General features: G+C 39.3%; 1 protein-coding gene across 1 annotated transcript; it reads right to left on the bottom strand.

Annotated features, from left to right (window-relative positions):
* Positions 1–17,898: 17,898 nt before the first annotated feature.
* LOC129248858 (cadherin-related tumor suppressor-like) lies at positions 17,899–56,882 on the bottom strand. Its single transcript, XM_054888470.1, has 2 exons — positions 56,806–56,882; positions 17,899–24,566 (listed from the first exon to the last, which is right to left on the bottom strand). Exon 2 carries the CDS (start codon positions 23,827–23,829, stop codon positions 17,899–17,901), a length of 5,931 nt encoding a protein of 1,976 aa, XP_054744445.1. The 5' UTR covers positions 23,830–24,566; positions 56,806–56,882.
* Positions 56,883–72,089: the final 15,207 nt, after the last annotated feature.

The following is a 72,089-nucleotide window of genomic DNA, read 5'->3' as shown; positions in this document are numbered from 1 at the left end:
TATATGAATGTAAAATGTGTAGGCATGTTTAGTTAGTTATTCACTTTACTCGACATTAGTTACCGACATGTCAATGTAAAAGCTGCAACAAATTGCTGTGGCATGCAATAAATATTGGCTGTATTGCATTTTGAGGCTGGGCACCCACTGACAGGTGCCAAAGTATTTGCTGACCGAAAGTGGGTCAGTGAAGTAGAAGCAACAAAAATATTTAATGCTAAGTGTAGTTCCAATAAAGCAACAAAAAAAAGTAAAATAATAATAATACAAATTTACGGTAAAAAGACAATACCATAAGACTAACAGCAAATATTTTGAGTTCGCCAAGTTCTTAGGCAGAAGTAGCACAAGCAAATAAATTTGAATGAAAATTGAAATGTTCAAAGCGATTCCTCAACAAAATTTGATCAATGATTATTTAATGTATTTGATGTTATTATTTTATGGTTTGCACTGTGCGCGAACAAAGTTATTTCGGAGTTACAGGCCTGTGTACTGTCCCTCGTGTGAGTATACTGTCTACCTTCTGAAAACTTTGAAACACGTTTTTTCAAAACCATGTTTTTGAAAATGGCGTGTAAGATTTAAAAAAAACGTTTCAAACCGATAATCTATATGAAGATAATTAAAATGCGCAACAAATTAACTAACAAAATACAAAAAGAAAATACATTTTTTAATGTTATTTAACACGTTTTTTGAAAAAAAAAGCGAAAGAACCCCTTTTTTCAATAATTACTTGTGTGTTCATTTTTTCATATTTTTATACAAGAGTAGTCTATTATATGCAGGAAAGTCTTCTGAATAAGACAATATTTTTCTTTTGTGTTTCAGGTGAAAACTACGACCGCAATCTTACACGCCGTTTTACTAGCGCGCAGCGAGAAGCTGTGCGAGATCCCTCATATGTCCGCCAATTTGTTTTTTTTGTTATGTTAAAAAATTGTTTATTACTCTTCAATCATGCCTTCAAATAAATACAAACGATTATTCCTGTGTGTCGCTTTTTTCGCCTCGAAAAAAATTGAGAAAAAACACCTTTTTTTGAAGCCACTGATAAGAGATAAGGGGCCCCGTTAATTCAAGATCGTTTTCAAAAGTTATTTTTTTAATGCCGCTTTAAACCGATAATGAAATAGGCTGCTTTAAAAACTTGGTTAATAATTTTTCATCAGAATACTGTAATACTAGAGTAGTAGACTTTAGAAAGGTTTACTCTGAGAGAAAGAGCGCGAAAATTTACACTAAAAATGTCTAGCGAAATTGAAATACAGAGTTTAGAGTAACTTTTGGTGATGCCGAAATGTAGTGACTTGCGGTGATAATTTGAATAACAAAAAATAACAGATTTATTTTCTTCTTCAAAATCTATTAAATTTATACGAGTATTAGCGTGAAAACTCTAAGTAGTAATTCTACATTAGACCATTAAGCAATTTGCGCCCATCTTTTGAGTTCTTTCTCATGTAAATACTCGAATTCTTATAGTAAAAATAGAGTCTCTCTTTTCAACATTAGGGCTGTTCTCCACTAAACTGCCGAGCGTACTTCGTACACTTGGTACAATGTTATTATGTTCATATTATTTAGTCTGAGTCAGAGTCACCACTTAGTCTGGTAGCAGGGTAATAGTTTTCACTCTAAGGTGCTGGCTGCTCAGAGTACGATCGAGCTTAAATAAAATTTGTTTAAGACAAATCGAGAATAATATACGGACTTGGATGGAATGAATGTACACCGAGAGCAGGTCGAAAGCGAATCGTGATCGGGAATACAAGGTGAAGAAGCCCTTAAAGTCTCTTGGATTCCTTTTATAAAACATAAAAAGCTAGATGATTAACCCAAGAACAAGAGGGCGCATTTGCATTCGAATCCTGAATTCATCCACTATAGACCATTGAAGGAAGAGAAGAAAGAGTAACATGGAAAATATGATAGAACAATAAAAAAGAAAAAATGGTGGGTAAGGGCGAAACCGCCCAACTATGACAAGTTCGACTGTGGTTCGTCATCATACTGGTGAGGAAATTCAACAACTGACTAATGCCAAAGTCTGAAGACGGTGCCTTGCAAAATACAATGAAAAGAGTTGCAACAATGCTCAGTAGCAGCTCATTTGACGGAAGTAAAAATAGCAAGAGCACACCCTTCGAAAGCCGAAATATGCTTTTAGTAAAATGGCACTCAAACTCACCGACACCCAAACGAAAGCGGACAGACTAGTCGCGCTGGCATACACTGTGGGACAGGAGGTCAACATCGTCACGACGAAGGCTATGAGAGTCAACAACAATAAAGCTAGACATGTAATGGTTGACGGGTGCCTGGTGGAATTTGTCGAAAGCTTCTGCTACCTTCGGCTGCTCTATCGCGACATTCGACGGAGCAGATGAAGATTTCCACTGCAGACTAAACAAAGCAAGAGCGGCATTCGGCCGAGTGGATACAGTATAGGTGAGTTCGGAAGTCTCCAGGCGCTCTAAACTGCGAATATTCAGCTCATGTGCCAAGTCATTTCTTGTTTTACGGAAGTAAAAAATGGCTGGTCTCTAACACCATCACACAGAGGCTACAATCTTTCATCAACAAATGCCTCCGCATCATCTGTAGAATATCATGCCCGCACACCATCAGCAACGAAGTGCTGTGGCAATCAACGAATGAGGAAGCAAATCAAATGCAGAAAGTGGCCATGAATAGAACACAAGCTTAGAAAACCACCAACCCGCAAGTGAGCCGAGGTCGCCGTCGGCCTTAGATTACTTGGAGAAGGTCAATGTTGTGCGGGCTAAGATGACACTGGAATGGAACTCTTAAACTCACATAGACGAAGATGTCTTAAGGGATTTTGTCGCAGATTTTTCCGATCTGAGTTTCTAGTACTTGGTAGTTCTTTATCCTGAAACTAACTTAAAGAAGCACTAGCTGCCCGACTAAGCAGTGAAAGGCGTATTATTTATGGCAGTTTATAGCAAAGTTTTAGGCAGAATTTTCGTCGTATAAGGACGGGATTGTGAAGCAGCAACTCGTGAGATCTTCAATACGTTTACGTATTGAGAGGCTAAAGAAACTTAGGGGAGAATCTGAATGCCGTTATTACGCTTTGAAGAGTACTTTTAAATTGAAAAAAAAAGAAAACAGTTTAATAGCAAAACAAGTGCGTGTCCAGAAATTAGCCAAAAAGTTGTTCGCATCAGTTTTTTGGGATGCGAAGGGAATTTTTTTAAGGATTATTTGCAAACTGAATTTAGCTTTTAGATTCTGAATTTAGCTTTTAGACCAGTTGAAGGAAAAATTTGTGAAAAGTCCCAGTTTGCAAAAGAAAAAAACTATTTTCCATCAGGACAATGCACTGTGTCAAAGAGCATTTTGACAACTGCTAAAATCCATGAATTAAAGTTCGAGTTATTGGAGCGTCCACCTCATCAGATTAGGCCACTAGCGACTTCCATCTGTTTCCAGACCTATAAAACTTCATGCATGGAAAGCGTTTTGCATCAAACGATGAGGTCATAGCAGCCGTGGAAATATATTTTGAAGCCTTTCCAGATTCTCACTTCACGTATGGAATTCATAAATTGAAATCTCGTTGGAAAAAATTTCTTAATGTTCGAGAAGACTATACTGAATAGTGAAGTGTATTTCAAAACATAAAATTGTGTTTTTCTTATCGACCTGCAAAACTTATTGAACAACGTAGGAAGTATTTGTTAATAAATAATCAAATTTTAGTCGTTTTCGTATAAGCTTCAACTACTTTTTTCAACAAAATTTATTTAAAAATGTTACAGGTATGACTGGTGCAGAGTAGCGATGTCAGTCCCGGGATTGCGAAGCTCATTTTTTTTAGTCCCGCAAATAACGAGAATGAAGGCTAAAAATTTCGGGATTTTCGAGATTAAGAATGGAGCTCCTGGATGCGCATTCTTATTCCGTAAGCAAAAAATTCTGGGATTTTCGGGATTAAAAAACGGAGCTCCTCCCGCAAATCTTGTCTTTGCAACAAAGGGATCTCGAAAATCTCGAAATTGTTTGCTCACTTAAAAGAAATTTCAATCCAGGTGCTAAAAAATGGTACGGAATAGGGATGTCAATCCCGATATCTCGAGAGTTCTGTTTTTTATTCCCGAAAATCTGGACATTTTTTGCTTAATGAGAAGGAATGTCAATCCAGGTGTCCCAGGAGCTTTGTTTTTTAGTTCCAAAAATCCCGTATTTTCTTATTTCCCGGGATTTCAGGCCTCACATCCCTATTCCGTGCCATTATTTTGAGAAAAATTATAAAATAAAATATTCATTATATATCATATTGAAATAATCAGAATCTTGTTGTTCCAATAACGGAATCCCGAAAATCCCGACTCGAAAATCGAAAAAATTGACATCAAAATACTGAGAATCGAAAACTTTCTTAAGCGTGAAAATTCTAAATATCCGTCGTAAGATCCCGCAAATCACGGCATAGCAAAAATCAAAAAAATTGGCATCCCTGGTATGGAATCATCCTTTCAAACAACAAATAAATACTGAATATGGGAAGCATCGATAAAATTCTTAAGCGTAAAAATTCTTCGCCGTAATTTTACATATCCAGACCATTGCGCCTATCTTTTGAGTTCTAAAAAACTAACTATTGGAGTTAGCGCGAATGTGCAAAAACTAACAACCCTTCAACGACCGAAAGGGAGCGCAAGTGCTAGTAACTACATATTACCCTATGGGTTGTTAAACCGGATTAAAGAAATTACAAAAGGCTTGCATTTTGTTGTTACTAAGTATGTGACACGTCATTATGGACCAGTCGTTGTGCCTCTCACACGTATTTATTGGAGTTTCCTGTAAAAAGGTAGTTAACGCTAATCTTTTTCGTTTCGTTCTTTTTTTACACTTTTCAAATGCCCTGGGATAATTGTCATAAGTACCATTACAAAATTCTTTACGCCCAAACTACCCACACGAGAATTATTCGTATGCCTACATATTGCATTAAATGCATTATTTCGATTTTTTTGTTTTTCATTTTTTTCATGCCACAAAAGAACATTTGTGCGCATTAATTTTGTATGATGTGGCAAAAGAAATGTTCATGCAACGCATAAGCTATGCAAAATCCTTAATGGAATCCCATTTCCAAGAGATTTGGGTGTGCTGCTTATCGCGCGCGCGAAACCAAAAAAATACAACAATAACAACAACAAGAGCACAACAAACCACCAATATAATCGAGTGCGGTATAGAGTTGCCACGGCCAGGAGGACGCCAGTAAAAGTGTGTACGCATACATAGCAACTAATTTAGACGCCATAAAATGCGCATAAACATAACGAACTAATTTATTGCTATAACGTGCAACACTAGCAACATTAACTATGCCATAGACTACAACGAGTGCTAGCAACAACGGGCGTAGCACGGTCGGGTGCCGAGTGTGCGAACGCAAGCGCAAGCAGTAAAAACACCTGAGACTTAGTTTGAGTGTGCGATTCATAGCCGCAAACGCGGGCGCAGTCGCTGCAGCAGTGTTGCAAGTTGGGGCGAACGCTTGCAGCAGCAACGCAATGACATTTGTTTACCCACACCTTGACGGCGACAGACTTTAGCCTGTAGGAAAACGAGGAAAGGCAGGCGGTGCACAGCGAGGACCGGATGGATGGGCGATGGAATGGATGCAAGGCGAGTGTGTGAGGAATCATAAAAATCACCTCGCAGGCAGTAAAAAATCATTACAGATGATATTTCACTGGCGAAAAGTGTACAAGTTTGGACGAATGTGTGTATGTGCGAGTGTGTGTGTGTGTGTGTATGGAGAGATACGTGGCGGCGATATGCAGCTGCAGTCAACTACGAGTGACTTAAAATGGAGCTGACCAACGTCAGGGTTTACAGAAACATACTTACATGCATACACACACACACCACACACACCCTTGTAAGTGCGCTTATGCATGCAACTAGTCAACCAACCATTTTAGCATATGTCGCCGCAATAATTGCTGTGAAAATATAAGATGGCGATGTGGGTTGCATGGATGAGGGCTGGGGATAAGGCGAGATACGGCAGCGGCAGCCAGCAGCCAACAGCCGGCAGATGAGGTATGGCAAATGTGTTGCACTCGCTTGGATGTGGCAAACAAACAAGATGCCTATGAGTTGCAGATAAAGCTGTTGTGCTTGTTTTTGTTGTTGTTGTTGTTCTAGCTGCATATTTGGCAAATGCAATGGCGGTAATGGAATTGGAAGTGAAATAACAAGTGCCAGCTAAAGTCAAAGCGATTTGCTTAGTAGAAATGTCGCGACAACGCCAGTTGATTAGAAAAGCAACGAGAGTGTTTGTATGTGTGTGCGTGTGTGTGCCTGTATGCAATAATGTTTTTGCGCTGCTGCACTCTACCTTGCAATTGGAATTTATTATGATTTCTGGCGAATTTAATTGCCATGGTAACGCGCAGCGTTCGACGGAATTAGTAAGGTACAAACACACACGCGCGCGTTCACACACTCATACACACGCCGTGAGTAGTTGGTAGCGCGCGCAGGAAGTAGAAAAGTAAGAAAGTAGCGTTAAAAATGCAGCTTAAGTGCACAACACGCACGCATACACATATGATATGCACTAACATACACGCATGCAAATCTAATATACACTCACACACACACACACCCCATACATGTCTGCTAATAGCCTGACGCTTTAACTTGCAAAACCTCGCTTTGCCACAAACTATTTCAAATTTTATTTTTTTTTTAATTATTTCTCTTTTCGCTTAATGCGCACGTGTGCGCGGTGTGTGTGTGTGTGTGCGAGAATTGAAAAAGAATTGAGTTGTGACGCGTTTCATGCGTTCGCATACGGTGCGTGCAAATTACAATTTGTAGGGTCTTAAATGTTTATAGCTGCTTGCTAGAATTTATGACCAACTTACAAACGAACAAACAATCAAACCGCAAAAGCAGCCAACAAACAAACCGCCATGCATGCGCGCTTAAGTACATACCCACACATCTAAGCAGAGGAGGAGTGAGAGACGTGCATTTTTCTCTGTTTTTTTTTTGCCTTTTTCTGGGCACTCGCAGTCATAGTCGCATTTGCTAATGTAGTTAGTCGGCTGTTGCATTTAGTGTTGTTGTTGTAGTTGTTGTTGTTCGCTTGCAAGCGTACAGGTTGGCGCAGCGTGACAACGCTGCAGTTGCATTGTTGTTGTTGCAATTATTGCTGCTTTAGTTGTTGTTGTTGCGGTAACTGCTGGTGTTATAGTTTGTTGCCACCCTTTGTCCATTTGCTCGTTGCCTGTTGCTGTTGTTTGCCGCTTGTTGCTTGTTGCTAGACTGTCTTGCTTGCAGCTTACATGTTATGTTATTACTTGTTATTGTTGCATGTTGTTGCTTTTCGTTGCTTTTCGTTATTTGTTGTTACTGCTTTCTTTCTGCTTCCAGCTCTGTTAGCTGGCTCAACAACAGCTTGGCCAATCGCAATTTTCCTTGTTGTTTTTGTTTTCTGTTGCTCTTGTTTTTGTTTGTGGTGCTAATAAGAATTTATGTACGTTGCAACAAGTCGGAGTGAATTAATTAACCTATGTTGGTTGGCATAATTTTTACCATTTTAGTAGCGCAAAAATGCGACTAAGTATAAATGATGTTATTGCTGGCAATTATATTGCAACAAGTGTCCTCTACACAGACTTGCATGCGAGTGTGTGTGTGTGTGGGTATAGCGGCATAAATTTATGAATTATGCGTGGCATATGTTGTTGCAGATAATGTTCGCCAGAATTCATAAATTGTTTTGTAGAAAATGATATCTAAATGAAGGCAGATACAATTGTTTTCTGCGAAATATTATTTCTGACCTGATTGGTTTTTAATTGTTCGAACCGAGTTACAAGGAAAAAAGTTAGTATACAACCAAAGGCTCTGAAGATTTATAAGATATCGCCTAATGGTTGAAATTAGTGCTAGATTTCTAAATTCTACTACCTACGACACCTAAAACACCCACCGAAATTATTATAAAGGCATCACATTTTCAAAAGCGCGCTCGACAGTCATGACAGGATGCCATAAAAATGGTAATGAGCATTGCATAAGAAGCCACAAGGGGCAGGAGTTGGAGATCCGGCAGGTCTAGACATAAAAAATTCATTTAACTGTGCGAACTGGAGTCAGATAATGGGCATTTAAAGTTCTGGCGTACTTACAGCGCATTATTTGCGATCATTCCAACAATACAGGGTTTGATTGAAAAGTAATCAGCCTTATTTTTTTAAGCAGTTTTATTAAACATTTTGGCTTAAACAACTAATATTCTCCTTGAGCGTCAATACACCGCTGGTAGCGGTCCATCTACTACAGGAAACATTTTTTAAACTCATCCGCCGGAATTGCGTTCAATTCGGCTGTCACAGTTTTTTGGATCACCTCGATGGAGTCGAAACGCCTCCCCTTCAGCTTTCTTTTCAGGCGCGGGAACAAGAAGAAGGCCGGAAGGGACAGGTGATACAATTGTCTAAAGTATTATACTGTTCGTCACTTTCCAATACTTCACGACTCTTTTCCACACGCAATTGCGTTTGTTCATCAATCAAAACCTTCATTTCAAGTTTTCCGGTCACGATTTCCCGCACATTGTAATAAGTTAAATTTAACTCTTCACTGATCTCACGTAGGCTAGCACGACGGTCAATGTTCAAAAATTCACGAACCCGGTACACATCCTCGTCTGTTTGCGTCATCGAAAGCCTTCCAGATCGCTATTCGTCGTCGAGGTTCTCCCGGCCTTCCTTGAACGACTTGTCCCACCTTTTTACCTGGGCACTGGACAGAAATTGGTCCCCGTAAGCCTTCTTAAGTAGCCCAATGGTTTCGGTACTCGTTTTGTTTAGCTTTACGCAAAATTTGATGGAGTAAGGTTGCTTCAACGATCGCTGAATTTTCGCCACTGCAAAATCCTAACACAATTTCAAAACAGTGGAAGGAGAAGGTCCAATATTCATTTTCCCCCACCAGCCGATTCGGTTGATCGCTTGGCAGACGCTCCGCGCGGGAAGGCTCATTACTTTTCAATCAGTAGGCTGCTGCTCTACGAAGGCTGACGTTAGACCATATAAGGTGACTGGTGGTGTGTCACAAGGCTTAGTACTTTGTCCAACGCTATGGAATGCAATGTACGACGGCGTGCTTAAAATCGCCCTTCCCGCAAAAGCAACACTTATTGGGTACGCTGATAGTATCACGCTGGTGGTAGTAGATAAACTTCGCGAGCTACTGACGGTCACATGCAAGGACATATACGAAAGTTGCTATCAACCGTTTTGCAAAACTGAAACTTGCAGCACGAAAGACGGAAGTAGTCTTGCAAAGCAAAAGGAGGGCACGCGAGGAGGTCGTGATTTCGGTAAACGGCACTCCATAAGGTCTCAGCCGTACTTGAAGTGCTTAGGAGTCAACATTGACTCAAGAATAACGTTCAAGGAGGCATTGTAAGGCAGTCACCAAAAAAGCGCAGCTAGCACATGGTGCGCTTTTAAGACTTATGCCAAATATAGGAGGTCCTCGGGAAGAAAAATGACAACCGTTTTCATTTGTCAACACATCCATAATTATATACGTAGCGCCGATCAGGGCAAAAGTGAAAGCACTTAGAGGGGCTTATCACACGGTTTCAGATGATGCCGTAGCAGTCATATTGAGCAAAATCTCCATAGATCTCGCCGTTAAAGAGCTGCAGAGGCTGTATAAGCTAACGCGAGAAATAAATCTCGGTGTTATTAAAAAGAAGAGCGACAGCGAAAAGCTAGAGAGTGGCAACAATGATGGGGCCTTTCAAAAGATGGTCGTTGGACGCACAAACTGATACCAGACATAGCGAAATGGTATCGAAGGAAGCCCGAGAAAATTGACTTCTACGCGACGCAACTGCTGAGCGATATTTTAAAGAGTATCTACACTGTTTTAATTTGGAAACCGACCCATTCCGCCCGGCCTGCTCTAACGAACCAGAGAGTGCAAGTCATGTGCTATTCCGGTGCCCGCAATTCGACACCGAAAGAGAAGACCTTGGCAGGGTACTTGGCGAGCATCCCTCAGAGGCCAACCTTACGATACAAATGTGCAATAAACCTGCAAAGTGGCGAGCATTAAGTGATGTAGCAGCGCTTATAATGAAAACGCTGCGTGATGAAGACTGGATCCGAAAGGCGAACCCACGCCATCTAGAGCTTGATCTTCAGGCTGATAGGAATACTGAAGAGTCGTTGCAAGACGAACAACGAGCAATTGCTTGTACTGACAGAGTGACTGACTGATTTGAGTTAACAGAATCCATAACAGCCTCGCGAAAAACTCATTTTGACAAGTTTTGCCTATTTACTTCTGTGTTTTTTTTTTTTTTTTTCTTTTTCATTTATAAAAATATAGTTCATTTTATAAGAAATATCATAGTAATCCAAGTCCATAAAATGTTTTCGCGTTTTCCTTTTCCATGGCTGAGATGTTGGAAAGATCACTGGCTGTATTCAGTCGCTGGGCTGTCAGTTGTGGCCTAAGAGTGAACTCTAACGAAACAAAGCTGGTGCTATTTACCAGAAAATATAATATAAGCCTCCACACCTTAGAGTTCCCAAATTAAACAACCACGTTCTCCCGCGTTAGATATCTTAAAGTATCACTTGGCTCCAAACTTCATTGGAAGCTACACATTTAAAATCGGCTGAAGAAAGTCAGTAAAGCTTTCTACTCCTGCAAATCTATGTCCGGCAAAAAATGGGTGGTACTTTGGATGTACTACGTAGTGGTTCTACCAATTTTACATACGTATTGTGGGCAGCTCTTCAGAAGAGCTGTAATATCAATAAACTGGCGATGGTGCAAAGGACTACATCTATTGGCATCACCGAATCATACAGAACTTGCACCAGTGCTGTCCTAAATATCGTTTTGCACTTACTTCCCATCGACTTTCACGTAGCTGCTCAAAGTGCATTCAGGTTAATAGAGGTTGACCTCTGGAGGCAAATTCTCAAGGGTCTTAGCCGCAGTTTTTGGGCGTATTTCTAGAACTACGTTCAGATCCAGAGTTTGAGTGTCGTGCTAGGGAAATATTTTCAAGTAGGCAGGATTGGAACGAGGAGAAAATCTTCATCGAAGCTGGTACCTCGGTCTTCCATGACGGCTGCAAGATGAAATCGGGTGTTGGAGCTGGAGTTTTCTCTAAATCGGTCAATTTATCTAAGGAGTGTCAAGTGATATATTTTACGAATACTATATAATGCGACCCTGACAAACAATGACAACACTGACAATAAAAAAAAAAAACGGGCAAGATAGAGCGACAGAGTAGTTTGTAAAATTGAATTTGAATCGGACAGCGAACGGTGACGGTCTTCATTTTGTGTAAAAGAAAAATATGCTTTGTTTCAATAACTAATAAAGAGTAATAATTTTTAAATCTCGGTTATCTTGACAATTTTCAGAAGTAGGATTAAAAATCCAATCCTTTGAGTAAAACAAAAATCGAATTTTGTGTGTGTGATAAAATCATAAGTAAAAGAACGAGTATATATGTAGGTACATAAAAATAAAATCTTGCTAAAACAGCGTGTGAGTGATATTAATAAAAAGATGGACAAAATCGCTGGTTATAATGTGGTACAACTTCGGGAAAAGTTGCGCGATGCTGGATTACCTACGTCAGGTAACAAAGCAAAGTTGATCGAGCGATGGTATGAGCACCAACAAAATGAAAGATTTACAAGTGCGCTAAATGAAAGTGTAGAAAGGCGGTTGAACGAATTGGAAAGTGCTGTCCAGTCAGTGCGTCTTGAGGCAAGTGGGGGTGTAGCTATGCCATTAAGTACATCCTCACCTGTTAGGAGCTCAGTGCATCAGGGTAACGTACAGGAGGACATGATAAGCAGGGCAATGTATGAACCTGTAAGCATGCCTGTACATGTTGCGCAGTCAGCTATGCCGCTAAGCGACGACAGAGGCACGTTTGGTTCAAATTTTGCGCAAGCAGCGACGTCGATTCCGCGTCATGTTCAATTTGCCGAACCATCAGTTGCAACGTCGTCAAGTTGCGAGAATAATTATATTTGGGGTGCGCCGATGTCAGCAGCGGCGAGAGTAAATACAAATACATATTCGTTTGCTCATATGGGGCATGTAGAACGAAACGAAAATCAAAACGCTGAATATCCAACAATACATAGTGTACGTGGCGATACGAATACAATGCCGACATACGTATATAATAATATGTTCGCGCCGTCGCGGTATTTGCCACAAAATGGTATTTGGGACAATCGTTTAATTTCAAATGGTTTCGGTAACGTGAATGATATTATACAAATTCTTCCGATGTTCGATCCTAGTGACAAATCGTTGTCGTCCATGCAATTTGTTGGTAGAGTTGAGCAACTTCTACATGTGTATGGATGGAATGAGAAACTACTTCTTTTTGCAGTGCAAGCAAAGTTAAAGGGTGCTGCAAAAATGTGGATAGACTCTGCGCCAATCGTGTATGTGAATTGGTCGTGTTTTGTAAAAGACTTTATAAATCAGTTTCCGTCAATTATTAATTCAGCAGATGTTCATATCGAATTAATGAACATGCGTCGGGGAGTAAATGAAACTGCGGAAATGTTCTATTATCGGGTATTGGCTAAAGGTCATCAAGGTAAAGTGGATGATCAAGCGATAATTAAATATATTATAAACGGGTTAAATGACACAGATATGAAAAAGTGTTTATCGGTAGCAAAGTATGTAACGTGTAATGATTTACTACATGCAATAATAAGCTATTGTACGTACAATGTAGCAAAGAGCAGCGCGCCGGGTAAACAAATAATACATGAAAAAGAAACAAAACGTATGCCAAACGAAAGGAAGTCGAAGAGTGAAATTATTTGTTATAATTGTCGCAAAACAGGACATATATCGCGCGAATGTGGTGAAAAGAAACAAAAACTAAAATGCGGAAAGTGTGGTGAAATTGGTCACCGTGCAGCAGATTGCACAGGGCAAAAGCTAAAGGCCGAAAAGTGCAATGCAATTGAAGATGAGCCAATAAAGTTTACAGTGAAAAGGGTTTTGATAAATGACAAAGAAATTGAAGCATTTATTGATACAGGTAGCTCACGTTCATTAGTACGAAACTCAGTTGCAAAAAAGATAAACAAATGTTTGAAAGAAAAATGCTATGTACGTCTCAAAGGTTTTGCAGGCGGAGTGTTTGAGTGTTTTGACAAGATAAAAGTCGAAATGGAAATTGATAACGTGAATGTTTGTGTACATTTATTAGTTGTTGATGATAACTTGATTGAAAACGATATTTTGCTTGGACGTGATGTACTATGTTCGGGTAAAAATAGATACGTAATTGATGGTGACAATTTGTATGTTCAAAATAGTGCAACGAAAACGGTAAGCGCGATTGAAAATCAATCTAATATGGGTGAATTTGGTGATTTAAGTAAGATCTTGTGTAGATATGAAAAACGCTTTTCTACGCTGGGAAAAGCTAACATAGGTAGGATGTGCATTAAACTTTCTACTGATCAGCCGATAAATATGAAACCATACAGGTTGCCTTTTGCAAAGCGCCCTATAGTGAATGAAATAATTCGTGAATTATTGGGAAAAGACATTATTCGAATATCCAATTCTGCATATGCGTCGCCGATAGTGATAGTTGCGAAGAAAAACAATGAACATAGAATGTGTGTTGATTATCGACAGTTGAATAGGGTTACGGTCAAACAGCCATTCCCTATGCCAATTATGGACGAACTTTTTGCTATACTCGCGGGTAATCGGTATTTTACGGTGTTGGACTTTAATATGGGATATCATCAAATCGAGATTGATGAAGATAGTAAACAATTTACCGCGTTCGTAACTAATGATGGACATTACGAATATAATCGTATGCCGTTTGGTCTGGTCAACGCGCCGGCGGTATTCCAGACCATGATGAATAAACTGTGCGAGAAAATGAAACCTCGAAAAGTAATCGCGTATCTGGATGATGTAATCATACCAAGCGTAACCGTGAGTGATGGTCTAGAGACGCTTAACGAATTTTTAGCATTGCTTGAAGAATCAGATTTGACTTTACGGCGTGATAAATGTAAATTTTTGGCTACTGAAATAGACTTTCTCGGGCATAAAGTGAACGCGAATGGTATTACGCCGGGCGAATGTAAAGTTAAAGCGATTCGTGATTTTCCGATACCGACTAATGCTACAGAAGTACGTCGATTCCTGGGTCTCACCGGTTTCTTCAGAAAATTCGTAAAGAATTATGCAATCATTGCCAGACCGTTGAATAAACTAACTACAAAAGAGGCTGCAGATAATTTTGTATGGGGTGATATAGAGACTAGTGCTTTTAAATCTTTGGTAGAAGCTTTGACGAGTGATCCAGTTTTGGTGCTGTATGACTTCAAAGCAAAACATGAAGTTCATACAGATGCTAGCTCAGTTGGTATAGCAGCGGTGTTGCTACAATCTAGTGACGGTGGTAAAACATGGAATGCCGTGATGTATTTTAGTAGAAAATGTACTGAAGCAGAATCTCGTTACCACAGCTACGAGCTAGAGGTTATGGCAGTAGTTGAAGCCTTACAGCGTTTCAGAGTATACCTGTTGGGAAAATCGTTTAGGGTCGTAACCGATTGCGCAGCCATAAGTAACGTGAGAACGAAAAATGAACTCATTCCGCGCATTGCTCGTTGGTGGATGCGTTTATGCGAATTTGACTTTGAATGTGTCCACAGACCTGGCATTCGTATGAGTCATGTGGATGCATTAAGCCGTGCGCCTATATCTGGCGAAGTAGGGGTTGAAAATGCAAACATTATGCAGGTATCGTTGCAAACAGAAGACTGGTTGTTAACCATGCAGCTCCAAGATGCTAACATACGAGAAATCATCGACGTGTTACGTGGAAATCGTAAATCTGATCAAGTAAAACAATTGAAGAATGAATACCAAATAGATAGCAATAGACTTTATCGACGCGATGGTGGTAAGCTACTCTTCGTTATACCGAAAGCCGTTCGTTGGCGTATTGTTATGTATTGCCACGACGACATGGGTCATTTTGGGCTCGAGAAAACGATTCAAAGAGTGAAACAACATTTCTGGTTTCCCCGTATCCGAAAGTATGTAAAGGAGTACATAACTGCTTGCGTAGAGTGTTGTTACAACAAAGTGGTTGGAGGCAAGCGTGAAGGTACGTTATATGTTGACTCTGTCACATCTATACCTTTTCATACGATACATGTTGACCACCTGGGTCCCTTTGTTAAGAGCAAGAAAGGTCATTCATATGTTATTGCAATCAGCGACGCTTTCACCAAGTACTTAATAGTGAAGCCAGTAAGAAATACGAAAACGCAACCAGTAATCCAGGTTTTGAGGGAGCTTAGCTCATACTTCGGGTTACCTACAAGAATTGTAAGCGATCGTGGTACAGCGTATACATCTAAGCAGTTCGAGAAATTTTGTGAAGACCATGACATTCAGCATATCAAAACTGCTGTCAGAACACCTCGTTCCAATGGCCAGGTGGAGAGGGCCAATCAAACTATTTTGAATTTTCTGCGAACTTCCGGTACCCATGCTAAAGAGTGGGACGAATATTTACAAACGCTACAGTGCAGTGTCAATGCACAAATAAACTCTAGCACTGGGTTTAGTCCAAACGATTTAATATTTGATTTTAAAATTCGAGACGTAATTCGAAATCGACTTTTAGCTGCAGTCATTGAAGACTCAGCTGAAATTCCTATGGCAGAGAAAAGGGCAGAGGCTCTTAGTAAACTACAGCAACAACGAGAGAAATGGAAGAAAAGATTCGACGATAAGCACAAATCTCCCACTGAGTATAAGGTGGATGATTTGGTCGTAATTTTGAATGATCTACAGTCTACTGGTGAATCGCGCAAGTTAGATGCACGATATCGCGGTCCATATGTCGTAAAGAAAGTAATCGCTAAAGACAGATATTTGATTGAAGATATCGACGGTATGCAGCGTAAACAGAAACGATTTAGTTCAATTTATTCATCTGATCGAATGAAACCGTGGTGTGTGTTACCACCTACTATAGATGATGATACAACAGATGACAACGTAGAAAGCGACGATAACTTAGATGACATCGAGGCGAAGTCAAAGTAGGATGGGCCGAGCTGTCAAGTGATATATTTTACGAATACTATATAATGCGACCCTGACAAACAATGACAACACTGACAATAAAAAAAAAAAAACGGGCAAGATAGAGCGACAGAGTAGTTTGTAAAATTGAATTTGAATCGGACAGCGAACGGTGACGGTCTTCATTTTGTGTAAAAGAAAAATATGCTTTGTTTCAATAACTAATAAAGAGTAATAATTTTTAAATCTCGGTTATCTTCACAGGAGATACTAACATTTTTTTCGATATCCAAGCCGCGGTCAAGGCTTAGACGACGCCAAGGATGCAGATCCAAATTACTCAACTCCTGTAAGGAGGAGATCAAATCTCTTCGGTGCGCAGGTATCATTTCTCTGAACCTGGTTCCAGAATATAGGAACAGCGAGGGAAATGAAGTTGCTAATGAGTTTGTCAGAAAGAGGTCGACTAAATTGGTTTCAGAGGTCTCCCACCCGGTCATCGGCATCTCCACGAAAGCGTAGATCAGATGGTCATTTCTTCATATATTATTTAGAAACCCCTTTGGGGCCTTTCAGAGAAGAAGACTATTGAGCATTTTCTCTCTATATATCCGGGTTTGGCAGCTAGACGAGAGGTAGTGCTCCAATCTAAATCTCATCAACCAGCACCAGTACATCAACAGCTCTAGCTTACTGTAGATATCAGCCTGTTGGAGGTTTTCTTATTGATATCGGAACGGCGCTTTAGTGCCACTCAATGAGTGCCAGTCTGGTACTTCAACCACTTCACCTACCTACCCAATTATAATGAAGCTTTTAAAAGCGTAAAAGAATTTTTTTTTATAGTGCCAGATCCACTCAAAATAAGCTTTAAATAGAGCTGTGAATCTGGCAACTTTTTTTTCGACTCTCTGGACCAAATTTGGGTATTCGCGGGCAGAGTCCAACATCTCATTAGCAATGCTCATGCGGTGCTGCTTTTGGTCGAAATTGAGCAGTTTTGGTACGAATTTTGCTGCGACCCGTCTCATGTCCAAATCATTGGAAAAAAAATCGAATGGTACGAGCTAATCGATATGTCAAGGTCCTCAGCAACTTCTGTAACGACGATTCGACGATTGGCCAAATACCATTTTCTTCACTTCATCAATTTTTTCGTATGTTGCGTGCTCGGGCGTCCGTCTTGAATAAGTAAAAAATCGAAGACGAGCCGAAACACAGTTAACTGAACATTCAAAATGAGTGAGAGCTCTAAGCCTTTAACAGGGATGGGCTCTGAGGCCAATTTGTAGGATAGGCGAAGCACAAGGAAGAGGTTGGCATCTCAGACAGTTCACTCTGCCCAGCATGTGGAGAGAAGGATGAGACGGCGTTCCACTTTCTGTGCGTCTGCCCGGCCTTCGCTCGAATCAGGCTTGAGATCTTTGGGACTGATGTGTTAAGAAGCGACTACCTTGGCTCCTTGGGATTCGAAACACCTTTTCCTTAACTGAATCAAAAATATTTCTTCACTACCATCTTCTCGATAGTTTGTGCGCTTATTTCCCAAAGCAATGTAATTCATCTATCTAGGTACTTTTATTGTATAAGAACTTTAACCTCTCTCTTTCAACTGTTATGTTTATTAAGCATTGCAAAGAATTGAAACTTTGACATTGAAAATTCGGCTTTAAATTGCTGAGAAGAAACTCCAATTGAGCCTAATTACATATAAAAAATAAAATTATTAAAATCTCAACTCACCTTAGTACTCGTTGTTCGTGGCACTCCGCCTAACGCAATCGCATACACTTCCACTTCATAGGTGTCCGGTCCCGCTTCACGATCCAACTCCTTTGCCGTCGACAATATGCCAAGTTTTGTATCAATGTCAAACAAACGATCGACTTGTTGTACCGCACCCGCACTCGCACTCGTATACGCACCGATCGCCGTAACATTCGTCACGTAGTACTCGATTTCGGCGCCATTCAAGCGTGCGCTCACAGTCAAAATACTCGTACCGGTCGGCTCGTTCTCATACACTGAGCCGCTTTGTTCGCGCTGATCGAATACGGGGCCAGCGGCCGTGCCCGTCGTTATAATCGTTATATACGCATCGGTGCTTTTACGTTCGCTCTGCACCGCTTCATCGGTCGCCTTCAAAGCCAACTGATAACGCACCTCCGGCTGATCGATCACTTTGCGTAAAGTTATCGCACCCGTATTGCGATGCAATTTGAAGAGTTCCGTATTGCCGTTCACCATTTCGTAGGTGACCAGACCGTTGCTGGAAGAGTCAGCATCGCGTGCATGCACATGCATCACTGGCAAACCGTCACGGTAGTGATGACTTTGTGCGCCCGCTGTCTGCATTGGTAAGATGGCCGCATTCATGGACACAAAAGTGGGTGCATTATCGTTAATGTCTTCAACGATGACGGTCACTAGTTTCTCAGCGGACAGTTGTGGCTCGGGCTTTTCTGCCTGGTCGGTGGCGACGACAGTGAGTCGGAAGGTGTCGATGGTTTCGCGATCGATTTCACGCAGCGTGTGTATGACACCGGTCATAGTGTTGATGCCAAAGTGGCGACCACCCGACAGCTCAGGATCTTGCTTCACAATCGAGTAGGTAACTTTTCCATTCAGTCCAGAATCCGGATCTTCTGCGGTGATGGTAACGATGGGAGTTTTAACGGCAATGCCCTCCTTGATTTGGCGCACTATGGCCGTATTGGGAAAACTGGGTGGGTTATCATTCTCATCCACCACATTGACGTTGAAGACAATGGTGTTCGAGAGGCGTGGTGTGCCGCCATCAGCGGCCGTTACATTCAGATGGTAAACGGTGGTTTCCTCATAGTCCAGAGGTTTGTGCAAATATAAACTGCCCGATATAGCATCGATGTGGAAAGTGTCTTTACGATTTCCCGCCGTAATACTAAAGGTTACTTGACTATTAACGCCCAGGTCCGAATCTGTTGCCCGAAAGCGCATCAGCTCCGTACCGATGCTGCTCGTCTCCAACACTGACACTTCACTTGCTGTCTGTGCGAATTCCGGTGCCACGTCGTTCTCGTCCAACACCTCCACAGTGATTGTGGTGCTGGCGCTCAGCTGTCCCTTCAATGCTGCATCACGTGCCACAACCGTCAGCTTATACGAAGATTGCTGCTCGCGATCAAGCAAACGCGCTAATGACAATTGTCCTGTAGCATCGTCCATGGCAAAGCGTTCGTCTTCGTTGCCATTAACAAGTGAGTAGTAAACATCGCCATTGAGTCCCTCATCCGCATCAACCGAGTAAACACGCATGACTTGCGTACCCACGGCAGAGCCCTCAGAAATCTGCACACGGTAGGGAGCGCGCACAAACTGTGGCGCATTGTCATTGACATCTGTAATGATTATCTTCACCTTGACCTTGTCGTGCAAGCGCTGCACTCCATTATCCGAGACGATGGCCTCCAGTAGTATGTAGTTATTGCCATTGTTTATGCCGTCGCCTACACCTACTAAGCCGCCATTTATCTGCCCGTTCGTTTGTCCACCCACACCCACGCTGCTACGTCGCTGTACCAGCTCTTCGCGATCGAATGGATGCAGCGTTTTAATGAAACCATTACGCATGTCAATGGTAAAGTCCTGCTCCTGCGTCGCCAGCGTATAAATCAACTCCGCATTGCGTCCAATGTCACGATCTGTTGCCGTCAGCTTGCCGACAAACGAATCGGCTGGCTCATTTTCCGCGATGCTAAAGGTGAAGGTACTATTTGTGAACTGCGGCGCATTGTCGTTCTCGTCGATGACATGTATGATCACTGGCACCACAGATGAACGCGCCGGCACACCGCTGTCGCGGCATGCTACTGTCAGCGCGTAATAGTCCCGCTCCTCGCGATCCAACTGCGCGCGCACAAACAAATAACCGTCGGGAAAGACGCCAAACTTCCGCTCTGCATTGCCCTCGATTATGTCGTATGATATGCGCCCATTTGCGCCAAGATCCGCATCGCTGGCGGCTAGCGCAAAGAAGCGCGCATTCACCTTGGTTGACTCGCGCAATGATGTCTCGTACGATGTGTGATCGAACACAGGTGTATGATCGTTGACATCGGCTATGAGCACGTCGATGGTATGTCGCGTTGATAGAGGCGGCGTGCCGCCATCTGTGGCCATCAGCTCCACATGCAACAATGTGCCGGGTGCTGCGCGCACCGGACGCTGCAGTTGGAGTACGCCCGTTGCTTCGCTAACGCGAAATTGCTCTTCGGGATTGTAGGTGAGCGTGTAGGTGACACGGCTATTCATACCTGAATCGCGATCACGTGCGCGTGACAAGTAAACCTCTTGACCGACAGCCGCATTCTCGGCCAACTGTATCTCACCGTCACGATCTTGTGCAAAGATCGGCGCATTATCGTTTAAATCAGCGATCGCAATGTTCACAATGCACTTGCCATAAGCTAGGCCAGTGCGCGCCATCACAGTTAGCTGGTATTGCGCCAGCGCTTCACGATCAATACGGCGCGCCGTGCGAATGCGACCAGTACGACGATCCACCGCAAAGTTCTCATCTGCATCACCATATACAATCGCGTACTCAATGTTGGGTGGCAGTGTCGATTTGCCGGCATGTAGCTTTACCTGCACCCGACCCACCTCGCGGCCCACCACGGGCTGCTGCTGTTCATGATCTTCCACAATTTGAAACTCATAACTGCCGTATGAATCGAACTCGAGCAACTCCATTTTGGATTGCAATACAATCTCAACCAGTGCATCTTGTTCGCTACGTCGTTCGCCGCGATCCTTTGCCGAAATCTTCAACTTGTAGAGTGCCTTTGGTGACTGGCGTATATCTCCGCTGCCGGCGCGCAGCGTTATCGCACCACTCCATGTATCGACGACGAAATGTCCATCGCCACCTGACTCCAGTTGGTAGGTAATTAAGGCATTATCGCCCGCATCACGATCGCTGGCAGTGACTTTCAACAGTGGCTGGTTATTGTCGCCCGCATCGTCAGGTAACGCATAAAAATAATGACTGGGGTAGAACGTTGGGCTGTTGTCGTTGACATCCTCAACGTTTAGATAAACAGTAGCGGTGGCTGATTGTGGTGGTGCGCCCTGATCGCGTGCGATCACAAAAATCTCATAATGCGCAATTGTCTCACGATCAAGTGCACTGCGCGTCGTTAATTGGCCAGTGAGCGAGTCGAGGCCAAATTGTTGTGGATATTTGCGCTCCACACTGCCAGCCAGTGTGTATGTCACCGAGCCGTTAGTGCCTTGATCGTGATCGGCGGCCGTTAGCATGGCGACCAGTGTCTGTGGAGGTGTATTCTCGCTGAGTGTGACGTTGATATTTTGTTGCGAGAATTGTGGTGCCTCATCGTTTTCATCCAGTATGGTCACCTTGAGTTGTGTGTACGCCCACTTCGGATTTGGGCCGCCATCACGTGCAGAGATGCTCAACTCTACGCTGTCCTGCACCTCGCGATCCAATGCTGCCTGCGTTGTTATCAAACCGGACGCTGTATCAATGGCAAACCATTGTTTATTATTACCCGAAACGAAATCGTAAAAAATCAATGCATTTACGCCAGTGTCCTCGTCAGTGGCGGTAATAGAAGCCACGTACGTCCCTGGTGGTGCCAATTCACTCAACACAGCCGAATACTCGGACTTCTCAAATACCGGCTCATGATCATTGACATCGTTGACATGGATAATTAGGTGTGCGGTCGCCGTACGTGGCGGTGAGCCTTTATCGATGGCAACAACTGTCAAATTATACTTGCCAATTTCCTCGCGATCCAACACGCCATTAACGCGCACAATATCAAATGACGGTGTCTTCTCCAAACGAAAATGGCTCAACTCATTGCCTGATATGATGCGTAAACTCGTCTCGCCATTCAATCCCTCGTCCATATCCACCACGGAAACGGCAGCAACCACGCTACCGTTCGCCGCATTCTCATCTACAGTTGCAAATGTGCCGGTGGGCGGAAAGTATTGGAAGCGTATAACCGGATCGTGGTCGTTCGTGTCAACGAGATTGACGGTCACATAGGTGCGTCCATCTTGGCGGGGCGAGCCGTGATCGCGTGCGAATACCGTAAATACACAGCTCTTGGGACAACTGGCACCGGGGCGCGCATATGTTTGACAGTTTTGTTGCGGACAGCTGAGCAGTTCGGTGGTGGATATGACACCCGTCTCCGGATCGACTGTAAATTGTTGCTCCGTATCAGCCAGGTAATAGGTGATTTTGGCGTTATCGCCCAGATCATTGTCCGAAGCCATCACCTGCAGCACAGGCGTGCCAGGTGGCACTGACTCATTCAGAGAAACGATGTAGTCGCTGTGATCGAATATCGGTGGGTTATCATTTACATCGACGATCGTAACATTAACCAATAAGTAACCATATTTCGCCGGATCACCGCCATCGCGCGCTGATATATTCAGCTGATAGAAACCGCACGTTTCGCGATCCAAATTCCCCGTTGTCTCCAAATGTAGATAAGACACATCACCGCTTGGGTTCGTCGTTACGGCCAAGCGAAACTTGTCCTCCACATTTCCATCCACTATGCGATAGTCGTCCGTCACGCTATTCTCGCCAATATCGCGATCAGTCGCCGCGTCCAGCAATAGCCGTGTGCCAGTGGCCGCACTCTCAGAAAACGACACCGCTATACTCGGCTCGGGAAACTCTGGCGCATTATCGTTCACATCGAGTACAATGATGCGCACCTCAATGGGATAGGTGGGCTGGGAAGAGAGCACAACCAAATCGTAACGATCGCGCATACCTTCACGATCCAGCACTACATTCGTTTTGATTTCGCCCGTGACTTGATCGAGCGTAAATTCGCGCGGCGGTTCATTAAACCGGTATGTGAAATCGGGCTTGGTCGGTATAAAACCAACGACCGTGCCACGCGGTTGTCCTTCCAATACCTCAAATTGTGCGCTCGTATCGACAGCGCGCGACTGCATCAAACCACTAACGCCATCGGCGCCCGCAGACGAACGTCGACGTGGAAAGGCCAACACACTGTAATGGGCAATGGATCCAGCCGCACTGGGACCGAACGTTGGCGTGCTATATGCGCTCAATGACTGATGCTGGCTGTGACATGGCGATGGCAATGCGAACAGCGCAAATGCCAAGCAAATGAATGGCAAAGCTCTGCTTAAGACTAAATTATGCTGACGATAATGTAATGTTGCTGCGTAAGCAGGCAGCCGCGCGTCAGCAATTGCGTTTGTGTGCTTTTGTGGCGTTATGTTGCAGTCTTCTAGTGCTACCGCAGCTCCCTTTGCTGCAATAACTTTTGTGGCAGCGGCGGCGGCGGGTGCGGCATCACTGGGGAAAGAAGCTGGTGTTAATGCGCTCACTTTTGCGGCGCACTTTGAAACTGCTTGCACTGCTCTTGTGACCAAATGAATGTTAACTTTGTCATTTTTGTTGTATTTTATTTTGGTGCCAGCATTTGTGGCAGTCGCAGAAATGAAGATATCGTTACAATTTGGCTGATTTGTCATGCTGTAAGTGCGCGCGTATGCGCTCAAATTCACGTCTGTGGCCGTGACCAGTTCGACGGCTTGTCGTCGAACGTCGTCGTTCTCAACGTCTGCAGGCAAATATTTCGCGTTCCTGCAGCGCGTCATAATGGGGCTGCGCGGAAGAAGACTACCAAGCGGCAGTACTTTACACTACTCCGCTGATGTTTCTCTAACTGCTGCTGTCGTTGTTGTTGCTTTGGCTGTTGGTTGTCTGTTTGCCTGCCTGCTGGCTGCGGTTCGCCTGAATGTCGCTGGGCTATTGGTTGCTCGCTTTTGACTGTTGCTCGGACCTTCTGGAATTCGTTTTTGTTCTTGCTGCAAGCACTTAGTCGCGCTTTTAGTTTGTTGCTTTGTTGTTTTTGGATTTGTTGCTGTTGCTGTTCTGTTTCTATGCGTTGTGGAATTCGCAAACTTGCAGCCATTAGTGTACCGAACGCGATAAGTTCTGGCAATTGGTTTCATTTTATTCCTGTCCGTAGCTCAGACATTTTCACTGTTGCCATGATATGGCCTCAAAACAACACATACATACAAATATTCACAAACACTTACACACAAATATATTCAACTATTTTGCACTTATATACTTTGAGTAATTTATGATGATGAGGGTACGGCGTCGTCCGTCAGCCCAACTAGTATTTGATTTTCACTTTTCTACGGCGAAGGGGAAAAGTTTTCTTTTTTCTTTCTTTTGTATTTGTTGCTGCTAATTTTTGCTTGCTTTGTGGCTGAAATTAACACTTTTTTGCACTTAACACTCGCGTCAGCGGCGCATTAATGGCGGTGACAGGAAGCCAATCAAATCGACGGAAATCACACCGGTCAAGCAGTTTGAAAATCTGCAAAATAAGAAATGGAGAAGAAAATATGTATGAAAAAAGTTCGTGACAGTCAATTATTTTAAGCTGAAAATTATATATTATATTAAATATATTTGACGTATATAAAACCAATTATGTGGCTGGTTGCTTGTGCGCGGCGCGGCGCTGCTTCAAGCCAATTCCTACATTCATTACGCGCTGTCAGCTAATTCTACTAAATATTTTAATACATAATTTCCTATAATTTTATATATTTTTCTTTATTTAACTCTTCATTTTCGCCCTGTTCTCCACGAGTTTCAAACAATTTAAAATCCAAAAGCCAAACACTTGCGCCACGAAGCAGTCAAGCAGCTAAATTCGCTGAGTAAACCACACAAATTGGCGCTAGCATTTTCAGCGTCATAAATCAACAGAATTAATTCCAACTCAAATAGTCGATTTATTGCTTCACATACTAATCCAAATGTATATTAGCATGTAATGAAATGACTGGCAATAGAAAAAAGTAATCGCCAACAGCAACAGGAACTCGGACAAGCGGAAAAATGGAACAATAACAAAGGCTTATGTTTAAAATCTGCTATTCTCAGCCTAAGAGAACGGCATTAGTTTAGTTTCTGTAAGCAGCCATCATGCAAACGGACACACTCACATTCATACATACACTTGTTCTGTAAACTAAATTTGTATGCGTATACTAGTCCCGGAGCCAGGGGTCGATTTTGGACAGCGTTTTATACCGTTAAATTCTTGACTATACTGGTGATTTAGCTTTCATGAATAACGAAAGTGAACGTCAGCTGGCGCACCCGCGAGGGGTGTGAGGGTGGGAGGGTACGAAACGTGTCGAAAAAAAATTTCCACCAACTCATTTTATACCGGCTGGAATTTGTTTCATGTATTGTTGACATTTAGTAGAATAAAAAAAAAATAGTCAGCTGCGCCGTAAAAGGGGAAAATACGTCAGCTAAACACAATGATACATTCTTGCTTCGACTGACGGTCTTCCCACCGCTATAAACACAGCTGACCATCACTATTATATTTTCATATGTATCCAAAATTATGTAAAAAAAATTTCAATCGGCATAAAGTAGTTTTACTTTTTAATTTATCTTAGAAGTTCGCCTTCATGAATCTTTAAGGTTTAGACGAGAGTTCTATTTTGGGCAAAATTTCTCTTTAATAAATGCAGTTGATTGAGTACAAAACTGTGATAGAATTTAATTCACAAAACATTCGCTTTGGATTCAAGTCTATCACAATTAAACGATTCATTTACCTCCGGCGAGTTATTATAAATCTAACCGGCTGCTAAAACCTTAAACGCGAAAAGAGAAGGCAGCTTTTTTTCCTTGTTCACTCCTCCTGGGAGCATAGGGCCTCGACCAGTCTCAGTCTTGCGTTGGTTTCTTTAATATCTTCTTTTTTACAGGGCTGTTTATTAGACTGCCGCTACCAATCCTAAGTAGTGGGAATGCTCAACTGTCGTTGCTTAGGAAAAACGCCTTCTTCGTGCTTGGAGCGCCATCTGTGTCTCACATTTTTCAGGCAGAAGGATCGCACAGATGGTTGAGAACTTCGTTAAATTTCGTGTGCCTGCGCTTAATGCAAATAATGCGCAGGCTATTGTGCGGGAGTAAGGATGGAAAGGATAAGTTTTTAGGGTTCAAGAATGGAATTGAAGGAATTTTTTTTTTTAGAAACAGGGAAATTAAGTATATTTCGAAAAGTGCGAGGGCCGTGCTTTACGTGGTATTCGAACCCACAACCGCTGGGATGGCAGGCTAGTACACTTACGTTAGGTTAACGAGGCCGCCAACTGCAGGTGACAGCTACTGAATTAATTAATGATGAAAAAACTTGGAGCTTCATAAATTGAATTCTTGTATGTATTACAATTTTGCGGCAACAATTTTCTCAAAGTAGAGCATTTTATAAAGTATGTACTGGCGAGAGTTTTAGTAGCAAAATTTTTGAGATTTTCTTTATTTATTTAATATACAGGGTTGCCCATATTCAACGGACCCATGTGTTTTTTTTATAAATCAAACAAAAACACAATTTTTATGTTGACGATAATAATCATTTTATTTGGTTAAAGTAGATTTGTTGACATCACTTTTTGTATATGATATCTCTCAAATGGCAGCCTTGAGCCTGTACGGCGTATTGTGCCCGTTTTGCAGCATTTTCCATAGTTTTAGCTAACATTTCGGCTGGAATAGCGGCTATTTCCTCACGGATGTTGTTCTTGAGCTCTGAAACCAGAACTGCCTCATACGCTTTCGACGAATTATTGGCATCACAAAAGGGGTTATCATATCGCGATAACGCTCCTGATTCTTCTTCTTGATTTGACTTCTTTTGCTGAATGTAAATTTCAACAATTTGGGAGCGCTCGCGTGGCGTGTACTGATCCATGGTAAAAATCTGCTTGGACTGACGCTTCCAACGCGGTATGTCATTAAGCGATCTGACGTCTCTGTCAAAAGATACAGGGATGCCAGATGGGTCCGTCGAATATGGGCAACCCTGTATATAATAAAATAAGCTATCCGTTTTTTTTTTTTTTTCAAAATATAATTTTCATATAAAAAGTGCCGCATTATTGAAGCCCAGCAGCCTCACAAAATTTCCTCCACCAGGTTTGCAGCTCAAATCCTTCACTTGGCATTGCTACCCTGCTAAACCCGCATCTTTAAATGCTCCTAATACTTTTATTGCTCACGTCAGTATTTTATTCATATCGTTTATTTTAATTCATGCATAAATTTTAACTTAAATACCTGCTTTGCTGCCGTTTTTTCGTTGATTTTCCGTTTTCTAAACTATAATCACAAGGCCAGACGGCCTAATTAAATGTTGCATTTTTCGAAAGTTCGAAGTAAATAATGCGAACTCCTCTTAAAATGTATCTTTTAACATTTATGCTATTTTTTATCGATTTTTTTTTGCACCACTATTTAGTTAGCCCTTTAAAATTGTACGCGGAATTTGAACATCTAAATTATAGCAAAAAAAAACAAAAAAAGCAAACCATTTTGAACGCGTTCGACAAGAAAAGGAAGCAAATCAGGCACAACGAAGAAATGAACGCAGCAGCAGCGCATTATTTTCGCAGTAGCAGCAGCAGCCACAGCAACAGCAGTACAAAGCCGCAGGTTCCCCACATACAGGTATTGTCTCCGCCACGCCGTTACTCTGCAAGCGCTTAATGTTTTTCTCCTTTTTCTCGGTGTCGTACATTTTTTCAACAGCCACCGCCGTCGCTGCCACTGATGCTAATGTTAGAGGTTTTATGCTTCTCTTAATGCCGTTCTTTACTTTTTTGCGTCTTTATTAGCTGTTTGTTGTTGTAAGTAGCTGCTGCTAATGAATGGTGCTTGTTCATGTTGGCATTTTTGCCTTTCTTTTTTCGGTTTTTTGTTTTCGGAGCTTCGGGTAAGCCTGTTAAATGTATTTTAAGATGCCATTAGAACCAGGCAGCATGATTTTTTTCTCTTAGCTCAGCTTTTGTGTGTTTTACGTGCATGTGTGTGTGTGTGTATGCAAATACCTCATGCGCCGCATTTGCTTTTTATTTGTTTTGGCAATGAAAGTGTTGGCTTTTAAAGATTTTGAAACGGATATAGAAGTGTGAAAAGGAAGAGGGCAAAAAGAAATATTAAATTGAAAAATTTCACGTACAAACATAGCGTAGTGATTGTGTGAGTGAGTAGTTAGACACAAAATGCAAAAAACGGTATCACTTAAGTATAAATTAAGAAAGACATTTTTGGTGCACAAAAGTGTTTAATTGGAATTTATGTGGGAAATAATTTAGTTTTGAAATTCTTGAATAAATTGTTTTTTTAATAATAAAATAATATGTCACGTAAACATATTTTGAGTTATTAGTCGTTAACAACATCCTTACCAAATTCAACCGAAAGGGAATTAAAGCAGTGGCGTACGCGGACGACATAGTGCTTACGGTTTCAGAAATGTTTCCAACCACAATCAGTGAGATTATGGAAGGAGCTCTGGTATTACTCAGCAATTGGGCCACAGACTGTGGTTTAAACGTAACCCCAAGAAAAACTGAACTGCCTCACGCTAACCCAACAGACAAAATACCTAGGTGTTATGCTAGACCCCAAACACAGCTGGAAGTCCAACGTAGAGTACAAGGTAAAAAAAGCGAATATAACACTTTACACGTGTCAGAGAATGTTGGGTAAAAAATGGGGAGTCCAACCAAAACTATCCAATTGGTCCTACACAGTCATTGTAAGGCCAATACTAACATATGCGGTACTAGTTTGGTGGCCTGCAACAGAAAAGAAATACAACAAAACTAAGCTGAACAAGATACAAAGAACTGTGTGTATCTTAACTACAGTGTGTATCCAGTCCTACTGAAGCGCTCAATGTACTAACTCATCTGCTACCATTAGATTTACACATTAAAACAATCGCTACTTGCAGCGCAGCGAGCCTCAGAGACATAGGGAGCTGGACAACAAGGTCGTACGGTCACAGTTAGATCCTCCTACAGAGACCCTCGGTGCTCAAAAACTGATCAGACTACACAATCTCCGACCTTAACTTCAAGAAAGGCTTTACGGTACGTTTTCCAGCGAGAGAGCAAAGGGAAGCTGATTGGAAGATACGATATTGAAATCTATAGCGATGGTTCTAAGATGAACTGTGGTGTGGGAGCTGACTTTCATTCGGAGCTACTCAACCTATCTCAGTCAATTCGTCTTCCTGACTATGCCAGCGTGTTCCAGGCAGAACTGTTAGCGATCAGAGAAGCATGCAAATCACTAAAGCTCTATAAGGAAGTTGGTGCAAGAGTAGCTATCTTCTCAGACAGTCAAGCAGCTATAAAGGCCTTAGACTCCAACTCCATTTCATCCAAACTAGTCTTACAGTGTAGAGAGGAGCTGGAAATGCTTTGTCATTGGCTCTAAATCAATCTGATATGGGTTCCCGGTCATAGGAACATACGAGGTAATGAGATAGCGGATGAGCCAGCAAGAAAAGGTTCGACATTAGACCTAGCAGAGGCGGTCCCACTGAACACATTAAAAGCATCCATTGCTTCACACTATCTTGCTTTAGCCGAAAGAAGATGGAAGCCAATAAGTACATGTATTACAACAAAAAACACATGGCCGTCATACAAAATCCAAAGGACGAATCACCTGTTAGGATGTTCTCGGCCAAACATCTCACGCATCACTGCAACCCTTACAGGTCATTGGAAAGTAAGGGATTATGCAGCTAGACTCAACCTACCCTTCAATCCTATCTGCAGAAGCTGTCAAGGGGAATGGGCGAAGGAAAGTCTTTTCCACTATTTATGTGAGTGTTCGGGGCTAGCCAGGGCACGACTCCGCTCCTTCGGTAAGCCCTTCCTACAGCCCATTAAAGAGATCTCAGACATCAATATAAAAGATTTGCTGTTATACTTGGACCTCACTAAATGGATCTGACGTGGAAGCAAGAACCAACAAACAAAAAAAAGACATCATCACACGAGACAATGGTATATTAGTAAAACGATGCTGGTCACTAATTAGGAGTATTTCAGTGGAAATATTCAACAACTTCAACAACAACAACATATTTTGAATGGATAGTTTTTAGTTGTATTTTAGCTGAGGTTTTGTTCGTTTTTAATAAAAAGTTTGCTGTTACTCAACAAAAAAATTTACTCGATGTCTACGTACATAGCAGTATTGTGTTAATCAAGGGAATATTTACCCAGACCTACCCCCACATTTACTAAAATCATCCCCTTCATTTCGGGAGAGTCACTGCGTTCTCGGTTCTATGTGGAACTAACGTTGTGCTGTTGCAGAAGTTGTAGAGGTACTTGACATTCTTCGACAAATATTGCGTGAGTTGTTGGTTACTTAAGGGCCTGGCAGGCTAAAATGGGTTTTGAAGAATTAAGGTCAATCACGATACTTTCCCATTGGCTTAAGTTCATAAGCTCTAAACTTCTCGCTGCTAGATACAAAGCCTAAGGTCAGACTAACAGGCTGTGGTGCATGTGACTCGACTTTGGAATTCTGTTCCCAAAAATTTGGCATCTATAAGAGGCATAAACACATTTAGACGCAAACTTCAGAGATCTATTAGCACTAAGACAGATAATAATAATTCATAAGTACGTTTCTCGTTTATTTAAATGCTAACTTGATTTGTTTTCTTTGTATCTAAAAATATCTATGTAAATTTTATTATAAAAATTGTAACTAGGGTACAATATCCAGTTCAAAAACCATAGTTTTGAGAAAAACGCATTTCAAGTTTTTCTATCAATCCGGAGCGCCCAAGCGCTCTTTATTAATTGTTGAATAACTCGAAAAGTATTTGTCGGATTCATTTCAAATTCTTCTTCTTAATTGGCGCGGTAACCGCTTACGCGATTTTGGCCGAGTTTAGCAAAGTGCGCCAGTTGTTTCTAACCGGTGCCGGTAGGACCCACCAAGTGAAACCAAGTCCTTCCCAACTGATCTGTTCAACGCAAAGGAGGCCTTCCTCTTCCTCTGCTACCACCAGCTGGTACCGCATTGAGAACTTTGAAAGCCGGAGCGTTGGTATCCATTCCGCCGACATGACCCAGCCAACGTAGCCGCTGTATCTTTATTCGCTGCGCTGTGTCTATGTCGTCGTAAAGATTATAGAACTCAGTGTTCCATTGCCTACGATTATCGCCGTCGCCAATTTGCAAAGGTTCAAAAATCTTGCGCGGAATATTACTCTAAAAGCCTACAAGGGACGCCTCAGCGGATGTTGTCATCGTCGACGCTTCTGCGCCATACGGTAGCACGGGCATAATGAGAGCCTTGTAGAATGTTAGTTATGTTCGTCGAGAGGATTTTACTACTCAGTTGTCTACTTAGTCCAAAGTAGCACTTGTTGGCAAGAGAGATTCTATGTTGGATTTCAAGGCTGGTATTGTTATCTCGAAATTATAACTGTCAACAGTGACGTGGGTGCCGATACGCGCCCGCAATAAGCAATAAACAAAATTGCTGTATTTGAGCTAAAGAGCAACCCGAAGCCCGAAGCCATTCAAGAACAACCATTACATCCATTGAAAATAATCGTTTGGGGCAGCCTATGGGTTGGAGGAATCATCAGCCCATATTTCTTCAAAGACGAGGCTGGCGCCAATGCAGCAGTGAATAGCGAACGCTATCGCGTCATGATAAACGAATTTTTGATGCTGAATGCCGGAAATTGAAGCCCGTGATCTCCACAATATTTGGTTCCAACAAGGCGGCGGACGGCACTACTTGCCATACCGCCGACGAAACAATGGATTTACTGCGTCGTCGTTTCGGTGAGCAATTTATCCCTCGTCTCAGAGAGAGACCAATTTTGTTCAAGTGATATCTCAGACAACAGTGGCCTTTAAAGTGACCACTTGAAAGTCTCAAGTCTACGCTGCTGAGCGAAAGTATGATAGTTTATCAGAAGTTGAAGTATCAGATGAAGAAGGAATAGTCTCGCTTGCCGCTGACCGGTAGAATTTTGCGAGTGTTCAACGAACTTCTAATCTTCCCACTTTTTAAGAAAATGCTTTATACTATTTTTTTTTTTACCTTTTAAGTACATATCCATTAGTTTTATTTTTTAAATCAATACTGCTCATATTCCCTGTGGAATATTCGTAGTTATGACTAGAGACCAATTATAAATTTTTATAAAAGTAAAAGTTATTCTTTTCACGCGTTAGCAAACATTTTGTGTGAAATACTTAAGCTAATATATAATAATTTCTTGTATATTTTATCTGCTTATTTTTACTTTCGAAATTAATAGTTAATGGCTTTTGAATTGTGCTAATATGGGGCAATAAAAAATGGCCCATTTCAAAACTGAAGCGACTGTATGCGAAAAAAAACCGTATAATTGGCAATTAGTTGCTAATTGCTGTAACCTTATTTACTTTCTTTGCAGTGAAAGGGTATACGCAGATAATAATTTCGCTAATAAGCTCTCGTTTCTCTATTCACCATAGGTTACTTTCAATATTGAGTGCTAAATGCGTTTGCTTAGTTCTCCGCTCACAGCTTGTGCAACGACGTACTGGCGGCGTTCAAATAAAGTGATGCAACATATTGATAAGTTTTGACTATTTATTTATTGATTTTGTAATTTCAATTATTTTTTTATAAAAATATAGTTCAGACTACAACAAAAAGTGTATATAACAAAGTTTTGGAGTTCGCATAAAATTTGTAAAAATGCGACAAATTTGTATCAAAATTTTAAAATTTTTGAGTAGAATTTTTAGAAAAATTTCGGGTATGCAGTTTTATAGGCCATTGAATTTTTATACAATAAAGGGCAAGTTTAAAGTGATTTAAAAATCGCGTTGATTTTTGACAATTTTTTCAACTGACGGTGTTGGGTGTTTTTTTTTTAATATAAAAAACGTGGAGTAGACGTTAAGTGGAGAAAATGCACAGACTGCGTCCGAAAAAATTCTCAAAAATTAGTGTGATTTTTGATCTACTTAAAAATTGCACTTAGTTATACCAGAATTTAATGACTTATAAAACTGCATAGCAGAAATTTTTCTAAAAATTCTGAGTAAAAAGTTTGAAATTGAAGCTCTGAGTAATACCTATGTTTGAATTTGTGGTTACGATTTTATTAATTTTTAGAAATTTCATACAAAGAGCAAAAAAAATTCTCAAAAATCAGTGTGATGTTAGATCTACTTGAAATGTGCACTTTATTGTACTAAAATTCAGTGATCTATAAAACTGCATAGCCAAAAGTTCTCTAAAAATTCTGATTTTGAAAATTTCGATGGAAATTTCTTAAACCTTTTTTTTTAATTTGCGCAAAAATTCAAACATAAATTTATATGGGAGGATGAGCTATACTTTCATAAAAAAAAATTAAAATTAAATAAGAAACCAAATAAATTGTCGAAACTTGTCAATAAGTCCCTGTGCTCTACTTTTTTAACGCAGTATACTCTAAGCCCACAGTAATACACATTTAATACCCAATATAATGCGGAAACAAAAAAACTAAAACATGCAAAGAGTTTAACGCCGCATTGATAATTCCGAGTTAAAATCAATAGACAAAGCATTAAGACTGCAACCGCTTAACTCTTATCACAAACAATAATCCCCAAAAATCACTTATGACAAATATTAGCTCAAAAACATAAACAAAACAAAAGCAAAAAAAAAAACAAACATTGAACAAGTGAGTCTCTTGATTTCAACAGCTCATATGGGAGGTAGCAATAAAAGTGAATTACGGTAAGGTTTTACTACCCAATCACAGGCCGACAGACAAGCCGACATTGACGGCGGTGCAGCGGGCAGGTAAAAAGGCGCAGTGGAGCAACAAGGATTCATACAAAATTCCTTGAATTTCAACAACTACATACCAAAATTCTTGTCTTCGCTTGTCTACCTTGTTTTGGGCTATTGATTGTTGTTGCTGTTGTTGCCATTTGATGTAGGCATGTGTGTGCTAACATTTTAGAGCATATTTCTAAGAACTGACAGTGGCGTACAGAACGATCAAATACACATAAATGCACACATAAATAAGCAGAGTGTGTGTGTGTGTGCTGAGAAAAAAATATATTTAAGTAAATATGTTTGACCATTGCTGTGGCAGTTGCGAACACAAAAAAACGAGGAAAAAACGAAGTGTTCGAAGCTTTGGAAGCTGCTGCTCCTGCCTTTATGAGTATGCAACGCAGCAGACGGGAATAAAATTCCGCTGCGAACAAACATTTGCGCAAAATAACAAAACATCGCCATCACACACTCACACACACGCGCGCCTTCGTTTTTCTCCACTTAACTAATTTTGCACAGTTGAGTTTAGCGATTTGGGCGCTGCTGCTGCCAGTGATTGGAGGAGAAGGGCTGGCCTGCACAAATGGTGGTGGTGTGCGAAACTGCTCTTAAGCCATCTTTTTATAAATTGTCGTTGCTCATTTTTTTGCCGCTTCCTGTGTATTTCATTATCACTTTGTTCGCTTTGCTCTGCGTGTTTAGTGGATTTTGTTTTGCTTTTTGTATTTGGCGCAGCATAGTTTTTGCACATAAATACACACATGCGTACATATGTATGTGGAGGTTAGCTGAAGAGCCCTTAGTTGGTCTTCTTATGTGGCAACAGAATCTGCTTGCTGTTAGAGCGCCTTCTAAAGCAGTTTACCTGAACTCTGATCTGCCTCGGATCTATTGCTTGTCTGTGCTATATTTTCTTTGCTCTGCCAACTAAACAACCTGTTCGTGATTGCCTATATTTGTGTGCGTGAATGAGTGAATTGTTTAGAGCGCACGGTGTTTTGAGTTGGAAATCAATTTTATTACAATAAAAATGTAATAAGAAAACTCGAAAGTATAAATTAAGGCATAAAATATTTAGAATATTAAAATTAAAATTAAATTAAACTGAAAATAGTATTTAATAAAACATATTAAAAAAAATTAAAATTAAAAGTGGAATTAAATGGCACATAAATAAAATATAAAAATATATAATATAAAATTTATAAATAAAATAAACACAATGAAAAAAATTAAAGTAAAAAAAATAAAACCCAAATGTGTAAATTAAACATAGAATTGAATGAAGTGGAATAAAGAAAAAATAAATAATAAAAAAGGGAAAAAATCTAAAAAAATTGATGAGAAAATATCAATAAAATAACATTACAATAAAATAAAAATATGAAAACCAAATATTTGGAGGCTATTAAACAGTTTAAATAGAGAAATAAAGATAAATCAAAGTAAAATGAAAAAAGGATTTTAAAAATATCAGAAAAATAAGGAAAAATGTAAAAGCAACAAAAAAAATTAAATCCTATGAAAAAAAGTTAAAATAAAAAAGTGAAAACAGGATTGTGTAAGCTAAACATTGACTAAAATACAGCGGAATAAAGAAAAACAAACGCAAGCTAAATATTTGAAAAAAATTATAAAATAAAGTAAAATAAAACAAAATACAACAAAGGAGAACAAAAAAGGGGACACTTTAAACATAAGTAAAATAACCAAAGAATATAAAGAAGTAACAAAATGAAATGAAAAATACAAAAAAAAAACGAAGACTGGAATAAAATTCCATTAAGAAATATAAAAAATAGGCAAACAAATATAAAATGAAATCAATTTAAATAATATTAAATATATGAAATTTAATTAAATAAAAAAATTATTGATAAAACCTGCAGAAATCTAAAGAAATAAAAGTAAAGATAAAACAAAAAAAAAAGTTTAATTCAAGTCAGTTAAATTAGATGGTATTAGGTTAGATAAACTAAAGTAAATTAAGTAAATTAAAAAACAGAAATATAGAATAAATATAGAATATTTATTTATTATAAATAATTTATTTATTATAATAAATTTTATTAATATTTATAATAATTACATATTATGCTCATCGATGGAGAATTTCACAGCATTGCTGATCGGAGGTGGCGAGTGGAAACTACTTGCGTTACTACCAGACAAATCTGGCCATCCTACAATCTGAAACAGACAAAAACCCTTATAAGTCTTTCGAAACACGAACTAAGGCATATAACATCTCTTATCACCGGCCACTGCCTTTTGGGCACTCAGGCACGTCGGCTCGGGGTTCCTCAAAACGACCTGTGCAGATACTGCGAGGACGAAGATGAGGAAGTATCGAGCAGACATTTGCTGTGCAGTTGTCCGGGTCTAGCCAGAAGTCGACTCGCTCTTCTAGGCTCTCCAACAATTGACAATCTTTCAGTACTCTCGGACCTGAAAATCGAATCTCTCATCAAATTTTCGAAACGAATTAATATCTTTGATCAAAATCTACAATAAAAATCTCGGTTAGGTGGGGAATTCATTTAAAATAATGAGCTCTAGGACAACACAACGGACCCAACTTGCGGTCTATGTGGCACTCCGATGCGGGGTCACCCTTAAACCAACCAACCAAATATAAATTATTATGAATATTTATAAGTAAAAATATAAAACGTTAAAAAAGCTATATAAAATAAAAATAAAAAAATATAATAAAGTTAAACAAAATTAAATAAAATAACATAAAATAAAAAAAAAAACAATATAATAAAGTGAAACAAAATTAAATAAAATAACATAAAATAAAATAAAATAAAATAAAATAAAATAAAATAAAATAAAATAAAATAAAATAAAATAAATAAAATAGCAATCGCACGGGCGTAGAACTTGGACTACGCTCCACCAGAGCACAATCCCTTGAAAATTTTATCCGGGATGTGTAATCTCCGGCAATAGCCGAGATGGATTAAGCTAAAACAAAAAAAAAAAAAAATAAAATAAAATAAATGAATTAGAACGCTTTTCCGAAAACGTTTATGTGAAATGTTTGACGAAAAATATCCGCAAATGAACGTGTCAGAGCAAAACTTGTCTGATCAATTAAGAGCAATACGCAGACATGATTACATCACAGAAGCAAGAAGGGAAGAGACTACTCAGGAAGTGGCGAGAGAGCTCAGTAACAACTCTGGAGACACAGCAAGCTCTGTGCAACCAAACAACACACCACAGGGTGGTGGTGTGGATGCAGAGAACGAACAGAATGTTCCTTTAATTATTGAGGCCGTCAACGACAAAGCAGAATCAATAGATTTTGAATGCGCGTATAATAGTTTTCATGAAAATTATGCGAAATATAGGAGAATGCCTGTGACGAATCTGTCGCACTTGCCAAAACTAAATACCTCTAGAAAACTCGGAAAATTAGTTGACTATTACAACGCTGTTGTATTACCGGACACACTGAACGAAGCGATTAGTCTCGAAGAACTAATAATAGTCATATACTGCGTTGCTAAAACTATTTCTGAAATAATCATTAACAAACATTATGAGAACAATCAACACAATCAGAAGCCAAAACACTCCAGATCAACTGACAAGAATAATAAACCGAAGTGGTTGATAAGACTCGATAAGAACATTGAAGAGCACCGCCGAAAAATAGGAAAAAAAACAGCATTGGTAGATGGAAACACCTTCGGACGGTCCAAACCACATTACATGAACGAGGGGATGACGGATTTGATAGATAATTTCTAATATAATGATTCATATTTGAAGTAGGCTTCGACGCCGGTAGGTAGGTTGATAGGTAGAAGTCATAGTCGGTCTTAGGGCGTTGCTGATCCATGTACTTCTCCCTGCTACTTCTCGTTAAACCATTTTATTTGAAGTGCAATCCCATGGAACTGGCTAACACTTATATCCCTAAGGTCATTAGTATCATTCAAAAACGATGAGTCCAAGTATCTAAACCACGCAGTATAGTGACAGAGAAGATGTCTGACAGACTCTTCCTCCTTCTCATTCTTGCAGTTTTTGCAATAGTCGAAATGAGCTACGTTCAATCTTTGAGCTTGCCAACCTAGAAGATGTGCGATCAAACCAACTAACATTGAGACGTTTTTCCTTGACCGATTAAGTAGCGCCTTTGAGCGATTAGCGTCCCATTTTGAGCAAACTCTTCTTGTAACGTTCCAAGTCAGACTATCAATCCATAATCAAAATGGCATCTTTTTGCTAATTGGGTCAGGGCTGTGTCACTCAGACAAAAACTCCACCACCATCAGTCCATCTCCTGTTGGCTGAAGTGACAATTCAATTGTACCATGCAATTTACAGATAGAGAGGGGTATGCCTACAATCTTCATACCAAAAGCGAGACGAGTGGTGGTGTCCTCTCTCACAAGTTTGTCTGCCTTACAATTCCGCCAACAGATGGCGTAACTTGATTATTATTCCATCGATCCACATTTCCAAACATTCATTGGAGAGCTACTGTCGTAAGGCACAAACGTCAGTATACGTTTTTTATTTGAAGCGTAAACAACAATATTTTTACCACACTTGAAAATGTCGAATTTCGTGCCAAATAATGTGTTTTTGCGGGGAATTCTTTAATATGAAGAAAAAAGCAGCCGAAAGTCATCGTATCTTGGTGGAAGTTTATGGTGAGCATGCTCTAGCTGAGCGAACGTGCCAGAAGTGGTTTGCACGCTTTAAAAGTGGTGATTTTGGCCGCGCCGCCAAAGTTCATGGATACCGAATTGGAGGAATTGCTCGATCAAGATCCGGCTCAAACGCAAGAAGAGGTTGCAAAAACTTTGGGAGTTGATCAATCAACCATTTCCAAACGTTTAAAAGCCATGGGAATGATCCGAAATTCAAATTTCGAAAAAAAACCGCACGAACTTATTCATAGACCATTATATCACTATGCCTTGGCCCACATATTGAATGTATGCGGAAATTTTCAGCCATCTCGTTAAGAGATGCGATTTGGAGCAATGATGGAATTAGTGAGAACCCCAGCAAAGGATTTAATCATCGTCGTTTGGCTATCGGAGTGAATATAGATTTCTTCAAAGGGGGCACCTTTTTCCGAACTAGACAGCAACCTCATTAATGGCTAGTCTAAAATACGCTACAGTGATTAGGAAAAAGAGCTGCAACGCGTTCCCCCCAACAGACGGTTCTACGTTACCCGAACGACCTGGACTTATTATATACCCGGGCAAGGACTGTCAATTCAACAGAACTCCCCGTACATATATAGAATATCTTTTTGCTGCTACAACAAAACAGCAAGCTGAAATGCTACTTACAGTAAAGGGCAAAGCGAACTTTATAGTCTAGCTTTGAAGCAGCAAGAAAATAAGTGTTAACAGTTTTTCCGACCAGATGTATTGTCAATTCACTCACGTCTAGCCGGAATTCTATTACTAGATAACCGATTAAAATATGGTACATTCAAGCAATAGTCAACAAGTTGCGCCCCAACCGGGTGCTATGGCTCAGTGTCCAAGACCTAAATCGCGCCATTGATTAGTTGCGACAGGCCGTGCAGCAGCGTTACCTGCATTATGTTTAGCAACCAAGTTCAGGGTAGAAGAATAAGAGACGCATTTAACTTTTTTTACATTTTGTGAGTAGTAACACGGTCGTGAAAGGGTTAATCCTGCTCATTTTCAACGCACCAAAAATATGTGTCACCCACTGCCCTAAACATGAATTTGAATTGTGACCCATTTTCTCGCACTTTTGCGCTATTTTCATACTTGGTTCCTATTTATTTGTTTTTTTCCCCTCACAGTGTGTCACTAAACCACTCATTTAGCACTCACAAGGTGAAAAAAACTAAGCTAATTAACAAAGTGTTCCTTTCTGTATTTTAATGGTTAACCCAATTTTTACAATCGTAAATTTTATTGCAGTGTAAATGTGTTAAAATGAAACGGTTTTTTGTGTTTGTTATTTTGTTTTTTTTTTTCTTTTTTTTGTGGCAGCGCATGTGGAGCAACCAAGACTGGATTTTCCTTTTTAATGGCGCAGTCGGTTTTTCGTCTAATTTCGTTGAGGCTGTGGCACTAACTTTCAACTCCACCAACTTGGCTCAGCGGTAGTTATGTATGTGTGTGTGTATATACATATGTATGTGTGTATTCTAAAATTCGTCAGCAGCTGCTTTTAATGACAAGAGGTCAAATTAAGCACAGAACAGCTAACAACTGCAGGAATTTAAACTGTAACAATAAAGCACATTGCAACAACAAAAATGCAAAACTTAACGCAATATAAATTTCATAACATCACAAAGTAAAATAAAAAAAAAATACGAAAAAAACATAAAAAGCAACAATTGCTATAAAAACAACAATTAATAGCATCCATAAACATTCTAGCGCCGTAAAGCAAAAACAAAATTTTAACACTGGCGTTACAAATTCTATGTTACCATTATTGAGCATAGCGCGTCCATTGTCGCTACCAACGCTGCTGCTGTAAATTATTCTTGGATTTGAGGCTGAAAATGAAGCAGTAGTGGCGGCCAATATGCAATGCGCGCGACGTACTTGACCGACAATTAAAAATGGCAATGAATCATTGCGTTAAATCAAGTTTGTTGCTTAAGTCTTTGGCGTGCGTACATGCGACTGTGTGTGCGTGTGTTTGTGCCGACCGCCTTCTATGCCATGTTGCCTGCCGGCTATGATGTGTGGCAAAGTTTACGGGTTTTTATTGGAAAAATGCTGATATAAAAATTTGTTGCAAAATTTTTGCACAAAATTAGTGTCGTTTTTTTTTCGTGTTTTCTGGCTCATCAAAAACTATCAGCAGTCAAGCGGCCAGGCGGCAGTTGCGGCTGTTAGCAATCGGTGCACGAATTGTCGAGTTTCTTGCGAAAATTGCACAAGAATGTCAATTTGCTGTAGTCTGCTTTTTTGTAGCCTGTCTGTGTGTATGTGTGTGTGTTTTTCTGTGTGTCTTTGCTTTAGCGGTTGATGTTCTTTCACAATTAAAGTGTTTTTAATGTTATTTCATTTTCATTTCTGATTTGATTTTCGGCCGCCTTGCATGCCCGTCGTTTAGCCTCTGCTTTGCTTCTTTAATGAATTTTGTTTAATTTTTGTCTGTGTAGAGATCGTTGTAATTGTATTTTGTTCACATAAGAATGCCGTTTGTTTTGTTTTTTTTTTGTATTCATTTTTATAGCGCAACTTTTCATTTGGTAATTGATTTGAGTTGCATTGCAAACAGCGGTGGCATTCGTCATACGAAATTATGAATGCGCGTCATCAAGACCGATACACCAACTCACACATACGAATACACAAGTACATGCATGCCATGTATTGCCACTTAAAATGTGAACAGCAAGTTTTCGAAATGAAATTCACTTTTGAAATGCATTGTTGAAGCAAGCAGCCAGAAATTGAGGGGAAAGAAACAACGAACAAAGAAACCAGTGGCAGTTAAAGCCTGCATTGAGAGTCATGGAGTGGTGAGCGGAAATATGCATCTCGTGTTTTCAATACCCCAGTGCAATCATTGGCTGGTTTAGGAAGTGGCTTCATGGAGATTTTGGGGAAAGGCGCTACCACAGCAAAGTAGCCAAAAAGGCAAGTTGTCTTGACAAATTAAAAATGCACAGCGTGTAACAGCGGTGACTGCAGCAAGCGAGAGTAGGGGAGGGCTTTGAAAATGCAAAGAGTAGCAAACGCGGCGAGGGAAGGAATCGCAAATACAAAAAGTAGCAGGCGCGAGTAGGGGAAGGCCGCACAAAGGCAAAGAGTAGCAGACGCAGCGAGGAAAGGAATTACAAATACAAAGAGTAGGAGTAGGAGACGCAAGTAGGGGAAGGCCTCGCAAATCCAAAGAGTAGCAGACGCAGCGAGGGAAGGAATTACAAATACAAAGAGTAGCAGGCGCGAGTAGGGGAAGGCCGCACAAAGGCAAAGAGTAGGAGACGCAGCGAGGGAAGGAATTACAAATGCAAAGAGTAGCAGGCGCGAGTAGGGGAAGGCCGCACAAAGGCAAAGAGTAGCAGACGCAGCGAGGAAAGGAATTACAAATACAAAGAGTAGGAGTAGGAGACGCAAGTAGGGGAAGGCCGCACAAAGGCAAAGAGTAGCAGACGCAGCGAGGAAAGGAATTACAAATACAAAGAGTAGGAGTAGGAGACGCAAGTAGGGGAAGGCCTCGCAAATGCAAAGAGTAGCAGACGCAGCGAGGGAAGGAATTACAAATGCAAAGAGTAGGAGTAGAAGACGCAAGTAGGGGCAAGCCGCACAAAGGCAAATAGTAGCAGCCGCTGAGGCAAAAGTAAAGGTTTGACGAGCCACTGGCTGCTTTCTTCCGATTAAATGCTTGAACCCCTTTGGACCCAAACAAAACTTCGCAGTGGAAATAACGAAAATTCTTTATTTTTCCTTGATTAAGTTAGGTTAGGTTGGTATGGTTGCCAAAAGAATGAGCACACTTGGACGAAAATTCGTCCTTTGAGATATCATTATGAAGGAGGTGAAGTGAAAGAGAAAGACCGATGGGATTTAGGGAGAGGGCGGAAAGAGGTGGTGCTAGCATGGTTGGGAGCGTGTGGATTACGAACGATGACTATGCTGCGTTTGCGTCAACCGCTTTGTGCTGCTGATGAAATTCATCAGATTTTTAATGTCAGCGCCAGCTATATCAGCAGGCGTAGCAAAGAAGAGCCAAGATGTCTGGATCTAAGCCCCGCCAGAACAGGGCAGCTAAGGAGAAGGCGCTGAGATGATTCCACCTCATCCTCCATACATCCAGCGCAAAAAGGACTCGAGGTGATTCCAAGTCTCACAGCATGCATTCCTCGCGCATAGTGACCTGTGAGAAAACCCACGAGATTCGAGAGCTGATATTTTGTCAGCCTCAGAAGCTCCCCCGAGCGCCTCCGGTCCACACGTGGCCAGAAGGATTTTGCGACCTTACAACTGTACTTGTGTACTTGCCCAACGCTCGCTGAGTTGGCGCGATGCCCATCTTTCCAACAGCAGACCGCAGGTAGTCAGGGGGATCCCAATTCTCTCCCTTCGCGGGGAAATCACCTCACATGTCCCTTGTCTGGCGCCAGCTCATCCGCCTCACAGTTTCCCGCAATCAAAGAATTCAGACGCAGTCGAAAGTGAGGTTAAGCATTCCTTGACCAGTTTCAAATGCACCGTCACTGACCCGAGGTCCCTTATAGCCGCTTGGCTGTCGGAGTAAATATCTACTTTCTTGACTGTTAGTACGCATGTGAGTAGCCAATCAGCTGCCTCCTTGATTGCGGCTACCTCTGCCTGGAACACACTGCAGTGGTCCGCTAACCTGAATTTGAGTCTGATGGGGAGCTCCTCACAAAAGACTCCTCCGCCAACCTTTCCTTCCTACTTCGATCTATCCGTGAACAAGTTCACCAGGCCCTGTCCCCCAGTGTAGCCCCCCGTCCATTCTTCCCTTGACGGAATATGAATGGAGAAGGTTCCGGTTGGACTAAACGAGAGTATACACGGATCCATTGACAGAGGGATGAACTCGAAGTTTCTAAGGATGCTTGAGTGCCCATAAGTGAGGTTGAGCTTATAGCCTGAGTCCCTCAGTCTGATTGCGGTACGTGTAGCGGCAATTCTGCCTGCGATGTCTACGAGTATCACATTTAACATTGCGTTGAGCGCCAGAGTAGCAGTCGTTCGAACCGCCCCACTGATTCCAATGAGTGCCGACCTCTGAACTCTCTCCAGCCACTTCAACAAATGTCGTCTTCTCTAGTGAGTTCCACCTATGACTCCATATAACAAGATAAGCTTTACAATAGTATTATATATTTTTCCCTGAATATCAGCTGAATATATTCATTTATTTCAAAAAATTAACTATGTATAATGAAAATTTAATCATTTTTTATATATCATTTTTTTATTATATTTTTAAAAATATATTTACGATGAGAAAAAATTGTGTACAATAAAATTTCGAAAAAGTCAGTGTGCAAACCCAAGAAAATTGGGTTAGAATGTACAGTTGGCCTACGCTTAAAAAAAAATTCAAATGATGAAAAAAAAATTAAATTAAAATTTAAGAAATTTTAAAAATTAAATTAATTATTAAAAATTTAAATGATGAAAAAAAAATTAAATTAAAATTTAAAAAAATTTTAAAATTAAATTTATTATTAAATTACTAAAATTCAATTATTGAAATCTTAAAACTTTTATTAATAATGATTTTTATAACAAGTTTCACTTTTCTCCCTGAACAAAAGCCACCTCAACCTGAAGTGTTCGCCTTGTGCGCAATGTCGCAAGTCCTTTTTGGTGGTGCTACTCCGCTCGCCTCAACTCAACTGAACTCAACTCAACTCAACTCATTAAAAGCCATTGTATGTTGGCCTCAATGGTATTTATCGCATTGAAATGCGCATGCTTTTTAAAATATCTTAAAATGCTTCTGTTTGCCACGCCAAGTCCATTGTCATTACCGCTGACTCTGCCGAATATTGCCGAAATTTCGAAAACAAAAAAAAAGACAGCAACAAATATGTTGATAGCGTAGGGATGAGTAGCACCGCAACCCAACTTCTACTGCACATAACGCAACATGCAGTCGATGCAGCAGCCATTAGCAGCTACAAGCAAACACGCACACACTCGCATGCGTCCTCCCTTCGTGTGTGCGCAAGTAAGTAAATGCACCTCGCGCTGACGATTCACGCACATCTAATATGAGACGAAATTTTTTTGCGTAGCCAGTAATGAAATTTGCAATCCTGCCGACCGCCTCCTCCTCCTCCTGCTGCTCCTCCTTAGGCTACCCATTCGTTGGTTGTTTCGCTTCGCATTGCGGACCCCAAAAAAAAGGCACACAAAAAGAGTGGCGGCAGCGCGTTAGCAGAAGGGGCAAGAAATTTCATTAGGATATTTTGCAATTTTGGTACGTCGCTTTTTTTGCGCGACCATCTTGGCTGCTGCTGCAAGACGGCACTTTGTAAAGTCGTTGGCTGCTGCATACAAAATTTGCGGTGGTGCTACAACTTGTGCATGCTAAGAACAAATTCATCATATTTCGTGGTAGATTTGTTGTTGTTGTTGGTGTCGTTGTTAGTTGAGTTGTGCGCAAAATGGAACAAAATCGCCAAGAAAAAATAAATATGGTAAATAAAAAACGGAAAAATAGAGGAAAAAAAAACAAAGTACGCCCCAAAGGAGTTGCATTTATTTTCGTAGCGGAATTTTTACTTTTTTCTGTTATTAAAGTTGTTGCAGCTGACTGTGGCAATGATTCTTGTTATTGTTCGTGTTTCGCTTTCTTTCTTTGCTTTGTGTGTGCGCCCAGCCGCAAACTGTTTATGCTAAAGTGAAAATTTTAAGCGTCTCGAAAATGGTTTTAAAATTGAATTGAAGTTGGTAATTAAGAAGTGGCAGGGTTGGCCGGCAATAACAATAAGAACAACTAGCAAAAAATTCGTACAACAAATTCACATTTAAGTCACAAACTTGTACAACAACATATGTACGTTTACCGAAAAGGCACTAAAACAATAACAACAAGAACGCTACGCTACCAGTAACTGCCCGCAAAGCTGTTTGAGGCATCCGCATAAATTATGAGTGTTTGTGGAAACTGAGCGGCGATGGCCAAACGGTGTTTCAGCATTTCAATGTTGTTGCTTTACTTTGCTTCACTTTGCTTTGCAGGTTTTGCACTTAATTATGGATGCAAGCTTTTTGTGCAAATTTTTAATTATATCTGCGCAATTTTAGGAGCTGAATTAAGAAAATTGCGCGTGGGTAGACAAGAAACCACAGGCAAACCGGGCTGCGGAATGGGAAAATTAAGTATTCAAGTGGAGAAAATTTCAAAAAATTCTAATTTGGATCCTGTAATGTCAAATAAAAATAAAAAAAAATTCATATAATTTAAGAAAAATTTTTTACAGGTTTAAAAAAATGGATTTAACTCACGAAAAGTTTTTTTTAATTTTTAAAAATTTGTTTTAAAGAAAATTTTAATTTAAATTTTTTTTTTATATTTTAGATTAGAATAAAATAATGCACATTAGCTGCAGCTAAAAGTTTCTCAAATAAAAAATAAAATAAAAGATAAACAAATTTCTTAAATTACAATAATTAAAAACAAAATTTTAGATGAACAATTTTTTTCTTAATTTGCTATTACAATTTGAAAAAAAACATTTTTTAATTTTTTATTTGCTATTACAGGATCAATCTTTGGAATTTAAAAAAGAAAGTGTCAAATTAAAAATCCTACTGGAACCTGTAATAGCAAACATTTTTTCAATTAATTTCAGAGATTTTTTTTTCTTAATTTGAGAAAATTTTAACTGCAAAAAAGTCCATTATTTTATTCTAATCTAAAATAAAAAGGTACCATATATAAATTTTAGTAAAAAAAAAATTTTTTTAAGTGTCAAATTAAAAATTTCAAACTAGATCCTGTAATAGCAAATAAAAGATATAAAAAAATCGAATTGAAATTTAAAAAATGTTTCTCAATTTTTTAAATTTGCTCTAGTTTAAAAAAAAAATTCAGCATGGAAATATGTAAACAGTAACATACAGTGGATAAAAAAATTAAGTGAACTTAAAATAAAAATAAAAAAAAAATGTTTAATAAAATTTTTTTAAAAACTGATTTAAAAAGAAAGTGGCATATTAAAAGTTGAAAGATGGATCTACAGGATAATAACAAATTGAAGAAAAGTAAAATTAAAATAAATAAAAAAAATTTAATTTAATTTAAGAAAATTTTTTTTTTATTTAAAAAAGTTTCAGCTACGTAGCATGGAAATATGTTAGCAGTAACATACAGTGGATAAAATAATTAAGTGAACTTAAAGTAAAAAATAAAAAACAAAATTTACCAAAATTTTAATTTTAATTTAAAAAATTAAAAATTAAAAAATTGTATTTTAATTTAAAAAATTAAAAATTTTACTTTTAATTTAAAAACTTAAAATTTTAACAAATTTTTAATTTTAATAAAATTTTCTTTTAAAGGGATTTAGACAGAAAGTTAGTGATTTAATATGAAAGCAAATTAAAAGTTAAAAGATGGATGCTGTTATTGGATAGAAAAAAAATACAAAATTTTAATTTAAAAAATATAAATTTTTTTATTTAGTTTAAGAATTTTTTTTTTTTAATTTTGAAATTGTGTTTAATTAAAAAGTTTTCAATAGCTTGGAAATATGTAAAAAGTACATACAGTGCGCAAAATAATTAAGCAAACTAAAAAAAAAACGGAATATAAAATTTTATTAAAAAATTTTTTAAAATATGAGGCCGGTTTAGGAGGCCGAAATTTTAGTGTTTTTCGAGAATTTTTTGAACAGGGAAGGAATAATCAGAAATTTTTTAAACTTGGAGGGTATTTTACTCATATTTTTGAGTATACTTTAAAATTCTTTCAAGCCATTTCCGCTGGAAGTAGTGGCTTTAGAGCATGCTGTTCATGGGTGGTCGCCATCCGAGTAACTGGCTGGTGGGCATTCCTGAAGTTGTAATTTTTCTCTGTAATCAACAACAATTTTTTTTTTCATTCACAATATTTTTCCTAAGAATATGAACCTAATTGTGATAAAATAGTATTGAAAATTGCATATCTTTGAGGGGCTTGAACACAAAGTAGTTTTTTTATACCATATTTTTTCATCTATTTTGCTTAAAAAAATATTTTTAATGATAATATAATCCCTAAATTAGGTTCATATGAATTAAGATTAAATATGGAATACTCCGCAAAAAATTTATAACGATTGGTCGATAACTTTTTGAGCTAGAGTACCCGCCAGTTGAAAAAAAGTAGTTTCGTTCTAACTAACGCGCGCTACGGTGCGCAAGTGACGGGCAGTCACTTAAGTGCTCATAGTATCGGTAATAATGCGAATTTCGCTTTAAAATTTTTACCACATATTCTTGAGTAATCATACTAACAATTTATGCAATAAAAAAGTCGATTTTCTGACAATTTTCTTGACATTTGCAATAAGACTTTTGCTGTTAGGGTAACATTTTCTGTTAGGCCACTGAACTTCAGTGAACTCAACTCTGAAAGAGAGTCAACGTGCTTTGATAAAACAAAAATTGCATGGAGAATGGGGCATTTATGATTTGTAAGTGCACTAGTGAAAGAGAGTTAATGCGTTTAACAACAAGAAAAGCTCGGTGGAAATAAGCTACATATTTTGTTTTTATTTTTTGCGGATGAGGTGGTTTAAAAGGCCTAATGCGTCATCAAAAGCTGCCGTCGTAGCATTAGACCAGAGACTAAAAACATCCTCCTCATTTGCAACTGTCTCTCTTTTAATGCGCTACATATTAGAAAAGTCGTATAAGAAGCAGGTAATTAAAAAAATATTGTACCGAATAAATGAAAAAATATTTTGTTTTTGTTTTTTACATTAACTTATTTTTATTTTTCATTTTTATTATTATTACATTTTTTTATTATGTTTTATATTTATATTAATTTATTCTATCTTTTTTATTATTATTACATTTATTTATTTGTTTATTTTTATTAATTTTTTTAATTAATTTTTTTATTTTTATTTTTTTTTTATAACATCTTTATTATAACCTTTTTTATTATTATGCTTTGTCATTTATTCCAAAGCAAATTATAATAGAGGGCCATTTAGCTGTTTTGGCTATTGGCTACCCTGCTAATTTAATTAAATGAAAATTAAATTACTACAAACTCGTATTTTACACACATTTCCCGCACATTCTTCACACTTCAATGCGCACTGCGTGTCGGTCCAACATGCTTGGTTGACTATGAAAACGCTTTCCAGTGCTTGTTCCCCATAAGCCACCGTTTCGTTTCAGACTGTAATTTTCCACTGACATGACTACTTTAACTTGCTAATCTGTGAATTACTGTGCCAAGTGGCGCGTGCCAACAGTTTTGTTTTTCACTTAGTAGTTTTAAATAATTATATAACCTGGTGAGAAATTCGCATGTGATTTATGCCAATAGCCAAACTGCGGCCAGTTAGTCAGGAAATGGCATACATACGTTACTGATAGCCATTCACTTGGGAGAGGCCAGGACGATACTTCTGCATACGATCCAAGCAGCTCACAACTTTCGGGACTAGTCCAAGTATCCTCTGGGTAGCTTTGGAACACCCGTTCGGGACGAACTAAGGGCTACGATTTTGGAGCATGCACCTGGCATGCCCCGGCAGTTAATGGGGAAGGTGTCTCTGCGCGGCTGGTTGATGTCCTCGTGAGAGTAAAGGCTGACATCACTGGCATTCAAGAGATGCGATGGACGGGGCAAGGCAAGAAAACTATAGGACTTTGCGACGTCTATTACAGCTGCCATGTAAAGGAGCGTAAATTCGGTGTCGAATTTGTTGTGAAAGAGAAACTTCGTCGCCAAATATTGTCGTTCACTCCGGTGGACGAGCGTCTCGCAATAATCTGCATTAATCCGAAAAAATTCTACTACTCGTTCATTTGCGCCCTCGCCCCGACGGAAGAGAAGGACGTTGCGAACAAAGATTCCTTCTATGACCGAATGCAGCGTTCCTAAGAGCGCTGCCCCCGCCACGACATAAAAATCGTGCCGTTGGTGACTTCAACGTCAGGATGGGCAAGGAGGGAATTTTTGGTCCCACAGTCGCACAGAGGCTGATCGCCTTTGCCGGGGTTCGGAACATGATAGTCTGCAGCACCAGATTCCAGCATAAGAAAATACACCAAGCAACGTGACTGTCTTCAGATGGAAAACGCGTAACCAGATCGATCATGTTGTGATAGATAGAAGGCACGCTTCTGGTGTTTTAGATGTACGTACGATCCGAGGACCCAACATCGACTCGGATCATTACCTTGTTGCAGCCAAACTGCGCACACGCCTCTGTGCAGTAAAAAACGTACATCTAACTACGCAAAGACTGTTCGACATCGAAAAGCTGCAATCACAACAGGCAGCCAGAAGATTCGAAACTCGACTCTCACTCCTGCCCTCAGAGAGTACTGCCCAACAAACCGGCATGCACGAGCAATGGAGCAACATTTCCCGTTCTCTACGTACCGCCGCCAAAGAAGAAATCGCATGCCGGAAAGCTCGAAAACACAGTTGGTACGACTAGGAAAGAAAAGTTACTGCCTATAGAGCCACACTGCGTTTGGGCGCAACGCGACCCATGTGGGATCGCTACCGAGAGCGATTGCTGAAGTTAGAATTCGCAGGGAGTGCTGTAGAGGAGGGGTGTATATTGAAGGTGATAGAAAGTAAATTTGTATGGAATCAGAATGAAATTGAACCAAATTGCTTATATCAGCACTACAAGAATGTTTAATAAAAACAAAACAAAAAATTAGTAGTTTGGTTATTTAATGGACATACACCCGCCACGCGAAAAAATGAGAGCATTTTTTACTAATTAGAATTATTTTTTTTTAGTTTTTTGCTTTTTTTTGGTATGTTCATTAATTTATTTCTATTTTTTATTTTTTATTTCCCAACAAAAATAACTTCAAACTTGATACATCATCATTATAATTTTTTTTTGAGGAGAAGGGTAAGCATCAAAAGCTCGGACTTTAACCCAACTAAGCCTCCCCTCATGTCCTACGGTATGTCCTCCTGGAACTTCACCGTTAAGTAGTAGGTCTGGAGGTTGTTGTGAGTATATTACTACTCAATTGTCTGTTATTGTCATTCTGTTCTGTAAATTGTGTTAAGGAGATCTTTCTAGGGACCTATAGTAAGTGCATATTCCGCGTATTGACAGTTCTTCATGATATCTGCGGCCACTACATATGTAATTTTCCAGTTTTCTTCGTTTTCGCACAAATATGGGTTAAGATTTGTCTCACTTATGTATGTTTTCACCAAACGAACATATTTCGCTCATTCATGAACCGCGGGCATTGAAATAAGTTGCTTTCACAGTTATATTTGGGAAACCGTCTAAGCACGGAGCTTTGTTATTGTCAACCGCCATCACCCGTTCTGTCTGCCGTGGATTTGACTCTGCTTGATATGGGAAATATGTGGAAACCACTACTCGCAATAGGGCTGGTCACGTTAGCTATGGTCCTTAAGGGTCCTCATAACAACCTTATATCCGTCTAAATTCACGTCGCAAAGCTCATTAAAACAGCGGTTTTTGCTAGCCTGTATAGCGTTTTAAAGTGCAGCTTTACAGGTTTTGTGTTGCGATAATAATGTGGCGACGGCTAGTATACCGCGTGCTCGATTCAGTTTTCTGCGCACCCGATTGCTGTCTCCTCTGTTTTTACGATGTGACTATTCCACCAATATTCTGCTTTTCTGTGTGACCTTCCCGACGAGAGATGGTCGCGTCGCAGGACGTGCTGAGACAGTTGCTTACGACAACCGTCATGCCTTCTGCTTTCATTTCCTTAACGCTACCTAGAGCTAGGCAAGCGTTCCAGTTCAGGTTAAAAACTTCGGGATCAAAAAATTGTCTCTTTCACCCTTTTTACTGTGATCTTTGTAAGCGAAAATATTCTTTTCTACGCCTATTGGTATATCGATGGTTATTGCCTTATGATCGCTGTACGTTTAGATGGCATCATTAACTTCACAGTATTTGGCAGCTACAATCTCCCATTTAACTCGACCAATCAGCTGCTTCCAGTTGACAACGCTCATTGTCCTTAGATCATTTACGACAGAATCCAGCCACCTTTTCTGCGATTTTCCTTTGCTTATTTTTTCCACTGGTGCACTGTGAACGCTATGTAGCAGCTCCAATTTTTGGCTCTATCAAACTTTTTACAGAAATTAGAAAAATTCAACAAACTTTTCACCACAATTCATGGTTTTATTAGAAGAATTTCTAGAATAATTTTTGCTATGCAGTTTATACAAAATGAAAGTTTCAAGGGACTAAAAAATCCCCTTTAAAAGAAATTTACTCAAAAAGAAATTCTCTGTTGGTGTTGCCAATTTTCTCCAATTAAAAAAGAATGTCCTGCATTTGTTATATGGTGAAAATTACTAGGAAAAATTATAACAAATTAACGAGATTTTTCTGCAACTTGAAATTTGCACTAGAAATTAATAAGCTAGAAAACTGCAATGGTCAAACTGTTGTTGAGCCTATCATTTTGTAGGGGAAATTTCCATATATAACAACCCATAAGCGCACCTTTAAGCTCTCTCTCTCTCTTTCTCTCACTCTCTCTTCAGGTATGAACACTGACAGCAGCGGGGAAGCATGCGATCACCATGGACAATACTAGTAAATGAATATTTTACAATCCCAACAACAATTCAGAATAATAAAAAATACGAAGACTGCTTGAATGAATGAAATTAAAACGACCAACAAAATAAAGTTAAACACTTCGTTGGTTGAGTGATTTTTTTTAATTTATTTAAGGCGCGTACACATAAATCGTTTACGTCTTATGCTTAACCCTCGCTTTACTATGTGCGCATGATGTGGTATGTGGCACTCAATATAGAGCCTAAAATCTGGATTTCGTAGGCTGCTTAGTTATGCATGCAAATCGAGTAAAATAATGATATTGAATACAGTCTGTTCAAATGTACGTAAAAAACGAACATAGCAAACAGAACAAAGCATAACAATACATATGCACATAACATGACACAGACTTTTGGGTGATGCTAGCACCATTTAAATCACATTGGCAAAGGCGTAAAGCGAAAAGCGTCGGTGGCGAGATGAAAAGACCAAGTCAATGCGACAATAAAGTGATTCATATGCCAAAACTGTTCGCAATAAAGACAACAAACTTTTCTAGTTTTCTTTGCACACTGCAAGAAAATCATACTACGCATAGGCGCGTGTGTGCGTCCCAATGCGCGTCTGCACTGCTTAAATGTGTGTGTGTGTGGGTATAAAGCGCGCCAGACAATTTGCATATGTTTTGTTCTCCAGCAAATGCGCTTCAAAAGCGAACATCTTAAGCCATAAATTAAGCAACACCAACAACAATGCAGCGTCGCAATAAAAATTCTAAACAATAAAATGCGTGTATTCTGTCTACTTTTTGCTTGCAGGCGCTAGCAAAGGTGACATTCTAGTGAATGCTGCCCACAGGCGCAGACGCAGCTGTCAGCCAACTCAACGCGCTTACAGCTCGATAACAGCGACGCTCAACAGCAAAATTAATCTAAAAGTCAGTTAGATTTGTGAAAGAAAAAACCGCAAACGCAGAAGTACTAAAATTAAAAAAAAGAAAGAACAGCAAGAACATTAGATGAACGTATTTGTAAGCGCTAGCCAAGATATTAATTTAAACGAACTTAGGTCGAGCAGACATGGACGCAGCAGGCATTTCATAGCGGTTGTGAAAAATTATGAAATCTCGTAAAAAGCTTTTGTTATTTAAAACACGTTAATGAATTCAAAAACACACAGGCACACGCATACATACATATGAGCGCACATATGCGCTGCCAAGAAAGTGGAAAGCATGAATAGCAGCGAGCCAACCTCAACCGGGGAATAGCAGCTTTCGATGATATTCTAAGCTGCTGGCGCAATCGACGACCACCGCGCCATGCGATGCCAAAAAACAGCAGCTAACAGGCACACAAATATATTATTTTTTTGTTTTTTTGTGTTTTTTATTATTGCTAATGTTGTTGCTTTGTTTGTATGTATGTAGTTATTGTTATCTGTTTTGGTGTAGTTTTCGTTTGAACTTGTTTGCAGATGATTTGTTTCGGTCAATGGCCATTGTTGGCTGGCCAACCGAGGGCGTTAGCGGGGCCAAACGGCCAAACAGCAACTTGGCAGCCAACCAACAAACCCACCAAGCAGGCAACCGACCGCTATGAGCCACCGAGCCACCGTTCTGCCGGGCAAGCGAACGCCTAACTGGTTATAGGGACTGACCGGCTGACTGCCGGGTTGTCTACTTGACTTATTGGTCAGTGCAATGCCATATACTCACACACGAAAAACAAAAAAACTATGTAATTTAAAAAAACAACTACGAGCAAACTAAACAATAGCTAACACACACACACATATACACACTTATGGTTGCATGTGGGCCCCCATATGACTGCAGCCTACAAGTGTGAGTTTATCTGCCAAAAAATGTTATAAAAATCAGAAATTCTTAAGACCTAAGCAACGAACGCGCTCAGCGGCATTCGGCTAGAAGCTATGCCTTGTAGCCTAGCCACTCTAGCCTCGACGTCTATCAACCAACTCGCTAGCCTGACAGTCTGAGAAAGCTCAAATCCCTCGCTTTGTTTCATTTCAGCCGCTCGCTCGCCCATTCGTTCGATAGATTAACGGCCCTTAATTGCCCTGTATGGCTCTGTATGATTTTTTGTTGTAGCGCGATTTATTAAAATCCATTTGCTGGGACTCACTTCACAGCGCATAGCTTACGAACGGCTTATTAATCGGTGTTATCCAAAATATTGTTGAAAAGCATACAAAAGATTATAGGGAAGCAACAAGTCACTGCTACCAGCAGGCAATTTTTTGAAATATTAATTAAAAAAACAAAAAAAACATTTTCACTTGGGCTGCCCTTCACTCTACTTATATGGAAATTTCGATAAAATAAGAACCTAACTCCCTTTGTTCTTTTAAGCTCAGCATGAGCCCATATGTGTAGTTGTATGTTTGTATGTATAGTTGTTTCTATTAATATCCATTAAATTGATTGATGTTTCAAACCGACTATAAATGTAATGAACTGAGTCACCAGTTGTTTTAATATTAGCTGCCGGATGTTGCTGAAACGCTTTAGAAAAAAATAAAAAATTAGAAAGCAAAATAAGACAAATACTAATCCAAAGGGGTTTGTGCTATAGAATTGTGAGAAAATATGCGTGTAGCATTTTTGAGAGATTATAACTGTAAGTTAAAAAAAAATGTTTGAGAAAAATTCAACCTCAGATATTCCCCAGACACAAGAATTGGGTGGTGGAATTTAATCCAAAAAATTTCTTACAAACACATATGCAAATATTATATGTTCCGTATATGTTGCTTTCTGATATAAACTAGTGCAAGAGCGGCTGTACGGTAAATTCAAAAGAATTATATACATATATGCAAGAGTGAAACAAATAATGTCAGATTTGTCAGAATTGTTCATGAAGCAACTAATTAACAATTGTTATTGTACAAATGATCAAGTTTTGGTGTTGAAGTATTCAAGAAACTTGCAAAGTAGGGGAAAGTGAGAGATATCAAAAGAAAGATATCAAATCAAGGATGATAGATACCAGGTTTGCTCGTTAGGTATATTATGATGGGAAAAAACTTTGTGGGGAACTTTGGATTCTAAGTCATTCGTTTCACTAAGCTAAAACTAAATTTTGTGAAACACAAAGCTAATGGCGGCGGCATATCTGTAAAATTCGCTCATAGCCGAATAACGATCTGCTAGGTGGTACACCTCTAACAACTTTTCACCATGGATAAAAATGATATCTCATTTTGAGGGTAAGTTCCAAGTTTTTACTGGAAAAATTTTTACTTGTAAGAATTTTCAAATGAGAAAAACAGCTGATCGCAAAGTAAAAATAAAAATTCGAATTTAAAATAAAAATGGTGATTAAAATGAAAAATGTTAATAAATATTTTTAGATGAAGTCATATGTTAAATAGGAATCGGCCATTGATGCAGAGGTATGTATGTACATATGTACCTTCTGCTCAAATATGAACGAGATGTTATCAATAAAACGGTCCGCGGATGACATATGGCAAAAATAAATTTTTTCTTTTTTGGTAGGACTGTTATAAGCTTACATGGCAAATTTCAGCGTGATATGTCACATAGTTTGTTTTCTGTGCTATTGTAAACAAGTCAAGCTCGAGTGTATTCTTCGAATTCTCTTTTATGACTTCGATTGTCTCAAAATGTTTTCCACGGAGCGGCAACTTGAGCTTGGGAAACAGGAAAAAGTCACATGGAGCTATATCAGGCGAATACGGTGCTTGCGGAACGATATTAACATTATTTTTGTTCAAATAATCGCGAACAAGACGTGATGCTGGTGCATTATCGTGATGCAAGAACCATGACTTGTTGTCCCACAATTCCTTCCTTTTAAGACGAATGTTCTCGCGCAAACGCTTTAAAACGTCTAAATAATATTCGGCGTTAACCGATTTTGCGATTTGTGCGATTTTCAAGCACAATTTTCTTTACTTTTCCGATGTTTTCGTCGTTTACTGATGTTGCTGGACGACGTTCATGAGGCAAGTATTCAACCCATGTACGGCCCTCTTTGAACGATTTGTACCACTGGAAAACACGTGCACGTGATAGAGCAGAGTCCCCATAGGTTGTCTGCAACATTTTTAAGGCATCTGAAGCCGAAATTTTGTTGGAATAACAAATTCTTTGTTCAACTTGAATTTCCATCGCTAAATTCGAAGAACACACTCGAGCTTGACTTGTTTACAGTAGCACAGAAAACAAACTAGGTGACATATCACGCTGAAATTTGCCATGTAAGCTTATAACAGTCCTAGCAAAAAACAAAAAATTTATTTTTGCCATATGTCATCCGCGGACCGTTTTATTGATAACGTCTCGTTCATATTTGAGCAGAAGTTATGTAGTTCTGAACCACAGCCTTTAGTCACAGTTGATGAAGTTTCCGAAATATCATACTAATCGAATGCATTGAAGGTATCAAGGAATCAAGGAAAATATGAAGAAAACTGTGATTGACACAACAATAAAATTGCTAATTAAATTTTCTTCATCTGACAGCGATCATGAAGTGCAACAAATTATTGTGCTAAGCTCGTTATTTTGTATTTGATTTGCTTTATTTTTCTTGTTGGAGCTTAATACGAGACAGCTCAACTGAAAAAAACAATTATGCAATTTTTCCCGCCAAGAATTTAATTAGCTGTTCGTAAAACTTACTTATTTTTACTGATTTTGCGTTCAAGTACTTTTTTTTATATTTTTCTCTTTGAGAGCGAATTCACGGAATTTAAGTTACTGACGAGTCACTGGCTAATTTTTACACGAACAGACCTTATTTTGAGCAGCGGACTCGTACACTTAGCATTGAAAATGTATGTATGTAAGTTTGTGACACCCTTATGACTGTTCATTTCCAAGAGAAGTTATTAAAAATAAATTTTTCTGATCACTACTGTTCTTCTTATTCTTCGATTTACGCGATTTTGGCCGAGTTTAACAAAGCGCACCAGTCGTTCACTGAGCAGTCGGACGTAAATACATATAAAGTGGCCAACCGTAATATGAAGCACCCAGTTTGCCTGGGCGAAACTCGCGATAGCTTCTGGGAGGAATTAGCCGACATGCTTCCCTTGCAATAAATGCTTCCCTGATAAACCTTTTGTCAGGCAGGCTCTGCCGTTAGACGCTCATCTCAATCATCATTCGATCTCAAACTCTCTCAGTTCCTCTGACCGAAGTAAAAAAATAAAGAATGTGAAAATTCAAGTGTGCATAATAATAAACAACAAATTGCATTGCTCGTTGTTCTGAAAGAAATAGCTGCGCTTTGAACAAAAAATGGTCGCGTACGATCTGCTGTAAGTGTTCTGCATGAGGAAAAGAAACAAGTAATACCAAAATCAGATGATCTCATTGCATAAATTCGCTATTTACGCTCTTGAAACCAGGATGATACTCTCTCTAAGCTAACTCTTGCGGTAAAAAAACTCAAAAGCATTGTTGTTAAACCAGTCAATATTCTCTGCAGTGCAAATACAAGTAAATTGGTAATTCATGCGAGCACTTCGCTCTCTCCTCTTTCTGTTCAATGTCCGCCTGTTGACAATGAGAACAATGCGCTGAGCTCTGCTGCTGCATATAAGCCTGCGTCGCAAACCTCTGCTATGCATGTTTCTGCTTGTCTCCAGTTTGATTTATCATTTGATTGAGTTCTCCAACAACGTATACCAAATAGTTTAGCGTCTCGATCTACGCCATCCAAACATCGGAGTTTTGGTCTTCTTTGGCCTCTATTTCTTCTGCACGTACCCAGTAGGATTTTCTTCGGTAGGTATGCTTCATTTGCCCTTATAATGTGACCAGCTCATCGTAGATTAATTACTTTTATTTTCGAATGATAATATCCGTGTGGTTATACAATCTTTGAAGACTACTCTCCAAGTGCCGTTTTCGCAGCAGCACGAAATATTTTTCATAAGATTTTATGCTCAAAAATGTTGAGTTTTTGCTCGTCGTTCTTGTTTAGTATACATTTTTCTAGCCCATTCTATAATATTTTATTATACAATAATAAAATGCAAGTTTTAAGTGGCTAAAAAATCACGAAATCATGAAATCGCGTCTGGCTTTGAATATTAAAAAAATGTTTTCATTTAATATTTTCTAGGCGTCGGCGTATTTTTAACACATCCTATTTCCAATAATGTATTAAAAAGTGTAACAGAGTTTAAGAATTTTGGAATTTTATTTCATATTAAATTTTGCTTCAGTGGTCACATTAATTTCATTTTTTCAACTTCGTACTCGGTTCTGGTATTCATTCCTCGCAATGCATCTGAATTTTCTGATTCGTACACCTACTTATACAAACTACTCTTCACGACTCTTGTTCTTTCTCACTTTGAGTATGCAGTTATTATTTGCAGACTTTACGACCAACTTTCTATAAATACATAGAATTGAGCGCGTAAAAAAAATATTTCTTAAACAGGCATTTCCTATAACTTAAGGCACCTGATCCATACTATAAAACTAAGTCATCTAGAATCTCTAGAAAATACAAGAGCAGTACTTTCATGATTGAAAGAATTATGAGAAGGCGCCTATCGTGGTTACTTTGACAATGAGTTACGTGATTTTAGCACCATTATGGCCAGATTACCATTTTGATAACTTGATCTAGCATTTTTGTTTTTGTTATTTAGTCTCGGAATTTTAGTTCTTTCTTCATGACATTTTTCTAGCCTGTTCTACAGTAATTAAAAGTTAAGTTTATAATTTTGAAAATATACATCTTTTAAAAATTAGTTGAATAATTCACTCAGTTTTATTTAGCTTTACTTTTTTTAACATCTGGTAGCATTGCCCGCGATTGCAGTTGTTGTTGGTGTTCTTCTGCTTTCAGCAGTCAAATCTCTCTCTCGCTATTGCAGTGTTGCCTAGCTTTGGATATAAAAACGCACTAAAATGCCCATTTAAAGAAAATAAAACACCAAATTCTTATTGAATAACTTAAAGAACTTTGGATGCGTGACAAATTGTCTTTAGAATGTGCGTTTTTTTTTTTTAATAAATGTCTTATGCTTATGTACAATTTAATTTATGAGTTTTTTTTTTTTTTGCTAAGCGAGACTCTTTTGTTAAGGGAACGACTTATTTGCAATATTTGAGGTTATGTAACTAAATAAGGTACTCTTTTTGTAAAAATGTCAGTATGGTTTGCTTAGTATTTTCTGGTATTTTGCGGCTTATTTTTTTCAATGAATACACCTCTTGATGCGCTATGTCCCACAAAGGATTGATGGCCGGAAGACACGATTACACCTCTATGGTTTTAATTCGCATTCAGTAAGTTCAAACGCTTTTTAAAATGTGTAAAAAGGTTTTCCATCTTAAGAAGAGTTGAGAGAAGAAGATTTAATATTCTTGCATAACCTTAAATGGAGCCAAAAATTAAATTTCAAATTATCAAATTTTATAAGAGTCAAAAAATTTTCATAAGCACTAAAATCATCTCAGAGCGACCTTTTTTAACCTTTTTTTTGTTTAATAATTTAGTTTTTTTTAACTTAAAGTTTTGGTAGCTTTAAATTAAAAAAAAAACAAGAAACTTTAAAATTTTCGCATTTTGGGTGTAAAAAAGCACTCAATTTATTGTGAAGAGCAAATGGTTGACAACACTGCAGAACTCGGAAAACGTGACGTCACTCACTCTTGATGGACGCAATCTTCTTTCTATCATTCTTGCAGTCCTTTCATCTTCACTTGATTTTAGTGTTGTTAACGGCATTAACGATTGTCCAATTTTACTTGAGCGGATAGGCTTTAATGTTCCACAAAGAAGTATTCGTAATTTTTCCTCTTTTTTAGGAGAAAACTTTCAGCCTACATTTGCGAGTATTCCACCTATGGCCCACGCGAATTAAATATTTAAAAATGAAACCGTAAGTAGTTTGCAGAAAACATGACTTAAATCTCCAACGTCAACTAAAGACTCCTCCGTACATTAAAAAAAAAAAAATTGCTTATTACCTAAAACACAGCTGCATTTTATGAACATTTAAACAAAAAGCATCACGCCACCTAAAAGCTCACTTGCAATGGTATTTTTCCGTCCAACATTCCTTTTTACTATTTGTTTATTTGTTGTTATTAGAACTGTTTAATTTAGGTTCCCCAACATTGTTTTTCCATTAACAGTTCTTAACATTTCACTTTTTAACATTTAACATCGTTTATTTTGTTTAACATTTGCTTAACATCACTATTGTGTATTTGCCATGTTAATAACATTAGCTCTGTTATTAACGGAGGCTTATACGTAACACGCGCTTCGAGACTAGCATTCATTATCCCATTCCAGCCTGCTTGATTTCGCGTTATCAGGATCTCATTTTGAAAAAAAAAATTAACTTAAGTTGCTTAGTATTGAATTTATATTGATTGCTAATATTTTAGTTGCCGAATTTCGCTTGTTTTTCTTTGCATTTCGAGTCTGCAAGATAATTTGTACTGTAGGTTATTAAAATAGAATAAAAAATAAAAGTAAAAAATTAAGACACAATTCAATAGCCAAGTAAGTGGCGCAGCATGGCTTCGTTGCGTCTGTAGCTGTGGCTAAGCAAATCATCTCTTTAATTTTATGATGCATTGAAATCACATGGCAATACCTTAAATACCGCAGTTTAGGTGCAGCTGAGTAAGAAAATAACTTTATTTTAGTTCTAAGTCATTTCGAACCCGTTTAGTTTAATATTTTCAAATAATCATTCAAACTATAAATATTTAAAGAATTCTATAGCCATTATTGATCGTAACTTTTTCGTAACTTCACATGATTTCCACCTTTTTTTACTAGATTACGCCTCAAGCTCAGCTTACCTAAGCAGGTATTTATATCTTATTTAATTACAAATTTAATAGCTTTATTTTTCTTAAGCTCCATTAACAGCTCGTAAAATTAAAGGAAACATTTTAGTGGCCGCTTGAAGATGCAATTAACTCCACATGGGCTTAATAATGGTATTTAACTATTTATAAAACATTTGAGATTTAGTTTAACTGTGAATATTACAGCCAAAAAATACCGTTACATGAAGGCATTAAATGGTTATACATGCTAATAATACAATTCACAATTAGAAAAAAAACTAAGTATTTTAAAATATTTTTTACACGGCAAATAAAACATTAATGCCTAATATGGAACGGGGAAAATTTGTGAAACATATACGAGTGCATATGTGTAGGTATGTAGATAGGTATGAGTGCGACGTAATAAAAGCTATATAAATAAACAAGTGAATTAAACTGTGTAAAGCCGCCATATACAGCCTTGAGCGAAAGTATTAGGCACCCCACTAAAATACAAGTAATTTCAAATGTAGCTAACAAAGTGACCGCTGCTGCCTTTTGCAAATTGTCGATGACGTGTTTAGCCTTTTATAACGACGGAAAAAACGCAAGCCAGAAAGACGTGGACGAGAGGTACTCGCAGTGTACCGGGACAGGAATGATGCCAACAAATTTTATTCGTAGGTCAAGCGGCTGACCGAAGGTTGCAAGCACAGGGTATCTTCTTGTAGAGATGAAAATGGGAACCTGGTTATAGATACGAAGCTGACACTGAGACTATGGAGGGAACATTTCTCTAAATTACGGGCTGACGATGATGCTATCAATAACGCCGCTAGAGAAATGGATCCGGTACCACCAATTGAAGACGACGGGGTGGATATTCCCGAACCTATCTATGACGAAGTCTCTGTCGCTATCCAACGACTAAAGAACAACTAGGCAGCTGAAGCAGATGGACTCCTAACAGAACTGATCAAGACCGGCGGCAATGAGTTGATTGGGTGCATGCATCGGCTTATACGGAAAATATGGCTAGGAGAAATCATGTCCAATGATGGGAATCTCAGTGTCCTTTGCACTGTATTGAAGAGAGGGCAACTACTACTATATGCGCATACTACTGGGGGGTCAGTCCTATCGCCGTGTCATGTAAAGTTCTGTCGCGCGTATGCGGCGAAAAACTAAAACCATAGGCCAGCTCACTGATTGGACCTTAGCTGTATATGTAGTTTTAGACCTGAAAAGCCATCCATCGACTAGATCTTCAGACTATGCCAAATTTTGCAAAAAACCTATAAAAAAGATAACGAAATCACTCATCATCTCTTTGTCAATTATAAGGCTGCTTTCGATAACCCGTTAAGGGATCACCTATACGCCCCAACGTTTGGATTTAGTATTCCCGCAAAACTGATTCGACTTTGCAAAATGGCATTGAGCAACATGTCCAGCTCTGTCAAGTTAGGAAAAGACCGAGCGAATTTCTTTTTATCGAAATGCCTAAAAAAAAGTGAATTTGGTTACGAAAAAAGTGCGAGAAGCCAAGTTTTAAGTGAGGAAGATAGGTCTCACTTTGGGATTGCCAATTTGGTGGTATGTTCGCTGTGCGCTGTGTGCTATTAAGTGATTTGCGGAGACAAAATTGAAAAAAAAAAAAATCAAAACGTGGAAAAAAAATTCCTGATTAGCGAACGAGAAGACTTAAAACTTATGCGCGAGTCCCTCAAGGATCGTGAAAAAAACTCGTCTGTCCTTGCAGCTGCTCTGCCAGAAGAAATTGGAAAATCGGTTAGTGATCGAACAGCTAGAAGATGACTAGAAGAAGGCTTCTGAAAGTAGGTTCAGAGCCCGATTGCAGCCATGGTTTTGATAAGAAAATCTGATTCCAAGGCTGGAGGCTTCTCATGAATTGATTACTTACTCAGGGAAGAGGTCAGAATGATGGCCATATCCATTAGAATCATTGAGAACCCGATTTGCTTGTCTTGCTTAGAGGAGTCGAATAGCACTAAGCATTTTCTCTATGAGTGTCCTGTCTTTGCTAGAGCAAAGCTGCGAGTTTTGGGTTCCGATGTCATGAGAATGAGTAATATTTCTTCTCGTAAACTGGAGGATATTTTCAGATTTAGTATCAGACAAAGAATCTGGAAAATTCTCACAGGTCTAGCTACCTATTCTATCCTATCTTTTGCCTTTTGTTACTTCTCTCCTTTCCTCCTTCACTTTTCTCCTTAGCCTGAGTGTTTTAAGACTTACCAAATCTCTCGGTGCTTCTTGGCTCGACTTGTTAAATTTCAAAAATATTTCAATGGAGGAAGCAGCATTATGATCTCAGGCTGTATGGTTGCTAATGGAGTTGGCGGAATGTTCTTTCACGAGGGCCGCATAGACAGTCAAACGTACATAAATGTATTAAAAATTGCACTTCTGCCTTCGTTAACGGGCATTTTTCGCGACTCTTATTTAGATGAAGTTGAGTTCCGACTAGACAAAGCCCCATGGCGCACATTTGGGCTATTTTAGAACGTAAGACAAAGAAACGCAGCATAGCATCCCAAACAGCCCTGAAAAATGCTTTAATTTACGAGAGGTGCGACATAAGTACAGTCGAATGAGCAAAGCTTGTATGCAGCAGGCGCCACAGGATTGTTGCTGTTCTCAAGGCAAAGAGTGGACCTACCAAATTCTACGGTTTTTATTACCAATTCCTTTATTTTGTCTTATCTATTAATAAAAGTTCATTACTTCAAGTTTTAAAGCGAAAAATGCAGTAGTTAATGGGGTGCCTAATACTTTGGGCTAAGTCTGTACGTTACGCTAAGTTTGATCCTGAAACCCAAGGTTTTAGTTGCACCCATTTTTTTATTAAACGATTTTTGCAAATAACCCAAAACTAGCAAAAGCACATGAAATTAATTTACTTTTAAACATTTTTATATTCACGGAAATCTTTTTTTTTTTTTGTGAACTTTTGTTTTTTTTTTACATCAAACACATATTTTTCGACACATTATACCTAATTGTATTTATAATATGTAATTGTATAATTTATTTTATTTTTTTTTTTTTTATGCCACATCATCCAATGAAGACTTAAGTCATTTGTCCACTTAGTTCTTGCCAACTCCCAACACTGCATTAAAATTTTAAGTATTGTAAATTTATTCATAAATTGCAAAATCAAAGCAATAAACGTCCGAGCCTTCAGGAAATACGACATTCGTTTTGCTAATTAAGATAACACACCCAAAAATGGTTGTCTGTTGATAATTTAGCCGGGTAATTTGAATTTTATGTGTAGCTATAAAATTAGCGAAATGTTTGTGAGAATCTGCAATCAACATAACGCAAATTGGGTATCGCGGTGGTAAGAAAAGTAAGATGATCTTAAGCGTGTAATGGAATAAGCTGATGCTTTTCAACAACGTTTAATTTTATATTATTATTTTATTAAAGTAGCATTCTCCGGTATCCTTATGAGGACTCAACTTGAGTTTACTCAGACAGCTATGCATTTTCCGGTCTGCAGGAGGTCATTGCTGACCTATTTCAGAAGGTGTCAAATGTACTGTCCGCTACGTGTATGCACTAATACTCATACGTATGGGGGTATGCATGTGCATCCAAAAGTTCAAAGTGCACTTGTAAATTTACAAAAAAAGATGAAAAGTTTATATGAATTATTTAACCCTTTGGGAACGGAGCGGTTCGACGGGCAAGCTTCGCTGAGGACGAGAGGTATTGGAGTGTGCAGTAAAGAAAAGTACATACGTTATAAAAACTAAGGCTTTATTTGCCAATGGAGCAATCGAGAATGCTTGCATGGAGGTTTGATGGATATTTTCTCTACCGATGGGTCCAAGAATGAAATTAAAGGTCTGGAGCCGGATGGTGCTTAAACGATAGTAATAAGTTTCACTATGCTATGGGGGAAATGCAGAAGTTTTTGCCATCCTGAAAGTAGCCGAATGGTTAATCGAGAGGAGATGGAGCGGGAAACAGATTGGAGTTTTCAGTGACCGTCAGGCTGTCTGCACTGAAGGCCCTGGAGAACGCGAAGCAAACCTCAAAGATTGTTCAGGAATGTAAGAAGAAGCTTAATTCTGTCGCAAGACAAAACAGGCTTGTACTTATATGGGTTCCGGGACACTCCGGTGTTCAAGGAAACGAAATCGCCGACGAATTGGCCAACCGTGGATCAGCGGTGCCCCCACAGAGGCCAGAGCCAATAACCGAAATCAGTTCCGCAGGAATCATGAATTGGATCAGCGATTATGTAGGTAATCTGCATAAAGAGCGATGGTCCGGTCTAAAACGTTGCAGAACTGCAAAGTGTTTTGTGACAAGTCCGAACAGAAATCTGTCAAACTTTCTACTAAAACTTTTAGAAGGAAAGACATTCGGTTGATGGTCGGTATCATTACAGGACACAACCCATGGGGTCAGTATGTGACCACCATTGGAATCATTTTGGAACCAGTGTGCCTGTCATGCTTGGAGGAGGCAGATAGCACTGAGCACTTTATCTATGAGTGTCCTGCCTTTGCTAGTGCACGGCTACAAGTTTTGGGTTCCGATGTCATGAGAATGAGTAATATTCGATCTCTAAAATTGGAGAATGTTTATGGACTTACCAAAGAATCTGGGAAATTCTCACAGGTCTAACTATCTCTGTCTCTATTCTTTCCTGTCTCTTTCTCTAATACTTTTCTCCTTCCCTCCTTGACTATCCACTCCCTTTCCAGAGCTTTAAATACAATGGGCTTTTTAGCCTGAGTGTTTTAGGAGCCGCCAAATCTCCTGGTGCTCCTTGGCTCAACCTTTTCAAATTTCAATTTCAAGGCTTTATTTAACACAAGAAAACATTTTCATAAAATCAAAAAATAATTATAAACAAACTGTTATCACTGCTAATGTTGAAATGATGTCCTGAGTGGATTCCTTATTGCACGAATTTCACTTCTACTTGACGAAGTAAAACTGTCATCTTCCGTCTTATTAGATTCAAAGTAATATTCTTCAGAACTGTCCCTATCTAACGTATCATCTCCAGATCGCTTAGCCATCGTGCGTAGGATAAAATAAAAAATATATAAAAAGCCTGCTGGTTCCGCTTACAGTGACACTGAGAGACTGAATCGAAGAACTGAAATTCGTTCTGACTTTACTGTCATCTCACATCTTAAGTTTACATTATAAGGAAGATTCGACTTCATCGCGAATGGCCTCTAATATCTTTGAATGAAAACGTGACTCTCTTACTCTACGTATGCGTATCTAATCGCTCAAAATGACAGACGTCGCGAGCCTTGCAGCTACGAACTAATTTGGGCGGCTATATGCCGACACGTGTCCGGAACGGTAAAACGGCTTGGGTGGCTTTATGGCGACACTCCTCCCCAAAGGGTTAAGCTACAACTTTGTACGTCTCTGTACCTGTGTATACTTCCATATCTGGAACTGAGATATGACAGCCTGTTTGTCTGAATTTCAGTACTCCCAGAAGCATCTTTCACTCTTTCAAAAGTCTATATCACAATTTTCAAGTTCAATATCAGAACGTTAACCGGCTCTCAGCGAATTTGAAAGAATCAGCTGGTTGGTTGGTGTCACTGGGGAAAGTGACAAGAGAGCGGTTTATTTACGAAACAATTTAGATTGTTCTGATGATATATGAAAAAAATCACAACAGTGCTCGCTCATATTGCTTCGTTGCCGTCTGAACAACGACTGATTGGATGAGTGTGGGAATATGGGAAAAATGAGTGGGCAGAATTCGGCTTCCGCATCCCCGGTGCCGTGGCAGCCGAAGTTACTCTCTCAAATTCATTGTTCACCATTGCAGAAGGCCGAACCTGGTAATCTCATGGTGAAAAGTGGTGGTTTTAGAGGTGAGTAATTTGATAGAATCCACTGATGGCCTGACGTGACTTGGGATGTGTTTACAAAGAACTGAAATTAGGTTGGTAATATACGAAAAAAATTTACACAATGTCACTTCGTTGCAATCTCAACAACGACTGATTAGACGAGTGAGTGAAATGATGCCGAAAACTTGCTACTTCGACCGGTTGGGTCCAGGGGGAGAGGAGTGATAGTTGAGTGGGTTTGATTGGCATGTGAAAAGGTGGTTAGTGTCGTGCGGGGTGCCTTCAGATGCCGGTCATATGTTTAGTATACCGGGGTCGAGTCTGGATAGGTAGGAGTTTAAGCTGCTACAGTATCCAGAACGTAATTGTGCCAAGGTTACGCGGCACCCTCGGGGAAGTTGAAGCTCTTCGTCTGCAATGGTTGGTGGTTGGGCTGCGATGATGGCATTCGGGGGTCGGGAGCTTAAGAAGGTGATAAGAGTCTCCCGATGAATGTCGTTAATTGTCTGTCTGTACACTGTCCGATCCAGTAATTGTCGGTCTGTTTTGTCCTGGATCTCGTCCGCGTAGTTAAGGAAGTACCTCCTGACATACCTGGGAGGTGTCTCAGGCTCAAGCAGGTGTCTGCATGGGTGGGCCCTACGGTAACACCGAATCTGTCTTGCGTCGTGGCAGCCTAATTCCCCCTAACAGTTTTCGTTGCCCTACGATTTATTCTCATATTCTCAAAATTGTAAACTCACCACAATTTTTTTATAAAAATATAGTTCATACTACAACAAAAACCATATACCTCAAAGTCTTAAACTTTCTACAAAATTTTTCACACTTTTTTAAATTTCTTTTAAAGCTTTCAAATTTTTAATCAACATTTTTGGAATTTTTTCGGAAATGCAGTTTCATAGACCATTGAATTTTAGTAGAAAAAGGTACAAGTTTCAAGTAACAAAAAACCGTTGATTTTTAACAAATTTTTCACACATTTTTTTCCATACGAAAAAACTCGAACACCTACTTTGTACTATAGTATATATATTTAACAGTCTCTGAGGTGTGTGTATGGTTCCATATGTAGAAGTTCACTGATTGTCATTCACTTGGGAGCGGCCAGGACGATGCTTTTACATTTTTTTCGTTCAACCAGCTCACAACTTCCGGGATAAGCCCAAGTATCGTCTGGATAGCTTCCGAACACCCGTTCGAGCCAACATGAAAAGGTGAAGCATTCCATGTTATCTGGTTGTGCGCTAGGTTTGGGACCCGCCACGTAAAAATCCCCGCCAATGAAAACACGAACAAAGCCTCGGATGGGAACTTCCTATACTAATGACGACCTTTGCAAACGAACTAAGGATTATGATTTGAAGGCATGCACCTGGAATGGCCGGTCTCTTAATGGGGAAGATGCCTCTGCCTGGCTGCTTGATGTCCTCGTGAAAATAAAGGCTGACATCACTGTGCCATTCAAGTGATGCGATGGACGGAGCAAGGCTGGAAGATCATTGGACCTGCGTCGTTTATTACAGCTGCTATGTGCAGAAGCGCAAATTCGGTGTTGGACTTATTGTGGGAGGGAGATTTCGGCGCCAAATACTTACGTTCACTCCAGTGGACGAGTGCCTCGCAATAGTCCCCATCAATGCGAGATTTTTCAGCTACGCGCTCATTTGCGCCCACGCCCCGAAGGAAGAGAATTGGCGATGCGGGCAAAGATTTCTTCTATGAGCGCCTGGTACGTTCCTGTGAGCGCTGCCGCCGCCATGACATAAAAATCGTGTTTGGCGACTTCAATGCCAGCGTAGGCAAGGAGAGAATTTTTGGTGCCACAGTCGGGAAACTCAGCCTGCACAACAAAACATCCGGTAACGCACAGAGGCTGATCGACTTTGTCCGGCTCAAAATATGGTAGTCTGCAGCCCAAGACCCCAGCATAAAAAATGAACCAAGCGACGTAGAATCTGCTACTGAGTTTAAAAATAAAAATAAAATCAAACCAAATAAAGGGAAAACTCAAACAAAAAATTCTGCTAAAACCAATGCTAAGCCACAACTAAAACTAAAACTAGCTAAATAAAATAAAACAAAAAAACCCATAATCAAAAAATACAACTAAAAATTGCTTGAAAATTTCGAAGTGTAGTGCTCGGCCTTAAGCGGCGATTAGCGGTGCCGTACTTTAGCCATAACCGTAACCATAGCAATCAGCTGTTGTGATCAAACAAATGGGCAACACTGTAAACGATTATATATGCCGCACCATAACGCCTTAACTTAACCGTAGCCGTATTGAATTTTCGTCTTTCTCCCTAACCATAAGCAGCTGTGAAATATTTTACATTTTTTTGATATTTGCGATAAAAATTTGAATATTAGAAATGAAAGACGAAGAATTAATTGAGTTAATGGAAAATTATCCGTATTTTCGTGACAAAATGCAAATGCTGTCATTAGTTCTAAAGGGTTTTCCATTAACAGGTGTTATTTTGAATAGCCCGCTATTTCGGTAGATGTCACTTTGGAGCTGTCATTTTTGATATTTGACAAGTAAAATTACGCCATTAATAAAAATGGAACGATACACGCTTAAAGAACGCATTGAAATTATTAAAATTCACTATAAAAATTCTGAAAATTTGGCAGATGGTTCGTAAAACTTGAACATTTTCGGGTCATCGTAAAGCACCTTGTCGGACCGCAATATAGAAATTGGTGAGAAATTCGAGCTGTTGGGACAAGTGTGAAGAATAAAATCCGTACACGTCGCTCAAGAACAGTCGAAAATATTGCCGTGGTAGCCGAAAGTGTTGACGAAAACCCAGGTTTGTTCATACCTCGTCGTTCTTTAGAATTAGGCATTCCACAAACGTCATTACACAAACGTCCAAAAACGTTATTACATAATTACAAATATTACATAAAAATTTGGGTCTTAAGGCTTATAAAGTCCAGTTAACACAAGAACTCAAGCCTACCGATTATCAACAACGTCGTGTCTTTGCTGTTTGGGTCGTTGAAATGCATGAAAATGATGCGGAGCTCCAACGGAAAATCGTCTTGACTGATGAGGCCCATTTCCACCTCGTTGGCTTCGTCAACAAGCAAAATTGTCGGATCTAAGACTCAGAAAATCCAAGAGTTATTGTTGAAAAGCCTCTCTATCCTCAACGTGTGACTATTTGGTGCGGTTTATGGTCCGTCGGAGTCATTGGAACTTACTTTTTCGAAAATGAAGCTGGAGCAACAGTTACGGTGAATGGATTGCGTTATCGAGAGATGATTAACGATTTTTTATAGCCAGAATTGGATGGTATTAATCTGGGCCACGTTTACTTTCAACAAGACGGCGCTACGTGCCACACGGGAATAACACTTCTTATTGGAAAACTCCTATTTTACATTCGTTTTGAGATTTGCGATAAAAATTTGAATATTAGAAGTGAACGATGAAGAATTAATTAGAAGTATAGACTAAGTGGAAAATCATCCATGTTTCCATGACTGTTTCTGTGTCAGCTGTTTAAGGTTACGGCATGACTAATAGACAGACATCACTAATTGCAGCTTTAGTCTTTCGCGGTGGCATTCCCCACATTGCCTATTTTTCCTTCGATATTTTCATCGTAAAAAATTTCCAGTTTTTTTCCAATGCCTTTAATGAGCAAATGCTTCATTATTAAAGTACTAAAGCGCCATATTAAGACCTAAAAAATGTGTTTCCTAAATACTTTTCAATCATGAAAAGCACAGCTGCTTCATAAAATCAATTAACTTTTAAGCCTGTATTTTAAATTCAAATAATTTTTTCTTAATTAAAAGGTCTACCCAAATTGGATAAAGAGCCTTTAAATTTTAGCAAATAAATTTTGTACACAAAGAATTCAAAAGACAAAAAAAAAACAAAATATAAAACTCCACTAATTAGACACAGACACATTCCAACACAGTGACATTTGAATGACGGCTATTTTAATTGGTGGATACTTAGTAAGTGTGTATATGTGTTTGTAGGTACTTGTGTGCATGTGTGTTTAGATAAAATATAAATACTTTTGTCAACAGATATGGCAGCACATTGGGTACGTTCACTAAACGCAATCGATTGTATTGTACGGGTCGGTACTAAATATTTACTATTTTCCCAAGCTCATTAAATTTTTTTATTTATTTATTTTTATATATTTATTTTTTTTTATTTATACAAAAGAGTGGCATGAAAATAAAAGCTGCATTGAAAGAAGAAACGGAGATAAAAAGTGTAGGAAATAATCAAAATTTTTAGTGGCCACTAAAATACCAAAGTGACGCGTCGCTTCGAAGCGGTCAACTATCGCAAGGGCGCACCAACAGGCGCTTGGGAGCACACACACACACATCCAGCTATGCCTACAAAAGTTGGTGTGTACTGCTTTGAAAGGGTGCTGCGGTGGCTAGATGAAGCCGCACAGATACCTAGCAACGAAAAGCAGTGACGCATAAAAATTTCGTGTTGAACCTACAGCGCACGCCCCAGCGCACTTTTCAGCGCCTGTCAAGACGCGTTTATTTTTAGTTTAGTGAATATTATGAGTTTTTATTTAGTATAAATTGCATTTAATTTATGTATAACAGCAAGTAATTTATGTAAATGTATAAATGGGCGCCAAACACTTTTAAGCTCGAATATTTAATCCCTAAATTTTCGAGTCGTTTTTATATTTTTTATTTTTTCTATATTCAGCTAAGAAATTTTTGTTTCTAAAAACAATCGCCAACGCTTAAGGGCCTCGAACCCGTTCGTCGTACACACACACACGCACACACATACACACACTTGTATGTCTACGGAGATAAAGAGTGTTGCCTAGTCACAACGTTAGCTGTAAAAAATGCATTTAATACAGCAAACTGGGGCAAAATCCTAAATGCGCTAGAGAATTTCCGAGTCCCAGTTTACATTCGGAAAATCGTTGCAAGCTACTTCACTAACAGAGTGCTGCAATAAAAAACCGACGAAGGAATGAAAAGGTACAGAGTAACCGGAGAAGTACCACAGGGGTCAGTGTTGGGCCCACTCCTCTGGAATATAATGTACGATGGAGTCTTGCGTCTCCAACTACCTCCAGGATCCCAAATCATAGGGTTTACTGATGACATTGCAATCGTAGTCGTTGCTAAATTCCTTAACCAGGCTGAAGCGATTTGCAACCAAGCGGTCGAAATCACAAAAGATTGGCTGCGCAATAGTGGTTTAAACCTTGCAAACCATAAAACAGAGGCAGTTCTCATCAGTAGCGG

Source organism: Anastrepha obliqua, chromosome 5 (assembly GCF_027943255.1).
Source record: "Anastrepha obliqua isolate idAnaObli1 chromosome 5, idAnaObli1_1.0, whole genome shotgun sequence".
Lineage (NCBI taxonomy): Eukaryota > Metazoa > Arthropoda > Insecta > Diptera > Tephritidae > Anastrepha > Anastrepha obliqua.
The sequence above is the reverse complement of the archived record's forward strand: the minus strand, read 5'-3'. Positions and strand labels throughout refer to the sequence as shown.

Coding starts and splice junctions, on each gene's coding strand:
- LOC129248858 (XM_054888470.1), bottom strand. CDS start 23,829: ATGACGCGCTGCAGGAACGCGAAATATTTGCCTGCAGACGTTGAGAAC.